This window comes from Pinus tabuliformis, chromosome 1_2 (genome assembly GCF_031772625.1).
Source record: "Pinus tabuliformis cultivar Carrire ecotype Pingquan chromosome 1_2, CPIR1, whole genome shotgun sequence".
NCBI classification, from domain to species: Eukaryota; Viridiplantae; Streptophyta; class Pinopsida; order Pinales; family Pinaceae; genus Pinus; species Pinus tabuliformis.
Genome location: NC_142298.1, coordinates 229049682 through 229121770, shown reverse-complemented (window position 1 = coordinate 229121770; position 72089 = coordinate 229049682). Strand labels below are relative to the sequence as shown.

At 40.8% G+C, this 72089-nt stretch overlaps 2 protein-coding genes and 2 pseudogenes across 2 annotated transcripts; 1 reads left to right on the top strand and 3 right to left on the bottom strand.

Annotated features, from left to right (window-relative positions):
• Positions 1–36419: 36419 nt before the first annotated feature.
• LOC149205240 (uncharacterized) lies at positions 36420–37660 on the top strand. Its single transcript, XM_089397351.1, has 2 exons — positions 36420–36789; positions 37377–37660. The coding sequence occupies exons 1-2, from the start codon at positions 36420–36422 to the stop codon at positions 37658–37660; spliced, it is 654 nt and encodes a 217-aa protein (XP_089253477.1).
• A 10848-nt stretch (positions 37661–48508) lies between these two features.
• On the bottom strand, positions 48509–49394 carry LOC149205239 (protein NRT1/ PTR FAMILY 7.3 pseudogene; annotated as a pseudogene).
• Positions 49395–49915: 521 nt separating this feature from the next.
• LOC149205238 (glycolate oxidase-like) lies at positions 49916–51782 on the bottom strand. The gene is made up of 7 exons (XM_089397350.1): positions 51754–51782; positions 51293–51417; positions 51172–51209; positions 50942–51019; positions 50636–50760; positions 50140–50206; positions 49916–50035 (listed from the first exon to the last, which is right to left on the bottom strand). The coding sequence occupies exons 1-7, from the start codon at positions 51780–51782 to the stop codon at positions 49916–49918; spliced, it is 582 nt and encodes a 193-aa protein (XP_089253476.1).
• Positions 51783–52259: 477 nt separating this feature from the next.
• On the bottom strand, positions 52260–53491 carry LOC149205237 (protein NRT1/ PTR FAMILY 7.3 pseudogene; annotated as a pseudogene).
• Between the last annotated feature and the right edge of the window lie 18598 nt (positions 53492–72089).

Below are 72089 nucleotides of genomic sequence, written 5' to 3'. Positions count from 1 at the left end.
ATGGTATGTTCCGTTGGTGAGAGTCATGTGAAGGAGCAGTGGATGGATTAATAGTAGATCGGGCAGTTTTTTTAAACACTTCAAGCTGCATATCAAGCATTTTATAGGCAACATAGTGGAGTCATGGTGTGAGGTGTTGGAGCCTACACATGCCATCAGTTTTATGAAGGAGCTATCAGTTTTTAACATCCGAGAGTTTGTTGACACAGCGGAAGAGGAGCCCTTGTGGCCATGCATTTGATTCGAGCCCGAGTAGGTGTCGACGTAGTGGAAGAGAAGCCCGGAGCTACACGTGAAGCTATGGTGCTAGGTTGCAGTAGCAGAAGCATGGTGGTGCCTCACACATAATTTGTGTTGTCTTTTGGATTAGAAACCAAATAGTTGGATCGGTGAAGGCTCGTAGGTGCATTGGCGGACGCCGAAGTGCGTTGCACTTTTATACAGTGTTGCTTCAAGTGGACCCTGAGGGTTTCCATTACATTAGCATCCCACCGTGATCTCCGCAGTGTTGATTTTATGAAGGGTGTTTCCTGCATGAGGGTGTTACCCATTACTGCAACAAGCACTCGTTGTTGTGTGCTGCGTGCGAGGTGGAGATTGTGGTGAATTAAAGGGGCTGATAATGCTGGGTGTGACTAAATAAGAGTGTGTGGGAGACTGAGTTCTATGGAGGAGTTGCATGCTAACCTGGGTGGTGGTTTTTCTATTGGAAGGAGTCTGTAATGGAGGTGAGAGCAATGTTAGCAGGCCTAAGGCTGCCTCCTCCCACCCCTAATCTGCTCAAAAATTTTGAGAGCGATTGTAATGGTGCGGTGAGCATGGATTATAACTTTTTTTTTTAAATGTTTTTGGATTATTAAATTCTTGCATACATTTAAAAAGGGAAGAGGTTTTTTAAAAAAGGATTCCTTTTTGTTTAAAAAAAAACAAAGGGGCTCTTGTTTTTTTTAAATTCAATTGGGGAATGTTTTTTTAAATTGAGTCTCAAGCTTGTGTTTTGAGATTTCTCTTCGAATCTAGGATAGATCTGGTTTTCTCTTGCTAGAGGTCATTGTTTCTATTGATAAGATGAAAAATGAGATGGCAGAGGCTTAACTGAATGAGGGAAATAAGCGTGACAGTTCCAATTAGTTCAATTGGAAATTTAAGTTGCAGACCTTATTGGAGGGGAAAAATGCATGGGTGATTATAACCAGTGATGAGATGAAGCCAACCCTAGCCATAGGAGGAACAATAGCAACAATCGAGGACTAGGAAACAAGGGAGAACAAGGCAAAGGTGTTGCTCAAATTGTCAGTGAAAGATTGCATTATTCCTCATATTCAAGAATGTAAAGCTGCAGCAGACATCTAGAAAACTCTCAAAGACTTGTACGAGATCAGGTACACAAATCGCCTATTGTTTCTAAAGAGCAAGATTCTCTCCATTAAAATGGAGGATAATGAATCAATAACAGTATTCATCTCTCATATCAAGGAGCTTAAGAATAAGCTAGGCGACATTGGCGAAATATTATCAAACACTGATTTGGTCACGATTACCATGAATGGTGTGATTGACGACTATCAGATGTTTGTCACTAGGTGGAATGCGAGAGAAAAACCCCCAAAGTTTGAAGAATTGGCAGGGATGCTAATGCAGGAGGAGGAAAGGAAGATGACCCTAAAACCCTAGAGCTCAGATCTTGCTATAATGGAAAAGAAGAAGCCCTTCAGAGGAAAGACAAATGCAACACATAATAGCGGAGGAACTCCACAAAGAAATTCAACTCCATCTCAATGTATGTTTCCAAACAGAAGTGATTTAGGACCAAAAATGTTTTTATTGCAGTAAATTTGGTCATATGGCTAAAAATTTCCAGAAGAAGAAGTTCAATGAAGGTCAACAGAGACACAAGAAGCATGCAGGGCATCTGGCTGATGCAGATCAAAATTTGAATATCAAATTATTTATATCCGATTTTGTGTTGTCAATTAAGGAGGATGAAGCAAAAATCTGTTTCGTGGACTGAGGAGCCTCCTCCCATATGACAGGTAAGAGGCAATGGTTTAAATTTTTTAGAGAATCCAGCATTGGTACGAAAGTCTACCTTGGAGACAATACAGGGTATGAAATCAAGGAATATGGTGATGTCCCTGTATTACCTGATGGAAAAATTGAGCATATTCATGATGTTATGTATATACCTGAGATCAAAAAGAACCTGATTTATGTATCTAGAATAACAGATGAGGATTTTAAGGTAGAGTTCTTCAAATCTTATTGTGTAATTAAAGACATGTTGGATTGGATGAAGCCCATTGCAATAGGTGTATGTGTAGGAGGATTGTATAAAATGGATGTCATAAGTGTGTCACATCAAGCGTTGGCATCATCAGCCATGTCTGCAGAGAATCTATGGCATTAGAGATTTGAGCATTTAAACTTTAGTGACCTACTACTTCTTCAGAAAAAAGGTATGGTGAATGGTCTTCCTGTTTTGAAGAGTATGCATCTTGACTGTGAAGCATGTGCCCTTAGTAAATTACATAGAGATGAATTTCCTTCTATTGTTGATAGAAAGCAAAGGGATATACTTGAACTTGTACACATTGATCTATGTGGGCCAATGTAGAGAAGATCATTAGGAGGGGCCTACTTGGTGGGGATCCCGAGGAGGGACACGTAGCTATGACCATTTAATTCTTTCATTTTCGAATTAAAGTTAGTGGCAGGGTTTTGGTATATGGCTTTAATGTGGTTTATGGTATTTTGCCGCCCTTTGTACTAGCCTCAGGCTTGCAACCATGGGTTATCACTTTCGCCATGGGTATTTGGAATTTATTTCTTCTTTGCTATGGTTTGGCTCTGTGGGTGCTCGGTGCTTGCGCCTAGTTCTTGTGATGGTTGGTAAGTATCACGCCTTGCTTGTCCCATATGGTGGTTTGTTTTGCTTCACCTATTCCCTATGGTTTGTTGGTGTTGTGCCTCTACTCGCTCTCTGTGGTGATTCACTTCTTTGGTTTTTGGAGGGTTTCAGGTCATTTTCCACTCGCAAGTCTATTTGTCTCTGTCATTTGACTCAATCTTCGTTTATGCTTTGTTTTGTGGTGATTTGTGTGTTTGATGTTGGGTCTGGTGATGGTTTGACTCTTCAAACACAGGCTTCTGCCTAGCTGCTACACAGGACAGCTCACCGAACTCACTCTCAGGTAATCGTCTTGTTCCAATTGCAATTTCACCTTTCGTTTTTGAGGTTCTAATGTTCTAACTCCTTGGTGAATAGGCAGAACGTGTTCATGGCACTTCTACTGGGAGAAACCCTCTTTTGCGGGTCTTGACTCTCGTCCTCCATCGTGGAATCGGTCCTCCTCCAGGTAAAACCCTCGCTCCTCTTTCTGGTTAGTTGTTCACTATGTTTTGGTATCGCAGCCCTACCTAACCACTGCCCTATTCTACGGTGGGTTCAGGTCCTTCCAGGGGGACGTTGCTCCACGGATTCATCCTTGGGACTGTTTGTGGGCTTAGGGAAAACCTGGGTAGGGTCTTTCCATGGCTGTAGCTATTTCTTGCTTGCTTTGTTGCTTACTGTTACACAGTAATTTGTCATTGTCTTCACTTTAGTCTTCCTACTGTGTCATGTGTCCAAGTCATACATGCTCATGTTAGAAAAATGCTCTCTGATGTTGCCAAATGACCCACTTTTCCAAAGGTTTCTGCATCATTGCGTATGTTGGCTAAATAAACGCACTGATGAGTGCTCCAAAATAGTCCAGAAGCGCTGCCATCGCGGAAGTACACGTAATTCCCGTGATGTTCGAATTTCATGTGCCAACGCTACTATCGTTTGTAGTTTCCCGCGATGACCTAACTATCTATGTTATTCAGGAATGATGTCAGCGCAGCATACCAGTTATGTGCCCGTGATGATCTAGATTGGGTGAATTTGTTCCAACAGTTGACCTTCCAGATGACTCCAAACCTGGTTGTTGGCCTTGTTTATGTCACCCTCCTTTCTTTGGCGTGGTTGTTTCGTCATTTGTGCTACCTTCCTTGGAGATAAGCTCATCCTCCCACCTTTCATTGAGACTCCTTCTCCTATTTAAACTCCCACCATTGCTATGTGCTGCGAGTTTTTTGGATAGTTTTGGAATTCTTAGTCCTTGGAGTGTTGCTGATAGTATTGTGAGTTTGTTAGATAGCTGGTGTGATAAGTGTGGGATTGTTTGAGAGCTTGAGGAAGGTTGTGAAGTGCTTTTATCTTGTGTGAAACTTGTGAGTAAGAGAGACTTTTATTGGGAGATCCATCTTCAAGAGTGAATGCTTGAGGAACATGCTGGATGGACCCTCCTGAGAAGGCTTGTGACGTCAAGACCTGGGTTGTAAGCTTACTCTATTTTATATTTAATGCAATCAATGATGTTTTCCTATGTCTTGTATGTAATGTACTAGATAGCTCATGGCTTCTTGACTTTGTGGGTAAATAGATCATTTGTTGTATCCGGTTACCTGCTTCGTTGTATTTCCTTTGCTTTGTTTCAGGCTGATCACTCGTTAGGAGAAGGAAGTGGAAGCTGGAGCAATGCAACGGAACTCCATCGACCACCGGTTGAGGTAGGCCTCCAACTTGAACTATTTAAGGAGAATTGTTATTGATTTGTCCTTGTTTGTGACTAGACCCACTCTAGGGCTAGAAGGGTTGCCTCTGTCCATAGAGGGAACACTTTCCTACATCATAAATTGGTGACCATACTAGGGAGCTAGCCTTTGTTCTTTTCTTCTTTACTCTTGTCTTGGTTTTTGATTTGGTCTCTTTTGAAGTTTGGGGATTAATTATCAGCCTTTTGAGTTTCCTGGGTTGATCTGGGAAATACCTCTATTTGATTGAAGGGTTGACTGGTTTTGGTTCGGGAGTTTTTTTTCATTTGTCATTGTTTTTTGCATCATCGCGGATGATGTCATCGCCACTTTGTAGCTTTTTACCTGTGATGATCTTGGGTTGATAGCTTAATTCCCGCAATGACTCTTGAAATCGCATCATCGCGGAAAATAGGTGTTTTTCCGCGATCATCTCAGGTTGTCTGTGTAAAATTTCCGATGACATCTCGGGTTGTCTATGTAAAATTTGCGATCATCTCGGGTTGTTAGTGTACAACTTGCGATGATTCCTAAAAAATTGTTTCTATAACTTTACCTCCTGAATTCATCAATTTTTCTTATCCCCTGTTGTTCCTTGTCTCTCATTAGCTTGTTTTGATTGCTTTTGGTTAGGCGCATTGTCTCTTTGATTTAATTTGAGTGAGTCTTGTGTTTTTTAGACCATGTGAACTAGCCCTTTAGAATTTTCGTCGAGAAACCATTTGCTTGGGTTACCTGTCTGTTCAAGGTTCATCCACAACCATCTTATTGATTTGCTTGAGGCTTTTTCACTACTTTTTTCTTGCTGGTTGATTTTTAGTGTCGATTATTGAACCAATTTTTTATGTTGATTCGATTTCTTCACTACTAAGCATAGATCACAATTGTTTGGATCGATCAGTTCATGCTTGCTTGTTTACAAAAAGGAAAAATTAAAAGTTTGAATTCATTTAGCATACGAAAGTGAAAGTATATTTGCATTACGAATTTTCATATTTGAGAAATTGGAAAGCAAATTTTAAATCTTTCATTAGTCGTATCGATGCATTGTGAAATTAGTGTATTGATGCATTGTGTTTATTAGTGTTTGCATTCGCTTGTATTGGTTTGGGAATGATCTCTCTACCCTCCCATAGGTAGGTATTCATTGAAAAAAAAGAATATTTCATTCATTCTAGATGCATCCTAGGATCTGTTATATGCATACGGTAAGGCCTGAAAACTGAAACATAACCCATGAACTGAATAAATCTAACAACGCATTGGAACATAATGCACACATTTAGAGGTCTAGGCTAGAGACGTGCTCTGGCGTCATTAAACCTAGTCACTTTTGTTTCCACTCAAGGTACCTGATTCCTCCTTTTGTGACTCAATAGTGGTCTAGCACGGAATTTTTCTCCCACGTACTGTCGAGTATATGGGGAGACCCCACTAGGTTATCATCCTTTATCCATAGGAAGTCGTGTCTACCACCTTACAAGTCGTAACACACCGAACATAGCATTCAGGAAGATTGACTGCCATACAGAAAGTCCTTGGTTTTCATATGACTGCCAAGGTGTATATGCAGTTTTACGGATTTTTTTGGTTAACCTTTTGCCTAGTTCTCCAGAGTAGTCACTTTCGTTCCTTTTCGGACTCCCTAAAAGAAAAGGTCCAGCTGAGCACTTGTCACTTCAAGTTCATTAAATATTCGAAGGCAACTAGAGTCATCTTTTTTCCTTTTCTCGACTCTTTAAAAATGAAAAGGTCAAGTCTTGTTCCTGCGTCTTAAAATTCATTCGACCACGATTCACATTTACTTGGTTAGATCTTGTTTGTGTTAGCTTGAGTAGGGTTCTTTCTCGTTCTCGACGGTGACATCCCCCGAGCCTACCGGCCAAGGTTTTCCTTCAGATGGAAATCTTGGCCTGTTTCCTTCCTTTGGAAATGCAGGTGCTCCGTATATGGCAACATTGTCTTTCCCTGGGTTAACCATCGATTTGCTCGTATGGTTGTTTTCAACCTCGGTGGTCCTGAGTGTCATGACTCCTATTCCACCACCCCCTTCGTCCGAACCACGACATGTTGATTCCAAGGTTGAGCCTACGCCTTCTTCCCCTGTTTCCTCCTCCTCCTTTCCTCCTTCGCCTGGTGAAAGCTCCATATCTAGTAACCAGGAGACTAAGAAGAAGAAGAAGAAGATGAAGAAGAAGAAGAAGTCCGATAAATCCAAGGCCACCTGTGCAGTTACCGCTCTGAGTCCATCTTAGGTCAAACCACCTCTTGCTACTTTGCGGAAGGTTAAGTTTCCTTGTAAGTTATGCAAGGGTGACCATCTTCTTTGTGATTATCCTGGCGTTCCAAGGATCCTAGAAGTATGGTCTCACGACTTGGTTCGTCCCTCATCGTCCTTTGAAGCTCAAGGCGATGCTATTCTAGCAACTGGCAATGGTAAGAAGGAAGGGAAGATTCAATTCCCCTGTAGACTGTGTGAAGGCATCCATCCCCTTCACCTTTGTCCACTCATGGATAAAGCTTCCACCATTTTGGAAAGTCTTACAGCTTCTTCACCCCAACTTCCTATTGGTTATCAGCAGCTCTCTCCAGACCCTCCTTCCATCGACAAAGAGATTGACTAGGATTCTTCTCTTGTCCGTCCTCCTTCTTCCGAGCTTGGCTGTGCTAAGCCTGTTCCAGACCAACCATTGATCGGAAAGAGTGTCGACTCCGGATCAACACCTATTGATCGCTCTATCGCGGAAGAGCATCATGCTCATGTTATTCTCGTCTCCTCAGATTCTCCAGAGTCCGGAAACGACACTCCTATCCCAGCTGATCGGGGGAGTCCTTCTCCGGTTCCTAGGGGGCATGGGGGCAATCATACAATTACCCCACCAAGTAGTTTGGTCATCACTTTCGATTGGAGTCACTTGACTGCTTTCCACCTTCCATCCTATGTGCCTTTCTATATTACAGTACACGCCTACGATAAGGCAGTACCTAGCATTGTTCTGGATGAGGGTGCATCTATCAGTCTTATGCCTTCCACTACTTGGCAAGTTTTGGGCTCCCCACAGCTTATGCCAGTCACGCAAAATCTATTGCCGTTTGACGGCGGAACCAGTAAACCTTTAGGGATCCTCCTGAAGCTTCCTGTCACTTTGGGGGGCAAAATCGTCTGTATCAACGTGATGGTTTTCCAAGGTGCTTTAGATTTCAGTCTTCTCCTTGGTCGTGACTATGTTTATGCCATGGGGCCCTTGTCTCTTAACTTTTTCTTGTGGCTTGTTTTCCACACGATGGAAGAATGGTGACTATCGATCAATTATCATTCATGCGTCCCTCAGTGCCTCCTGCACAGCCATCACCCCTTATTGGTTCTTGCTCGCCAACAGTACCTTCCTTGCCACAAGTCAATTATGTGGCTACCTATTCCATCTCCGCCTCTACTGATGACCATGTAGTTGTTCTAGTACAAGATGTACTTGGGGCCTTGGAACCCGACCTGTCCATTGGTACATCCAAACATGGGCTCCTCCCAGAGTTCGTTTCTTCCATTTCGTGAAGACCTCGTGGGAGCCACATTCTTGGATGGCCCATGAACAAGGTCACGAGCATAGTTCCTGATCTTGTGTCAAGCTCGTTAACAAATGAAATAAGGGCTACGAGCATAGTTCCCGATCTTGTGTCAAGCTCGCTTAAAAATGAAACAAGGGTTATGAGGATGGTTCTGTTACTATGTCAACTTCGTTAAAAAATGAAACAAGGAGTGTCGAGCATAGTTCCTGATCTTGTGTCAAGCTCCTTCCAAAATGAAACAAGGGTTATGAGGATAGTTCTTTCACCATGTCAACCTCATTAAAAAATGAAACAATCTCCCTTTCCAAATCGAGTCTTTGTTTAAGATCTCGTAAAATCCAAGTTGAGTCTTTCTAAGATCTCGGAAGTGAACCTTCATTCCCTCCACCTTATTGAATGCAATGAAGCTTGGGGGGCATGTACCTCGATTTGCATCATTATGCTGGGGGCATGCGAACTTATAACAAGCATAGTTTTTCATTTCAAGCTTGTGTAAACATGAAACCGAATCCAAGCAGAATTCTCCATGGTTCGAGCTTGTGTAAAAATGAACCCATACCTGATTTACACCTCGTGATTGCCGTTGTTATCTGCTAAATTCTACTAGATGAGCCTTGGTTGTTTCATTCCATTGCCACCATCTCTTTGGCCGATCATATGATTTCACTTGGTTGTTTTTCCTTTCCCGAGGAACTGCGGCGATGAGTGGTTTTATTAGCCAGCCTCTTGACCATTACATGTTTTGAGCAGTTCCACCATTGCCGGAACCAGTTGCTACCCTTTATACCACTTGTTCCTCCAGGACGAGTCTCCTTTAAGCTCTTTTCAGACTCGTAAAAGATGAAAAGATTGCCGAGTATTTTTCCTTTTTTGACTCGTTAAAGAGAATAAAAATGGAAGTCGTATTTAAGCTCTTTTCCGAATTGAAGAATGAAAATATGGCCAAGTTTCCCTCTTGACTCGTTAAAAGAAACGAGAGGCGGTCGCCTTTAAGCTCTTTTTTCGACCATTTAAATGCAAAAAAGATCGTTGGGCTTTTGTCATTTCGAGCTCGTTATTGGTTGCAGAATGACGTGCTTCTGACTTCTTTTCTACTTTTTCGGGTCAAAGTCACTACTTACGAAAATTACTCCTCGATCGTAATGGTCAGGTGGTTCTTTCGAGTATTGTTTTATACTTTTTTGGGCTCCGGAGACACAACTCTACGAAAAACGACCCCCCTGGAGTTTTCTTTTCCGTGTCTTTTTCAAACTCTCTAACCATGAAAAAGACTCTGAGTTTTGCCTATGTCGGACTCGTTAAACCCTGATGACATTAGACTCGTCACCATGACGAGACTCGAGCTTCTCCTTCCTAGGGCTCGTTAAACTATTACTAGGTTGGACTCAACAACAGGTTTATCGTTGATTGTCTATGGTAGCTAGTCACTCTTGAACATCGACACTTTGCTTCTTGTCAGGTTGGGACATCCATCCATTGTCATTTGGCCTTCCGTGGGTTTGGGTTATCATTCTAGCCTCATTCCATCAGATTCATGCCGTTTCCATCGAGCCTCTGATCTTTTGCTGCCTGAATGCCGCCACACCCCCCCCGGAGTCGTGTTGCCGATATGTTCAAGAGTATAATCCTTCTGTAGTTTACACCCTTGCCTTCTCCTCTGATACTCTATTTTTCATCTACCACTTGTTCCTTATCTCGTGTCATTGATGGGGGAAACATTATGGCCCTCCTGCAACGGGTTGTCTCCTGTCGACATCAGCTCATTATCCAGGAGATTAACCTAGAGATCCCCTTTGGTACCTTAGAGCTTGCATGCCTCAATGGCAAGTTCTTCGCACCTGACGATCGACTTTCATCATTGGTCGTCGATTGGGTGATTCCAAGAGTGTTCGACTTCAGCTCCTTTTTCACACCCCGTGGATTGTGCTAGACTATACCTTGACAGCCATTGGCATTATTGGTGATTTCTCTCGTGCTTGTTAACGGTTTTCATCATTGACCAGTAATCAAGCGATATTTTATCATGCTCGACTTCAACACATCTATTCGCATGTTAGAATTTGTACTATGATCGGATGGGTTCAAGACCCCGAACTCAGATTACACATGTTCGGGTTGCGTGGATTGGTTTATGATTACATGAATCATTGATGAATAGCTGCGACCATACCTGAGTCTTCATGGATGGCTGTGACCATACCTTTATCATCATCATGGTCTTATTAGCTGGATGGCTGCGTCCATACCACAGACCTATTTCGTATGTCTTTTGGATGGCTGCGCCCATGCCTAGAATATATGTAATTCATTATCAGAGATATCAGTTGTACTTGTGTGCAGGTTCTTCTGGATGGTGTTCCAGTTCAGTCAGTTTCGTAAAGAATTTCACCCATCCCTCTCTCTCGGGCTTCATACTTTAGGGGGCATCTATTACACAGTAATTTGTCACTGTCTTCGCTTCAGTCTTCCTACTGTGTCATGTGTCCAAGTCATACATTCTCATGTTAGACAAATGCTCTCTAATGTTGCCAAATGACCCACTTTTCCAAAGGTTTCTGCATCATCACGTTTGTTGGCCAAATAAACACGCTGATGAGCGCTCCAAAACAGTCCAGAAGCGCTGCCATCGCGGAAGTACACGTAATTCCCGCGATGGTCGAATTTCATGTGCCAGCGCTATTGTCGTCTGTAGTTTCCCGCGATGACCTGACTATCTATGTTATTCAAGAGCAATGTCAATGTGGCATACTAGTTATGTGCCCGCGATGATCTAGATTGGGCGAATTTGTTCCAACAGTCGGCCTTCCAGATGACTCCAGACCTGGTTGTTAGCCTTGCTTATGTCGCCCTCCTTTCTCTGGCGTGGTTGTTCCATCATTTGTGCTACCTTCCTTGGAGATAAGCTCATCCTCCCACCTTTCATGGAGACTCCTTCTCCTATTTAAACTCCCACCATTGCTATGTGCTGCAAGCTTTTTGGATAGTTTTGGAATTCTTAGTCTTTGGAGTGTTGTTGATAGTATTGTGAGTTTGCTAGATAGCTGGTGTGACAAGTGTGGGATTGTTTGAGAGCTTGAGGAAGGTTGTGAAGTGCTTTTATCTTGTGTGAAACTTGTGAGTAAGAGAGACTTGTATTGGGAGATCCATCTTCAAGAGTGAATGCTTGAGGAACATGCTGGATGGACCCTCCTAAGAAGGCTTGTGACGTCAAGACTTGGATTGTAAGCTTACTCTATTTTATATTTAATGCAATCAATGATGTTTTCCTATGTATTGTATGTAATGTACTAGATAGCTCATGACTTCTTGACTTTGTGGGTAAATAGATCATTTGTTGTATCCGGTTACGTGCTTTGTTGTATTTCCTTTGCTTTGTTTCAGGCTGATCACTCGTTAGGAGAAGGAAGCGGAAGCTGGAGCAGTAGCAACGGAACTCCATCGACCACCGGTTGAGGTAGGCCTCCAACTTGAACTATTTAAGGAGAATTGTTGTTGATTTGTCCTTGTTTTTGGCTAGACCCACTCTAGGGCTAGAGGGGTTGCCTCTTTCCGCAGAGGGAACACTTTCCTGCATCACACTTAATCTGTTTGTAATTGCTCTGTTGCTTGTTTTGTCTGTAATTGGTTACAACCCTTGGGGTTTATATTCCTCCGTGTATGGATGTGGTTCCATAGGTGTTCATGTCCTCACTATTTGATTGGCATTTAGTTTGTGAATTGTAATGTTTTTGGTTGTATGGGTTTCAAAACCCTCCACAATTCCAGGGTTATAGATTTTGTACAGTGAACTGTTAAATGGGAAATGAAAATGAAATGTACAAGAGTTGAATATAATGGTACCTGGTTTTTTTGTTGAGGAAAAAGGAAAAAAAATATATGTTCGTGTACCTCTGTTTGGTTCTCGGTTTGAGATTCTTCCTGTTACAAGATTCTTGCCAATGCTGTTCGGATTCTTTAATAAATTGTTTCACTATCTTACTTTCATTTTGATGCCTAAAACATCTATGCACAAGGAAAAATAATAAAACTACTCTACTTCCTTGATGACATATTTTAGAATTGTTTGTTTCTATAAAGATTCAAAATAGTTGTAAGTTACAATTTCTGAGCTCTCTCTCCTCTCTGGATGGCAACCCCTCCATAAGCTCTGGTTTTTCATTTTCAATGCATTATTAGCAGTTTCTTTACAGTTGAGGAACTGTTCCTCAGTTGTCTAACAACCTCTTTAAACAAGTCCCTAACTAATCCTATCTTGATCTGCTTGCCTAATTTTAAAAACAACTAATGGCTAAGTCAGCCTTAATTTTAAATGAAACAAAATAAAATAGAAACTCAAATTTTTTTCCTCTCTATCCAGCAAAATAAAATAAAATAAAAACATTTCCTAGTTGTCGCCTTTTCACTCGGATGCTTCTGCATCAGGCTCCTAGGGTAATTAAACTCATGGCTCCTGTCCATGAGCTATTCAACAGAGTACTCGGCACTTTGAATCTGGCCAGCATCTAACCAAGAACTATCTTCAATAGGAGGACCCTTCCACTTGACTAGGTACCACAAGTATTCTTTCCTTCGAGTCCGTCTGGCCACCTGGGTGTCTAGCATCTATTTGATCTTCAAAGGCTTTTCTAGGAGAATTTGTTTAATCCATGAATCTGAAAACCCAAAGGTTGTAACCGATTACAAACAGAACAAGCAACAGAGAAATTACAGACAAAGCAAGCAACAAAGCAAGCAAGAAACAACTACAACCACTGAAAGACCCTACTCGGGTTTTCCCTAAGCCCACGAACAGTCCCAAGGATGAATTCGTGGAGCAACATCCCCCTAGAAGGACCTGCACCCACCATAGAATAGGGCAGTGGTTAGATAGGGTTGCGATACTAAAACACAGTGAACAGCTAACCAGAAAGAGGAGTGAGGGTTTTACCTGGAGGAGGACCGATTCCACGATAGAGGGACAAGAGCCGAGACCTGCAACAGAGGGTTTCTCCTAGCAGAAGTGCCATGAATGCATTCTGCCTACTCACTAAGGAGTGAGAACGTTAGAACCTAAGAAAAGAAAGGTGACATTGCAATTGGAACAAGAGGATTACCTGAGAGCGAGTTCGTCGAGCCGTCCTGTGCAACAGCTAGGCAAGAACTTGTGTTTGCAAAGCTGAACCATCACCAAACTCAACATAAAACATACAGATCACCACAAAACAAAGAAGAAACGAAGCTTGAGCCAAATGATAGAGACAAATAGACTTGTGGGTGGAAAATGACATGAAACCCTCCAAAAATGAGAGAAGTGAATCACCACAGAGAGCGACCAAAGGCACATCACCAACAAACCACAGGGAACAAGTGAAGCATAGCAAACCACAATATGGGACAATCAAGGAACGATACTTACCAACCACCGTAAGAACCAGGGTAAAGCACCGAGCACCCACAGAGCCAAACCATAGCAAAGAATAAATGAATTCCAAATACCTTGGCGAAAGTGATAACCCATGGTTGCAAGCCCAAGGCTAGTACAAAGGGCGGGAAGAATACCATAAACCACATTAAATCCATATACCAAAACCCTACTACTAACTTTAATTCAAAAGCGAAAGAATTAAACGGTTATAGCTACATGTCCCTCCTCAGGATCGCCACCAATTTTTGGTATCATAGGTGTTCGTGCCCTCGTTGTTTGATTGGTGTTTAGTTTGTGAACTGTAATGTTTTTGGTTGTATGGGTTTCAGAACTCTCCATGATTCCAGGGTTATAGATTTTGTAAAGTGAACTATTAAATGGGAAATGAACATGAAATGCTTGAAGCATTGAATGTAATGGTACCTGGTTTTTTTTTGTTGAGGAAAAAGGAAAAAAATATATGTTGGTGTACCTATGTTTGGTTCTCGGTTTTAGATGCTTCCTGTTACAAGATTCTTGCCGTTGCTGTTCAGATTCTTTAATAAATTGTTTCACTATCTTGCTTTCATTCCGATGTCTAAAACATCTATGCACAAGGAAAAATAATAAAACTACTCTACTTCCTTAATGACAGATTTTAGAATTGTTTGTTTCTATAGAGGTTCAAAATAGTTGTAAGTTACAATTTCTGAGCTCTCTCTCGTCTCTGGATGGCAGCCCCTCCATGGGCTCTGGTTTTTCCTTTTCAATGCTGCAATTTATTTATAATTGAGGAACTGCTTCTCAGTTAATTTTCAGTTGTCTAACAGCTTCTTCAAGTAAGTCCCTAACTAATACTATCGTGATCTGCTTGCCTAATTTTAAAAACAACCAATGGATGATTCAACCTTAATTTTAAATGAAACAAAATAAAACAGAAACTCAAAATGCTTTCCTCTTTGTCCAGCAAAATAAAATAAAATAAAAACATTTCCCAGGTGTTTCCTTTTCACTCCAATGCTCTTGCATTAGGCTCCCGGGGTAAATTAAACTCATGGCTCCTGTCCATGAGCTCTTCAACTGAGTACCTGAAATTTTGAATCTAGTCAGCATCCAACCAAGAACTATCTTCAATAGGAGGACCCTTCCACTTCACTAGGTACCACAAGTATTCTTTCCTTCGATTCCATCTGGCCACTTGGGTGTCTAGGATGTGTTTGATCTGCAAAGGCTTTGCTAGGGGCATTTGTTTAATCCACGAATTCGAAACCCCAAGGGTTGTAACCGATTACATACAGAACAAGAAACAGAGAAATGATAGAGAAAGCAAGCAAGAAACAGCTACAGCCACAGAAAGACCCTACCCTGGCTTTCCCTAAGCCTGCAAACATTCCCAAGGATGAAGCCATGGAGAAACATCCCCCTGGAAGGACCTGCACCCACCATAGAATAGGGCAGCGGTTAGATAGGGCCTTAATACCAAAACACAGTGAACAACTAACTAGAAAGAGGAGCGAGGGTTTTACGTGGAGGAGGAACGATTCCATGATAGAGGATGAGAACCGAGGCCCGCAACATAAGGTTTTCTCCCATCATAAGTGACATGAACGCATTCTGCGTGCTCACCAAGGAGCGAGAACGTTAGAACCTCAAAAACGAAAGGTGAAATTGTAATTGGAACGAGAGGATTACCTGAGAGCGAGTTCACCGAGCCATCCTGTGCAGCAACTAGGCAGGAATCTGTGTTTGCACACCTGAACCATCACCAGACCCAACATCAAATATATAAATCACCACAAAACAAAGTAGAAAAGAAGCTTGAGCCAAATGATAGAAACAAATAGACTTGTGGGTGGGAAATGACCTAAAACCCTCCAAAAACTAGAGAAGTGAATCACCATAGAGCGCGAGCAGATGCACATCACCAACAAACCAAAAGGAACAATTGAAGCACAACAAACCAACATACGGGACAAGCAAGGCACGATACTTACCAACCATTGCAAGAACCAAGCGAAAGCATCAAGCACCCACAAAGCCAAACCATAGCAAAGAAGAAATGAATTCCAAATACCCTCGGCGAAAGTGATAACCCATGGTTGCAAGCCCGAGGCAGGTACAAAGGGTGGGCACAATACCATAAACCACATTAAATCCATATACCAAAACCCTGCCACTAACTTTAATTCGAAAGCGAAAGAATTAAACGATCACAGCTATGTGTCCCTCCTCGGGATCGGCACCAATTTTTGGTATCAAAGGTGTATGTGCCCTCGTTGTTTGATTGGCATTTAGTTTGTGAACTGTAATGCTTTTGGTTGTATGGGTTTCAGAACCCTGCACGATTCCAGGGTTATAGATTTTGTACATTGAACTATTAAGTGGGAAATGAAAATGAAATGTACAGGAAATGCTTGAAGTGCTAAATATAATGGTACCTGGTTTTTTTGTTGAGGAAAAAGGAAAAAAATATATGTTGGTGTACCTATGTTTGGTTCTCGGTTTGAGATGCTTCCTGTTACAAGATTCTTGTCGATGCTGTTGGGATTCTTTAATAAATTGTTTCACTGTCTTGCTTTCATTTCGATGCCTAAAACATCTATGCACAAGGAAAAATAATAAAACTACTCTACTTCCTTAATGGCAGATTTTAGAATTGTTTGTTTCTATGGAGATTCAAAATAGTTGTAAGTTACAATTTCTGAGCTCTCTCTCCTCTCTGGATGGTAGCCACTCCATGAGCTCTAGTTTTTCCTTTTCGATGCATTATTAGTAGTTTCTTTATAGTTGAAGAACTATTCCTCAGTTAATTTTCAGTTGTCTAACAACTTCTTTAAACAAGTCCCTAACTAATCATATCTTGATCTACTTGCCTAATTTTAAAAACAACCAATGGCTGAGTCAGCCTTAATTTTAAATGAAACAAAATAAAATAAAAACTCAAAATATTTTCCTCTCTGTCCAGCAAAATAAAATAAAATAAAAGCATTTCCTAGCTATTGCCTTTTCACTCGGATGCTCCTGCATCACTACTATTTTATTATTTATGTTGATGAATGTACAAGGTTCACCTGGGTGTATTTCCTCGGGCGAAAAAGTCATGCTTTTGAATACTTCAAGAAATTTAGAAGTATGATTGAGAAGCAAACAAGAAAGTTCATCAAAATTCTTCGCTCATACCAAGGTCGAGAATTCAAGAAGGGTGACTTCATCAAATAGTGCAAAGAACATGGAATACAACAACAGTTCACAACACCTTACACTCCTGAGCAAAATGGGGTTGCAGAGAGAAAAACTAGAACCCTCATGGAGTGTGCCGGCAGTATGTTGAAAGGCAAGAATCTGACCAATGGTTTTTGGGCAGAAGTTGTAAACATTGCAGTGTATCTTAAGAATGGGAGTCTTACTAAGTGTCTAGATTATATAACTTCTTTTGAAGCATTGTTTGGCTTCAAGTATGCAATAAGTCATCTTAGAGTCTTTGGAGGTAAGGCTTTTTCACATGTCCACAAAGAAGATAAGAAGAAGTTAGATTCAAAAGCCATTAAGTGTAACTTTGTTGGATACTGCAGTGAGTTTAAGGCTTATAAGTTGTTTAATCCTTCTACTCACAGGTGTTTGCAAGCAGAGATGTGGTGTTTCATGAACAGTTATATGATGGGAACCCTGTTCGTAGTGATGAAGAATGAAATGCACCTTTACTATTAGAAGAAGGTGATGAAACAGATGCTGGTGAGAAACAACAACAACAACAACAACAACAACAGAAAGAAGAAGTGGCTGATTAAATCAAGTTTGAAACTAGTCTGCAGAGGGGAGATAAGAACAAGTTTGAAGCCAGTCCACCACTCATGAGATCAGGTAAGAAAACTCAATTGAGAGAAAAATATAGGGAGAATGCTTTTATAACTAGTATGTTAAGTGTTGTTGAACCCTCTAGTTATAGAGAAGCTAGTCGATATAGTGAATGGAGGGTAGCCATGAAAGAGGAATATGAATCAATACTTAAAAAAAAAACATGGGATCTAGTTGAGTTACCTGAAGGCAAACAACCCATAGGTTGTAAATGGTTATACATGCCTAAGTTTAAAGCAGATGGGAGTATAGACAAATATAAAGCTAGGTTGGTTGCAAAGGGGTATTCGAAAAAAAAGGTATTAACTATGAGGAAACCTTCGCCCCTGTAGCTCAATTAAACACAACCATAATGTTAATTTCTTTAGCTACCAAACATCATTGGGCAATAAACTAGCTAGATGTGAAATATGCATTCTTACATGGCGAATTAAAAGAAGAAGTGTATTTAGTGCAACCTGAGGGGTTTGTTAAACAAGGGGAAGAACATTTAGTCTGTAGATTGAAGAAGTCATTGTATGGACTAAAATAGGCACCCAGGTCCTGGTATGACAAAATTGATTCATTTTTCCTACAGCATAGTTATAAAAGAAGCAAGAATGACCCTAATCTGTACACCATGTTTGACAAAGAGGGGCGAATTGTTTTGATTTATTTATATGTATATGATCTTATAATTACAGGAAATGTAGATGAACTCAATAAATAAATCAAAGAGCATATGTCACACGAAAATTTACGAGGTGAAAGACCTTGGAGAGCTACACTACTGTTTCCATCTAGAAGTTTGGAGGCATTCTGGCCAGACTTTTCTGTCACAGGATAAGTATGTGAGGAGCTTACTGAAAAAGTTCAGAATAGATTAGTGAGAAACTGCAACAGTGCCTTTACCGCAGAATACCAAACTTCAGAATGATGATGGTTCTAAAGAGGTAGATGCAACATTGTATAGAGAGCTGGTTGGGAGTCTCATCTACTTGACTAAAACTAGGCCGGATTTGACTTATGCAATTAGTGTATTGAGCCAATTCATGTCAAAGCCTCTTGAGAGTCATTGGGTTGCAGCGAAAGGTGTCTTACGGTATCTACAAAGAACATAGGACTTTAGTATTATTTATACTTATTCGTTTAATGTTAGATTGACAGGTTTTTCAGACTCCGATTGGGCTGTTAATGTACATGACAGATGATCAATAATAGTCCATGCATTTAGCATTAGGTTTGGGGTCATTACATGGAGCAACAAAAAGGTAGAACACATTATCCTTGTCTTCAATAGAAGCTCAGTATCAAGCGATGCGTGCAACAACTTGTGAAGCAATTTGGTTGAGGAGACTTCTCCATGATGTTGGAGAAGAACATAAGGTTGCAACAACTATCAAATGTAGCAAAGCTCTATCAAACTTGCAAATAATCCAGTATTCCATAAAAACACAAAGCACATTGAGAAAGTTCAGTCAAAAGAAATTCATATTAAATATTGTAATACTTGTGACAATGTTGCTCATATTTTGACTAAGCCTCTCAGTAGAATCAAGTTTGAATTGTTTAGGGAAATGTTAGGAATACTTGTGAACCTCTTTCTCCATTAAGGGGGAGTTTTGAAGAAAATGGAGAATATGTAAATCTGGAGAGATTCGGTTAACTAAAGCCTTAGATTAGGAATTAGTTCCTATTTCTTAGGCAATTGTTCTAACTTTCCTATTTGTGTGAAAGCTATATATATTTTTTATTATAAGATGAAAGGGTAGAGCGTTCTACAAGAGGTAGTCTCCAGGTAGAGCTCCTCACTTGTGAGGTGCCCAGTTTATCAATATAGTTGATTCTTCAGTCTCTAGGTAGAGCTCCTCACCTGTGAGGTGCCCAGTTTATCAATATAGTTGATTCTTCAATTTTTTAACGGTTACAATGATGTTCAACATGGTTGATATTACATTAATGTTTATATTAATGTCACAAAAAAGGTTTCAATTGTGATAGAAGAGGGTGGACGAGGTTGACCATTGTTGAAGAGTGGAGTGTTGACTATCATTAATTGAGGTAGCCCATGGTTAATGGAGCTACCATGGTCAACCTTGTTAGCCCATCGTCAATCAAGGTTGACATGACCTTCGTGGATTATGTTTGATTATCCCTTTCATGGTTCATGAGGGATATAAAAGGATTATAGTTGACAGTGATTGATTGTAGACAAAAGATTATAGTTGGTTTATCTAATATTGAATCTGCATTTACCTCATATTCAATATACAACATCATCTTCTCTTCAACGAAAAATTATTTATTTATTTTATCACTGATTTCTTTTCAAATATTACATATCCATTTAATGTTAAATATTATAGAAACTACACTATTAAACAACAATAACATACCATCTCAATCTTAACACTCATGCTGCTCATGAATCTTGACGCTGAGTCTTGTTGTCCACTCAGCGTCCACGTCGAGCGCATCAACCATAGGAATAAACTCACCGTGAAATTTTGGTATATAATCAAAACATGATATGACTTATTGGCCCCAGTACTTGAATGTAAAATGACAAATCCAGATTTGGAGGCAACGAAAACCACCTAGTCTAAAAAAGGAACCTATTTATTTCATTCGAGAATCTAGAAATATAAAAACATAGGGTTGCCCCACATGGAAAAAAATTTGTTCCTTTGGTTTACCAGGAAAATTTCATATTCCAATCAAATCATGGGAACTGTATCTCCCTTATACGGAAGAACATGCCCTTTCCTTTTGCGTTCAGTTCTATTTTTTTCATGCGCCTCAACTAGACTCAACTCGAGTAAGTTGTTATCGCGTGAACCATGATTCCATGACATCAAATCATGTGAAACATCATGACTATATATGGAAGAGCTATAAATCATTAAACTTAATATATGCAAGAGCTATTTTAATAATTACGCCGTAAGGCGTTCCCTCTGGAAAGGACTCCCCTCTTACATTACGTGTACATTTGTGCGCCTTTGATTTCTAATGTTAGACGATTAAAATAGTTTCAACCGTGCGATTAATTCTAATTACGACCATGCGATTAATTCCAATTAACTGTGCGATTAAGACTGGTAGCGGTAGCGGTTGCTCTGGACTATCCATTGTCTGGAACACTTCTGCTACCAGACCGAGGGTACAACCATGCGATTAATTCCAATTAACAGATGATCTGTGATTGATATTTAATGACAGATGATCTGCATGAAATTGAGAAGAAGGTATGGGTGTGAGAGAGTAGCTGATAGACTGGGCCACCGAGTTTTTGATAGCGATGGTGTGTGGGAAACAATAGGGAATGAAGAGGCCGTATATTTATTGAAGGATGTGATGGATCCTGACACGGCTGCTAAACTCCTGGTTGACAGAGCTGCTGAGAAGGGAACTAGCACGGAAATATTGTCCTGTATTGTCATTCGCTTCCAATGATCCGAGTCGCCACAAATCCTGGAAAATTAATGTTGAGTTTTTCTTTTCAATACAAAATTAAATTGTTACTGACAGCTATCTTCTTTTGTTTTTTATGCAGGTGGCTAAACTAGAGGTACAATTTAAGGGAGGGCGCAATACGCGAGTAGAAGAGAACCACCTGCTGAAACAGATAAAAGATCTGGAGAAATCAAGAGGACAAGTTTTGAGCGTTGAAGATTGGAATCTGAAGAGGAAATTGAAAGATATTTGGAATGAGAAGAAAGCGTTGCGTGACATTGATTCAGAAATCCGATATCTGGAGAAAGATCTCCAACATTATAAATCTTCCATGAAGCACCTTTCTCCATCTCTCGATCAACTACGTACTCGCCGATATCAAAACGTAAGTTTCAAACTATATCAATAGAATTTAATATTACAATTTAATTGAGTAGAAGTCATTAATTTCTATTCCAATGGCTTCCTTTCCTGCAGAATGTGCTCTCTTTGCAACTGCGGGCCGTAAGGGATGATGCGATATTTGATTTCTACAGGAACAATCACAACGTTTCTGACCTGGAGAACAGGTCAAGACTTGAGGTATATAATATTTTTATTTTTGGTTTCTTCTAGGGTTTCTAACTTCTTAATATACCAGAGAAATTAACGGACTGCATATTCATTCAATTGCAGGTTGATAAGTTCATGGAAATGTGGAATGAAAATAAAGAGTTTAGGGAAGAATATGAACGAAGAAAGTTGATGGCTCGCAATCAACAAAATTGCTCTGATGCCAATGTTACAGATAGCAACAAATCCCAAGAGTAGTCTTACTAATTTTTCAGTTTTCAATGGTAACTGTGAGAAGACTCATGATATAGTTAGTATTACTGTAGGTTGAATATTTCGTAAGTTATGTAAAATGCAGAAGATAAAGAAAAAATAATAAGCAGAAACTAATTACTGGAAACGACTCCCCTCTGGCATTACGTGTACATTTGTGAAGTCCTTGTTACAATTTAGTGAACTTTTGTTTTACGGATAAAAATTTACAGCTAATTTGTTATAATCGGGATTATGTTTTATTTATTTCCTTTACATTCTATCACTTTTAAATTTTAAACATGGTTCTTTGGTTTTAGGTGGCAGATTATGTTTAAACATGGTTCCTTGGTTTTAGGTGGCAGATTATGTGATAAAAATGTGCTCATTATTTTCATTATACCTATATTTTTTTTCAATTTCTAAGTATTTAATACTGGCAAGCAAATGAATTTGCAACAAAAACAATCAAGAATAGTGGTTTTGTGAAAATTATTTATTATTTTTATTAGATTATTTTACAGGAAGTATGGCCAACAATTAGCTTACAGAAAGTATTCCCAACAATTATCTTATTGTTGCACAGTTCAATCAAATTTGACATCATTAAGGAAACTCTGTTTTTTACTATCAACAACATTGATACATACATCTCTAATTTTTGTAGCCTTCAATAATCACGCATACATGTAGTAATAGGTCACATTTTTGGAGTTCATTGGGTTTATCTTTTATGTTTTTGGTTATGTTTTTTTGTTGGAATTTTGGAATCAACTGAGTGGACTTTTTGTCCCTTATTTCGCTCTCTTTTAATAGAATTCTTTGGACCCTTTCTAAGGCTACATGCACAGGTCCTAGATGTCATATTTGGCCTGCTTCCTTGCAAGGGTTTGGCCTTCAAAGAATACAAACTAAGGTCTGAATTCATCCTTCTTCACAAAGATTTCTATGGAAAGTTCAGGCATCCATTTAACATTCTATTTCGATCATTTTTGAAGTCAATTCGAATTTCTGGGTTGAGGTAGGATGGGCTTATCTTCAAGCGAGTTCTTGCCTCCCTCTAATGAATATTATTGGCAATCTTTTGCAGATACTTGTCACCTACATTTCAGCCTTGAGGAAGTTTCTTATTCACACAAATTCAGGGTTATTTCTGTGTGGTTAACCTGCACTATTTTGAGAGTAATTGAATGATGTTTGGAGCACAATATGTGGATTGATTTTGAATTCAACATTCTGTCTGCACGCGAGTGTCTCAAGCCTGTCAGCTCATTGACATTGCCACAACTTTGTCTCCAATGTTCTTCAGGGTAACACATATCCAACGCAAACAACATGATCTCATGTAAGTTTTTTCACTATGTGTAGTGTTATAGACAATTTTGTGCCTTACAGCAACAGGCATGAATTGTCAATAATCCAAGGGATCCAAAGTTCCTTAAACATGATGTTCCTACCCCTAGAGGAATAAGGTCAGCAAACCAACAGCTCTCAGATCAGTTCTCCACTTGAAAACACTCAAAAACAAGCAATCCTGAAATCAAAGCAGGTGCTCCACTAGGCTTCTGCGCTGAAACTCAGATCCTCCATGGTGTACCTGCGTTGCAAAGCAAGTGGAACAAAGGCCACCTGCGCTGAGCGAGATGGGACAAGTGGCACACTGAGTCATTGCTCCAAAAATGACACTTGGATCAGGGATTTCGCCTTGTGATGAGTCAGAGGCTCTGTTTCTCCAAGGGAAAGCAAACTTTCTGAGAAGGTTCATTCCAAATTACGCAGAACTTGCTAAAGGTTATACACGTCTTTTGAAAAAAGATGTACCCTTCGATTGGGACCAGGTTGCGCAAGCTTCCTTTGACGCTTTGAAAGAATCTCTAATAAAAGCATCATTAATGTACGCCCCAGATTATCTTAGGGATTTTAACCTGTATCTAGCTGCAGCAGATACAACCATTGCGATGGTTTTAGTTCAAGAAGTCGATGGAGTTGAACATCCTGTATATTATTTAAGTAAAAACTTAAATGATACAGAAAGTAAATATTCTTACGTTGAAAAGATGGCGCTTGCTGCTGTTCAAGCAGTACAAAGATTTCGACATTATATCCTCTTTAGGAAAACTACCATTCTGTCGGATTGCAACCCCATGACTTATATACTGTCGCGACAGTTGCTGGGGGGCAAGTATTCCAAATGGATAGCGATTCTTCAAGAGTTTGATCTAGAATTTGTGAAATCCAAGTCGAAGAAAGCTCTGGTGTTCGCAGAATTATTATGCGACCTCCCTTCATCGTCCAACGATGAAACCTCCAAGGAATCAATCGTGGACGAGAATTTGTTTTTGATATCTGCAAGCGATGAATGGTATGGAGATATAATTATCTATCTCCAAACCCAAAAGTTTCGGCCTGACACCTCACACTCCGAACAGAAACGTATACGATACCAAGCAAAAGACTACATGATCGTCGGTGATACTCTTTACTGTCGTGGTATCGATACCGTTCTGAGGAGGTGTCTCACCCATGAAGAAGCCGAAAAAGCCCTGAATGAGTGTCATTCAGGCGCGTGTGGGGGGCATCAATCAGGTTTCGCTACAGCCCAAAAGATATTAAGAGCAGGATATTTTTGGCCAACAATGTTCAAAGATTGCATAATCGCAGTCCGAAGTTGCCATTCCTGCCAAATCTTTGATAGCAAAACAAGAAGACCACCCGCACCTCTGTAACCAATAGTTGCAGTTGGGCCTTTCGCCAAATGGGGCATCGATTTCATGCAATGTAACCCCACCTCGACCGGGGGGCATGGGTATATTATAGTCGCAGTTGACTATTTTACCAAATGGACCGAGGCGATGCCTACATTGGACAATACTGGTGAAACAGCTGCCCTATTCTTTTTCAATCATGTAGTCGCCAGGTTCGGCGTACCCCAGGCTATAGTTACAGATCATGGATCGCATTTCCGCAATCACATGATGGTCGAATTAGCTGCCAAACTAGGGCTATCTCACGACAGCTCTACTCCGTATTATCCACAAGCCAACGGACAAGTTGAAGCAATCAACAAGGTCCTGAATCGTATGTTGCAGAGGATGATCGGATTTCATAAAAGAAGATGGCACCTAATCCTGTATGCAGCCTTGTGGGCCTACCGAACCTCGGTAAGAAACGCAACCGGATTCACACCTTTCCAATTGGTGTACGGTCTAGAAGCAGTCTTACCGATCCAGTGTGAAATTTCGTCGCTTAAACTCGCAATTGATCTCCTCCCCGGAACTTCGGAAGAAGAGGCTCGTTTCTTGGAATTAATCCACTTGGATGAAACCCGTCGTGATGCCGCTTTGGCTAACAAAGCCCATAAGAAACGAGTCAAGGCTCAGTTCGACAAAAATGTCAAACCCCGTGTCTTCTCAGAAGGTGATTTGGTCTTGCTTTATGACCAAGAATCCGATAAATTAGGAGCAGGTAAATTCAATTCCTTATGGATGGGCCCCTATATTCTTAAAAGAGTGTTAGCAAAAGGAGCCTACGAGTTAATAGATTACGACGGAATTCCACTGGCGCAACCCCGGAACGGGCTGTACCTCAAGCGTTACTATGCTTAAATATTAACCTGCATGCTTTTGTTGTATTTTGTTTTCGCCAAAGTTCTTGTTTTGGTTGAGTGATTCTCCTTTTTCATTCGTTGCAGATGTCAAACCTTATGGAGACATGTGTTGGATATGCCGACGGAGCGAGTCGTAGTTCGCGGAACCTATCCTCCGCAGCATGGGCCATTTTTGATCCAAGTGGCGAGTTAGTAAGTTTCAGAGGTGTATGTATTGGGCAATCAACGAATAACATCGCTGAGTATAGCGCGTTGATAGAACTACTCTCTGATGCCATCGCGCGAGGCATACGCCGACTAATTGTCAGGCTAGACTCACAGCTCGTAGTACTACAACTCAATGGTATATATTCTGTTCGTAATCCAGCTATTTATCGCATATTCCTAAGAGTAAAGATCTTGGAAAGACGATTTGATTCAATTCAATATCAACATATTTCGAGAAATCTAAACACATTAACTGACTCATTGGCAAACTATGTGTTAGATAGACATTTGCAACATTTATAAAAAGGACACATCATAAAAAGTGTACATATGAATCATCCAAATCAACCAGAATGAGACTCGAAAATCAAAATATATATATAAGCTGTTCATAAAGTTCATACATAATGTTCTGTAACCAAGACAAAATTGGTCATGTGACCTAAAAACTCAAAAATGCTAGGGGGCACCCTAGCTTAGTGATGCTCCTGATAGTAAGCCACAGTTTGGGCTATCATGCGCAGAAGACGGGTCCATCGTCTAGGTACACCGATAGTGTGCTGCTGCATCGGTAAAGGTAACTCGTCAATCTGTACATCCGGAAGACCATGGGTAAGGTTCTCAACCTGCCCTTGCACAGCTGTAAGGGTCTCAGTATCGCTAAGATCACGAATAATAACTCTCCGAGCAGGTTCCTCTGCCGGAGTAGCAACAGGTGGTCTCAGACGAACTGCTGGACGAACAGGGCCGACATCTGCAAGCACACATGAGTTCAATTAAAGTCTTGATAGAATAAAGCACAAGAACATTATAAATGAAAACAATGAACAGTAATATGGTTGAAGTTCTTACCAGTAGCATCCCACTGAACACCGTCTGGCAGTACCATATCCGGATCATCCCGGAAATCCATACCAACATATGGGTACTTGGAAAAAGACATCTCCTAGCGATCGAACCACCTGAAGAAAGCGGCATTGAAAGAAATCTGGGATTGACCTGCATGTCTGGACATGTGATCGACCCATCGCTACATACGCGGCTCGGTAGGAGAAGGCACTCCGAGATCAATGTACTGAGGTTGCATCAGAGGGATCTTCTCCAAGGCGAAGGCAGTCAGAATCGAACCAAAACCAAAGTTCTTCAGCTTCCCGTCCTTCACCTTGTTCAATTGATTTTTCATCTGAGTAACCACTGCATCACTCCAGTTGAAGATCTTTGGTTGGAGACATTCCAAGGCATGCTGCATATGAGATCTGTTGGCAACATGTAAAGATGCGCTACCGGCCATCCTACCAAGAGTATACAGAATGGACCTGAGAGGCCTGCTAGTAACATCACGAATAACCACCTTGCCGTCTCTGCTCGGCTGGGACCCCTCCCTGCAGTACTGGCGGACATAATCTCTCACGGAATCATTCCCCCGAACTGTACCAGATAAAGAAATGGGGGCACCCTGCCTTGACAAGCCAGTCAAGAAATAAATATCTGTCACGGTCAATGGAATAGGTTTGTTCCTGATCTGGAACACTTGGTTAATAGGATCCCAAGCATCAAGCATATAATGCAATAGAGAAATCTGTTCTCTCATACTAGAGATACGGAAAAACTTCAGTAAACCACAGTCTCGTAATGCGCCCACCGTAACAGGATCATGAAGGGCAATCATATCTTCTTCTTCATGTTCTCGTTCTTGCCATGTTAGGGCCATCTTGATCAAGAATCCCTGCAAAACAAACAAGAGAATGAGTCAGCTCCTGAAATTGATGAAAAACTGGCGAAAATTTCATCAAAATCTGTAAAAAATTGTTGCTTTTATGCCCCAAAGCAGGTGCCCAGTGTACTACCTGCGTTGGGAGACAAGCTGCCTTCAAGCAGCTTGGATCCCAACGCAGTTTTCGAATGGGGAACCTGCGTTGATCAGAGGGTGCCCTGGCAAAACCCCAGAGGCTCAATAGAACAGCAAAACAGGCATAAAACAGGAAAATGAAACCATGAAAATGAAGAGCTAAGGTTTAGCTCCTACCTGGTCCAAACGGTGCCGAAAATCGTCCGCAGAATCTCCCGGAATCAGCTGATGAAAATCGAGGGGAAAGAGGCTCCTCCAAAGCTCCAACAAGCAAAATGCAAATGAAATGGTAAAGTGAGAGGTAAAAACCCTTTTTATTTGCTTTCTTACGTAATTCAAGGTAAATATTAATGTGTTAATCTCATTTTCAAGTAAATATTACTCATTTCTAACTAGTTTGTTGCAGCAATTTGAAAATGCAGTGCTATCAGTGAAAAAGAGAAGCTAGTTATGGTAAAAAATCAAAAGTAAACCATATCTTCGAGCAATTTTAGCAATGTTCATGCTCGTTAAAAAATAAACGCAAGAATTCGAGCAGTTTTTGTACAGAGTTCATGCTCGTTAAAAAATAAACATAAATTGTGAGCAATCTTTCCCTACAGTTCAAGCTCGTCCAGAAAAATGAACCGGTAAATAACCTTGAGAAATGTAACCTTTGACTGCCATGTTAAAAGCCCTTGGTCGTGTTTATATGCCATCACCTCCATCCGTTCATTTGGCCAATCGTTCATCTCCATATGTTTGTTTACCCATTTTGAGGAACAGCTGCGAAGAGTGATTTCACTTAGCCATCCTTGTGACACTGCCGTGATTGGAAAATTCCAACCTGTACCTGGAATCTGCTGCTATCCCTGTTTATCACTCGTTCCTCAAAAGACGAGTCTTCTTTGAGCTCTTTTCACTGACTCGTAAAATATGAAAAGTTTGCCGAGTTTTGGCCTTCCAGCTCGTTAAAAGGACCGGAAGAGCTATCCCTCCTCTAGATTTTAATCTTTTTGGACTGAGGGATTATTGCACAAAAAGATCGAGCGCTTGTTTTGTTCGGCTCGTTAAAGAAATCGAAGATTCATCCCTTTTGTATTGTTTTATACTTTTTCGGACTTAAGGGATTAGATGACGAAAAAGGAATTTTGGAGTTAACTTTCCGTACCTTTTCAGACTCTCTAAAAATGAAAAGGACCGAGTTTTCCTTGTCGTTAAACTCGTTAAAATGATTAAATAGCGACAAACTTGTCTTTAGACGAGAACGAGTTTCCCTATCGCTAGGCTCGTTAAAACATAGCGATGGGCTTGCCCGAAGGGCAGGTTATAGAACAAGCATATGTTATCCTCCTCAAGCTTGACAAAAATAAAGAGGTACTGGTCAGCAATGACTGGGGAAAAATTGGGAGAACCTCACAGCATTAATGGTAGCAAGTCGCTCTTGAACATGACACTTTGTCCTCCGTATCACATCGGGTTGGGTTGTTTCATTCACCGGTCTCATAACCATGGTCCTCGCCACACCATCCACAATTGGGGTAATGCTACCAATCCATCACATCAGTGTCGTTATATGTTCAAGAGATGTGGTTCTACAAAGAGTCAACCGTGTCCCATCCACTGCCATACATTATCCTTCATCCACTTCATGGCCGCCACCCTGAATCATACATCACAGTTTGTTTTCACCTCATCACAATCACTAGCTCCGTTCCGTGTCACTGATGTGGGATTCATTAAGGCCCTCCTTTGACGGATCACTCCTTGTCGACATCAGCTCATTATCCGAGGAGTTGATCTAGGAACAACCCCTTCAGTACTTTGAAGCTTGCATGCCTCAATGGCAAGTTTCTCACTTCCGGTGACAGGTATACATCAATGACCTTCGACCAGAAGATTTTGCATGGTGGTCGACGCCAAGTCCTTTATTCCCACCATGTAAATTGTACTGCCGTACCTTGAGGGTCATCATCCTTATCGGTGATTCCTCTCGCGCTTGTTAACGGTTTACATCATTGACCGGTAATCAAGCGATGTCTTTCCATGTTCGACTTCAAGAAATTCTCACATGGATCGACTTGTACATCGAGTGAAGATCGGAAGAGATTGAAGACCCCGGATCTAGTTTCATCCATCCGGGCTGCGATATATATTCAGGACATAAAGACATTTGATATGTACATCATTACAGCAGATGATCATCCTTCTCAAAGGATGATAATTTCAGCAGAGAATTATCGGTCTACAATCAGACGATCGTCTGTTCTATGTACGAAAATGTATTTATAAAGCTGAGCATGGGAATGCCCGCCTCAGCTAGATCATGAAAATGTATGAAAAATAATGTATTGTATTGTATCTTATTACAGGACACTTCTCAGCAAATTGAATGAACTTCGAATTCTCTCAATAAAGCATTTCACCCGATAAACGACCTCATACTTTAGGGGGCATCTGTTATAGACAATTTTGTGCCTTACAGCAACAGGCATGAATTGTCAATAATCCAAGGGATCCAAAGTTCCCTAAACATGATGTTCCTACCCCTATAGGAACAAGGTCAGCAAACCAACATCTCTCAGATCAGTTCTCCACCTGAAAACACTCAAAAACAAGCAATCCTGAAATCAAAGCAGGTGCTCCACTAGGCTTCTACGCTGAAACTCAGATCCTCCATGGTGTACCTGCGTTGCAAAGCAAGTGGAACAAAGGCCACCTGCGCTGAGCGAGATGGGACAAGTGGCACACTGAGTCATTGCTCCAAAAATGACACTTGGATCAGGGATTTCGCCTTGTGATGAGTCAGAGGCTCTGTTTCTCCAAGTGGAAGCAAGGTTCTCCAAGTGGACTCAAGAACTGAAGATCAACTAAAGATTAACTGAAGAGAGAGAGGACACAAGGCAGCTACACATCAGTTGCAAGCTGACTCATCCTTTCTCAATTCATCTATATATTGAGCTCTTTCCTATGAGCTCAGGAGGCTGGAATTTTGTGCAAAGTAATGCTATGCTGTTGGTTTCACTGTAGAGCTATTGGGTGATTGCTTGAGGGAGGTGAAGAGGAGAAATTCTTTCTGCTGGGAGGTGTTGCTGGATTAGGACCTTCAATGGTTGTAACACTCTCAGAACCTTTACTTCTTCATTAATAAAAGCTATTGAGGTTCTTCTATATGCATTTGTTCCAATGATGTTTTGTGATAATTGTATATTTGGTTTATGCTAATCCGTGAATCAGTTATGATTGCATGCCTCTTGTAGTCTCCTTCTTTGTCATTTTGCAGGATCTCATTGTAGCTGGGCCGGCAAAAGAGCAAAGAGCTGGGAGCAAGCGGCCATAGAGAAGAGTTTGGATTCGACATTAAGCGCAAGGCAACGGTTAGTGCATTTATCCACTCTCTTTTGCTTTCATAAAGAAGTAAACCTTAAGTAGTTTTCTTTACAGTTGTTGCTGAGGTACTATCACCCTTAGAGTGGGATAGGGTCATCCGAGTCGGATACTTTTCCCTACAACATGTAGTCCTCTCAACACCATCACTGCTTTGGCATGTTTCTTTGTTTCTCTTCTTGTGCTCCATGCAAAATCTGCTCCCCTCTAGTCGCATGGGTCAAAACTTAAGAGGGAAAGATTGCTTTTGAAGAGCCTGCCCAATCCAATAAGTCTCGGTTCTTCAATCAATCACTCGTTTTCTCCAAGTATAATGTTGATTTGTCTCTCTGACGTGCCTTCTGATGACAAAAGATCAGTGGTAGGAATCTACCTGAGTATGAAGAGAAAGCAAGAAAACAAGGGGGCCCAAAAGGATCTGGAATGTATGGATAAGATCAATATCTCTTTAATTAGTTTTCGGGTTGTAGTTTCAAGTTATCCTTATTAGTGTTTCGTAAGGTTGACTTATTTTCACTCATTGTGTGTATCAGATCAATTGGTGGGATTGTTACTAAAACAACAGTTGAAGTTGTCATAACTGAGCATGCCATTACACCTCTTATTGCAAATTTAGGGAAGGGTGTTGCTCAAATTTCCCTGTTAGCATTATTGACAAGAGAGAATGTTCAATGGTGGCAGACATTGTAAGTTCTAAATATGTGCACAGGCCACTTGGCTATCCATTTGTTCAAACCATCTTCTTGGTTTCTGATTTGATTTGGTCAATCCTTTATTGTATCTGCATCGTCTCAGAGCTCTTCTCATGAGTATATTCATCAACAAGATCTTATCTACCTTCTACAAATATCAGGTGCAAAAGTTAACTTACTTGAAGTGAGACCATGATCATATGAAGTGATTGAATATCTGGTACTCCAGAGCAAACCCATTCAGCTCAGAGTCTGCTTCATGCATTTATTCTAAATAACCAGTCATCATGTGGTTCATATTCTGGATAAGTACTTGTATGGTAAGCTATGAAATATGCTGTCTGTTTTGTAAAAAGCTTTTGTCATGGTTGTTATGTATTTTGATAAACAAATTTAGATGGCTCTTGATTGGCACAGATGTCTATTTTTGTCTAAAAGAGTTCATTACTGATAGTTGGGGATTGACATGAAGTGCTGGCACATGTTTTGTATTTAAGCAGATCTTGTTGTTGGTCGTTTTGAACACGCGGTCAGTAAAAACAATGCCAATGGGGAAGGATAGAGTTATTGCTTATGTTGGAAATGCAGCTGAGGCAGTGAATGCTGATGAAGAGGCAGCCAATCCCCTTCATGAGATCCAGAGTCTTTGCATGCGATGTGGAAAAAATGTGAGGCTCGTTGAGAAACCCCCAATGCTCTTCTTGGATTGGTTTGATATGAATATGTTTGACTACTTCTAGTCTTCCAATAATTAATTATTATTGTTGAACTGTAGCTTTCTAACACTCCGTAAATCTTTTTTTTTTCGTAATAGGTCTTATTTAAAATGTGTGCCTTTTCTACTATAGTTGTTAGAATTTTCAATGTACAATAACTGGTGCTTGAAGTTACATTCTTAACCAGAAAGTTACATATTTGGAATAGGAGAGACTTGTACTGATCATTCTCCAAAATGATATCAGGGGAAACGCATGGTGGATATTTGACAATGCTTCTATTTTGTGTCTAGACTTTAGAGTTGGCTTTTGTTACTGGATTTCTTCTGCAGCTTGGATTTTGTTTTTTGGTGGACACGGTATCTCTTTGTTCGTAAGACCTGTTTTAGAAAAGGAAAGTTTGAGTTTACACTATTTCATACTTATTGGGAATGACTATAGGTGGTTTTCACTTATGCCAACTATATCAACAATTTTCCCCTACACACTGAATATTCACGCACTAGTGGAAGCAAGATCTTGTATAACTGACAATGTTTTTTAAATATGTTTTCTTGTTACAATTGCTTATCCATGCCTTTTTAATGAAATGGACCCTAAGAGATTATACTGAAATCAGTTGCTTTTTGTGTTTGGATGGAGAAATTTTTCAGTCTCTAAAGGAATTTTCTCATCTCCATTTTACAGACCTCTTCATAAAATGATTTTCTTCCCTAAGATTTTCCAGATGGAAGCATTTCTTAGCCATATAGAATTTGTTAGGACATTTTTGTTTATAAGGCGTGCATTTTGACACAATGTTTATATAATACATTTGCATGTTTGAACAGTTTGGACATCCTCTTTTCGAACAGTATAAAGCTTATAACATTTTTATTATTTTTTTCTTTTCCTTGGGTATATATATATATATATATATATATATATATATATATATATCTTAAGTAAAATGCTACTATTGTCTGCTCTTGAGAAAAGAAAATTCACAGCATAAATGGCAATGTCCAAGAGTCACATAGTAGTCCTTGCTCCATTCGTTACTAAGGGCTAGGATCCATGTTGTACTGAATAGTGCATGCACATTGTTGTTGTTTTTTTTTAACTGTAACGGATATAAGTTTTATTTATTTGAAAAAGATAGGAGGGGTCTTTGCCGAGGCAGCCCCAATTACAAAGTGAACATCCAACAAATTCAGCTTTTAAGTTGCATCATTTTCAAGGAATTTGAAAGGAATAGTCGTCGTTTATAATTAGCTGCCCTTTCATGAGAGAGAATCCTTTGTTCGCCATCTCGTCTGCTTCACCATTCAGGTTTCTGAGGATATGATAGAACTTGTAGGAGGTGAAATCTTGAAGGACTCTTTTCAATCTGCCCAGAATTTTGTTGAGGCTAATCCTCCGAGTCCTCGAAGAATAAATGACCCCTCCAGCGCCAGTAATCCCGGGGTTTCCTTTGGAGGCCCCATCGAGGAAGATTGTGGTTGGATTTTTCGACCTCCACCAGTTTATGAAAGAATCCTCAGAGTCTCTTTTACGCCATTCCAGGTTTGTTGTTTGAGGAGTGAGAAGGAACTTTCGAGGAGAAGGTTCGAGGGGGTGAATCCATCTCCTTTCTTCGGGTAGGAGCAATGAATCTTCTTTAAAAAACTGCTGTTATGTGAGCTATAAGGTATAGTAGCATCTGATTCTTTTCATGGTTATTTTGTATTGAATTGATATGGATGCATCAATAATAAGTACAGTTGATTTGTTTTTATTCATTATTTTCTAAATGGCACATATCTCTTTCTTCTTGAAAGGCAGTGAAAAAGAAACAAATAGATGTAGAGAATAGAGATCTATTGTGCTATTATAATTTCCATCAAAACTTTTCCATTAGGTAGGTTTGGGAGTCTATGGTTATTTGATTGCACTTGAAATAAAGCAAGTGAATGTAAAACACCTCATGATTCAGAAGGTTTAAACTGAGCTTTCAATACCTTGTTTTTGATGCAGTGCATAAAGTCAAGATCATGCCAGATATGCCATCCAGATGCAGTTTTCAGTCTTGTAGGTCATCCTTTCTAAATATGGAGTCCCTACGCTCTCGATCTTCAAATTTACAGTCCACAGTTTTGGCTGGATGGGAAGCAGTGAGAAAAATTCGTGTTAGACCCCATCCTCCTCTGCGTGCCACATATTCTCAACGTGGTCTTGCTTATGTGCAAGCTAGTGCAGAATACATACGAGAGGTGTCTACCCTTATAAAATCAGGGGCAACATCACTTTGCAACAGCACATCAAATGAAATGACACAAGGTGTGACTTATCTTCTATAACTTTGTAGAGGTTTTAGACCATCTTTGTCCATGTCTCGCTATTAAGAAAAAATATTCAGTTACATAGCACAATTTGAACCTCTCTGTTACAGGGATGTAGGTTATTAACAAAATTGTGTTTGTTGATTTCTTTAAATTGTCATGTAGTTCGGAAAATGCAAATTCTTTCACAATTTTGGGTGAAACTATTGTGGATTCATCACATTCAAGCTCTAGTAAACTTAAGATTTGCAAGATTTGGAAATCCAAGTGGGTCCTGCAAAAATTTCTAAGGGGTCTTGCCATGCAGTGAATTCAACTTCCATTCTAGAAAATGTATGCACTTATTTAATACACTAGTTTGATTGAGGGAGATAAATGAACGTCTGCTAACATAATTATTTTTTGCAAAGGCATTCCTTGGAAAGGAGACACGTTCCATCTCTGTTTCTGAAGATTTGTTTGGAATCTCCTGTGCTAACAATCTCAATTCTTTGGCCGCTGAGGGAGTTTGGAAATATTGATCAACACAGTTGCTACACATATTGTCAAATAAATATGTAAAAATATAGCACTCACTTCAGATAATTTTATATATGGAAGCCTGCAAAAATGATTCGAAGCAATTTTATAAGTAAACTAAAGGTTGGTGTTGAGTCTACATCTGTGGCTTGTCTTGGAAATTGTTGAAGACCAATTCAAAAGATATGACAGGCCCCTCTAGCATATTAAGACTATTCATTGTGGTGATCAATCGTAGGCTACTCTTCCACATTTTTGTGGTGCAATCTAATCCATAAAGGCTTATCTCTATAAGTAAGAGTTTCATTGGATGATTTGAATGTGTTTTTTATGCTTTTGAGGAAAATGGAATAGTGGAATTCAGACCCACGTCCTCACCATAATATTTTTTTTTTTTTTTTTATCTCGGAAACAATGATGCCAGTGAATGTTCCCAGTGTAATATTGTTTTTAGAAGTTCTTTGTTGTGCTTTATAATATTTTATCTGTCCTTCTTTTAACATAGTTGTCATATGAATTGCAAAAATATTATTATAGGTCCCTTTAATATAGTTGTCATAGGAATGACAACATTGTTAATATATATTTTTTCATAATAATTGGTTTGGGAAGTTGAGAAGTGCTTTATAGTATTTTTATCTGTCTTTCTTTTAACATAGTTTTCATATGAATTCCATAAATATTATTATAGGTCTCTTTAATATAAATGTCATAGGAATGGCAACATTGTTAATATATTTTCTTCATAGTAATTGGTTTGGCAAGTTGAGGAGACTCAAGACTGAAACTTGAAAAAAAGCCTTAAAATAATATACAAAAACATGTTCACATGAACAACAATTAAATGGATAATGGGGACAACGGATAACTTGTGACATGAAATTAACTATAACTCATTATCATCCACCCTTGCTTTCAACAATGTTGATTCACATGTTTCTATTCTTCTACACACTATTATTATTTACAAAATATCCATATTCGAAATACAGAACTAATACTTTCAACGGTAACTCATTATCATCCACCCCTGCTCTCAACAATGTCCATTTAGTTATTTTTCTACACACTACTATTATTTACAAAATATCCTTACTCAGAATACAAATAACTAAAAATATCAAGTGTAAATCATTATTATCCACCCTTACTTTCAACAATGTCCATTCACATGTCGTTATTCTTCCACACTTTATGGCATACACACTTTATCGTTATTCTTCCACACTTCCACACTTTATGCCTTACGGCATTTTCTTTGCAACATCAGATGCAAATGCTAGTTAAAGAACTATTAAAATGTTGTTCCAACATTGATTCCTCATTAAAGAGGTATTCAAATGCCGTTCCATCATTGAACGAATAAAAAAGTAAGGCTCAATTTATTATTTATTTGAATTAGCATACAACTTTGGACTGTCTATAAAACATAACCTTCAACTACATTACGTAATGTCACTTGGATTGAAGGTTGAAGTAGTCACTTTGTTCCACAAATTAAAACCATGTTACAACAACTTGCATCAAAATGCCCATGGCGCTCAAACGAAACTGGTGATGGAATAGAGCGAGACCTGCTAAGGTATGTCCAGCAAAACGCACAGGAAGGGGATGCAATGTCTGTGGTGAGTGCCATTGACAACTATCATAAGCGTACTAGGTTGCAAAAACATTTAGGGGAGAAGCAAGGCTCTATTCTTGATGCCCAAGTGCAGAAATTTGCTAGACCCATTGTGGGCATAGAGCTCCGAACTTATTGTGGGTATTCTTCCATCACAATCGCAACGAAGATGACAAGTTCTGGCAGGAAACTAATTTCTTTACAAAATGGCACTCCTAACTTCGGGGTTGCAGAATATATGATAAAACGTGCAGGTGAAATTAATATCGACATAAATCTTTTGTTTTCTCATAGTTGAAACCATAAAATCAGATATGTATAATGCATAGTTGAAACGGTAATTAAATATGTGTAATGCGGAATCTGTATATCTCCATTGTTAAATTTATGCAAGTGAATTACCCTGCATATACAGGCATGTGCATTAATGGATAGACCATGAATATTGGTGACAGTTGAGAACCTTAGCATCTGATATGGTTATTATTTTTATTGTTTTTTAAATCTCTTCCTCTCCCACAATGTTTGGTTAGTGTATTTTTGTGATATTGACCACCATGTGGGTCTCTCGGACATTGAGAATTAAGTTAGCAGTGTTGCTCTTTCACCTCACCTTTAGTTTACTTTACTCTCTCTGTACCTCTTTTATATGTTGTGATTTATGTTTTCATTCAAATATTAATCGTGCACTGCATCATTTACTTTACATTCTACGAACCTTTCCATAGTCTTTTATATTTTATTCCTTAGCTTGGTACTGATATTTATCTCTCTTTTCTCTCTCGTCTGTCAATCAAATTCATGAACAGATTTCTAATAGATTACATATTGATTTGATCAGGCCTATCTTCAAAGGTGTCACTGTTGAATGAACCATTGAGTGAAGACGTGGTTCCTAAATTACGCGACTTCTGCGATCAAATGACAGTCCCATACTTCCATTTCATATTCATAAATCACTCTCCCCCAAATTTTATGCTCCTCAAGGATAGACGCTTGCTGGGAAAAGGAACAGTCATTATTGCAAACACCCAAGGATTTTCCATGAAATATTTGAGAGACAATCCTGAGGAATACGAATGTGAAATTGATGTGCAGGGAATGATTGTATTTACTTATAAGTAGAATGGCATAAATTTGTTGTTGGAAGTAATGCTTTCATGTCATGTGTAATTGTTATTGTGAGTTTATAAGTGTTAGTCTAGAAGATGTTGATTCTTATGCGATAAATTGAAGCCATGCTCTAGATGTGAAGAATTCAGTGTGTTATGTTCTATATATATATAACTGTTCCGATGAATAATATCATAGTGTGATTTGTGTTGTGTTGCACCATCTCTCTGCTCTCTTCAGATTATTAACATGGTATTAGATCAGTGTGTTATGTTCTATATATATGTAACTGTTGAGATGAATATTAGCATAGTGTGATTTGTGTTGTGTTGCACCATTTCTCTGCTCTCTTCAGATTTCTAACATGGTATTAAAGCTCTTCTGAACCTGACCAGAACGTGACTGGCTTACTAGAGGGCTTAGGAAAATGGAAAGATCTAAGGGTTGATCCATGGAATTAGTGTGTATATAGTAAATGTAGATTACTGCATTCTATTTCTTGTGTATTTTGTGTCAGAATTTTGTGTGGGTTTCTTGCCATCAAATAGCACCAGATTGGGACATTTCTCTTCTGAGAAGAATTGGGTGGCACCTTCATTCTCAATATTGTGTATCTAGAAGTGCCTTTTGCTGCAGCCCTCATTAGTTAATGGTTGATGTCATGGAAGTGGAGAAGGGCTATCTGCTTGCGTGAGTATCTTGACATCTTGTGCAATCAAAAGCTGGTGGATCTCGAATTCAGGGTTTGAAGTGGGTTTCAAACTCTCGAAATATCTGCAAATAGAAACTGGTCAGTTTTGTCATGTGTTGTTGGCAGATAATAACCGGCACAAAAATTGAGGGTAAGGAGGCCCCTTGCTGGATATGGAGAACTCAACGACTTGTTTTTCAAATTGAACAAGCTGGTGCGTGGATCTGAATTCGAGATCTGGTGCGGAAGAGCTTCAAAGGTTGACTTTGTTTAAAGAATCCAACAATCGCTGTTATTATAGCCGCAGTTTGTGAAGTGTCGTGAGCCACTCGGTGTTCCAGACTTCCAATTAATTTAGAAGTTTATTTTTTGGAACGTCACGGTGGAAAAAGTCTTTGGTTTTTGTTTTTCAAACCTTTGATTCGAATGGTTTGATTCATTCAATTAAATTTGAACGTGAGTTTTCTTTTTCCTTGGTGGACGTGAATGTTTTGACTTTAAACTTTGTGGAATGGCCATAATTAATAAGGAGAAAAGCCAAGATCAGTTGGAGCATTTGGAGCGTGGAATATTATAAGGAGAAAAGCCAAGATCAGTTGGAGCATTTGGAGCGTGGAATATTATGGTGTGATGAGCGTGGATGGAAGACACAGCCATGTGAAACTCGACCTATGGCCACTGCTTGTAACTAAAGCAATGGCAGCTATTTTGCATTATGTTGAGCCGTTATGAATCTTCAGACGAAAATGATTGTTCTACATGTAGAGGGAAAAACAGATTGCATGTGGAGAAAATTATCAAGTGATGGCGATCTTTGAATGGGAGATATGAGCGTCACAACATGCTATAGGCTGCGCTCTAGACAATTGCAAGAGGCGCCCAAAAGCAGCAAACAACCTTCCTTGTGGATTCTCCAGATCGATATGGCACATAGCGAGTTTTACTTGATGGCTTTGATGTTTATTCACTGGTCCCAAAGTTATTGTAATCTTATTTTTTATTTAGAAAATTTTATGAAAGACAAGTTAATGAACAAAGAAATATTCTTCAAGTTGATGGTTCTCAATATACATCATTGACTTGGTTATTTTAAGTCGGTTCTATGCTAATGTACCTTGTCACTTTTCGGTGCTTCAAGAACATTAAGTGAGTCTTAAGTGAGTACTGGATACAATTAATATTGAGACAATTCACCTATACAATTATCAAAAGTGTAGTTCGATGCATTTTGATAGATGGGAGTTGGTCCATAGGGAGGTTCAGTATCGAGATTGTTCTTCGAGAAGCGTCAATTACAAAGTTCATCAAGGATGGTTAGATGCAGTTATGTTTTAAATGGAGGTTAAGCGATAGCTCGAAAATGTGGTGGTGAAGAAAGAGTAGTGTTTGCGAGATTCAGAGTGGATGTGGGTGTTAAGACTACATATATCATGTTGTTGTTGTAATATGTATTTTGATTGTTTTCCATGTAAGCATTAAGAGAGGGTGTTGTAAGTAATGCTTCCATGTCATGTGTAGTTGTCATTGTGAGCCTATAGGTGCCAGCCTAGAAAATGTTGATTCCTATAGTTGGAGTCATGATCTAGATGTTTCCAAAGATTTACCTTGAATTATTTCAAAGACAATCCAGAAGAATACAAATCTAAAATTGATGTGAAGGGAATGACACTATCTACTTGTAAGTAGAATTGGCATGTATCCGTTGCCATAGCCAATCGCAGTTCCTAATATAAAGTAGACATGGTTAGCTAGTTAGTCTTCAGTCGTTAAATTTGTCCAAAGTTCAAAATTGTGCCGCATCTGATATTAATTATAAATAAATTGTTTTAATATCAACTAATGGTGTGTAGAGATATATTTTATGGTATAGTATTAAAGAGGTGTAATTACTAGCATTTGCACCTTATGTTGCAAAGGAAACGCTGTAAGGCATAGAGTGGGGAAGAATAGCGACATGTGAATGGGCATTTTTGAAAGCAAGGGTGGACGATAATGTGTATGCTGAAAATGGATATTTTGTTATGGTCAACCTAATGCATTCATTAATTAGATGACAACGAAAAAGTTTCAGGCCTAGGCTGAACCAACAAAAATCTTTTCTACAAGACTGAAATTGCCTAAATGATTCCTCAATCAATGGAAATAACCGTTTCCCTCCTCAGATACCTAAAATACATTGTAGGAGACTGATTTTTCAAGTAACTTAATATAACTAGCAATTGCCCCAAAAAGTGCAAAGAGAGGCCGATTACAGACAAGTTTTCTTATGTACAAAGTGTTGAGAATGGAGGATCTCGGATTAGACTTTAGTTGGACTCTATTGGTTTGGGAGATGTATCATGTGTTACCATTTGTGCATATTATGGGCATAAAGTTTGTTATGATGATGGAGATTATTTTCAACCAGTGGTGGGTTGGCAACAACTTTTGTGAATGCCTTGGGTAAGATTCCATCTTCTGGATAATGGAAATTCCAGTGTCCATTTAGTCTATACTAGAGTGCAATGATTGTTGGCAAAGCTAAAGAAACTGTCATCAATGTATAGAGCCAACGTAACTCATAGTCATCAGTTTTTATCCATACAGGGCTATGATTATAGGTACCAGCCATTTGAGCAGGTAGCCGGTGTATTTGCTAAATAGGGATCATGTTATCCTCGTGGAGTTATTGGTTGTGCTTATAAAATATAAAGTAGGATTGAGCATCGACTATCTGGCTGAATGGAATTTTTGATAAGTGCTAGCCAATTTTATCTATTGTGTAATCATCCAAAACATAGAGGCTAACCCAAGTGGATGCTTCAGTGGAAATTGTGTGGCCCTTGCATTATCTAGGTCCTATAGAAGCAAATAACAAAAATAGCATCAAGTACAATCCATCTCTAAACCGAAAAAACATCAACAAACAGGGTAGTACAATCCATCTCTAAACCGAAAAAAACCTCATCAAACAGGGTCCAGATGACCGTTAGCATCAAAAAAAAAAATTCATGTTACAACAAATACCTACATATAATCAAAATCATTGTCTATATTAGGATCTCCATCATCAATATCACTCTCTAAGCATTAAAATAAGATAGAAAAAGAAGTAGCATCTCAAGTCAAGATTTTGTTTCAGTGATGGGTACATTTTTAGTAGGGTTCTGAGAGAAGAGTTCATCAACCAATGTCACTAACACTAGTACATAGAGAGCTTAGTGTTCTTGATTAATTACTAGGTCATACCCTCATACATAACAAAATCCAACAGAAATGTCACAATCCCCACAATCTTGAAATCTTGAAAAAGGTTGTCAAATCTACTAAATTTTGAGTGAGATCTAAAATTTTACTTTGTCCATATGAAATTCAATGAGGTGAGAACTACTCTCAAACATCCAAAGTCATTTCATGGTAATGTTATGAATTGCATAAGCAATACTAAAGCCATAGGCTTGAATATTAGCCTACCCCACTCAAAAATTCTTGTTTTTTTCTAAAATATAATTACGTTTGGAACATCTTTAATCAAATTGTGCAGAATTGGCCAGTTTGGTACCTAACTAGCCAGTGCAATACCAAACTGGCCATTTCCAGTTCCAGACCTTGAACCAGACCCGTTTGGGTGTCAAAAAGATCAAACCGGCTGATTTCACCAGTTCCAGTCTGGTTCCAATAACACTGGTTCTATGTTATTCAAGATTTTTGAGCAATACCCTGTAGTTATCATGCATGCATATTTATGGTAACTACTATACTTTTTCTTACCTTTGTCATTTCCCTGATTTAGAGGCTGCTCTGAGTTACTAATAGAGACAGTTCTAAAAGATAAGGCTTTGAGAACCTTGCTTTAGTTGGTGGAGGCTTAGTACATTTTCTTCTGAAGCTTTGGCCTCAAACTCGAGAGCTACTTGTAAAGCATTCTCCAAAGCATTTATACTAAGCAGGTCCATTTTTCTTTGGATATTTTGGTTGAGATTCCTCTAAGAAGTGACTCGAGGAACTTTCATGTTCATCACCATGGACTTGAAGCCATCAAAAATATTGTTTGATGCCTTTGACCAGGTACTTTCCTTACGTGGATCCATTGCTTCATGATTTCCTCTGCTTTCCCCTTCAGGTATAACCTATCTTGCATTTCTTGCTTGAAGCATATCAAAGTTTGTGTAGGAGGTGAATTTGAGTTGACTAAGTCTCGTACAAGAGCCCACCGCCATGTTAATGGTTGGTCGCTCCATACTGACTTCTTTTAGCATCAACTTCTGTGCATCATTCAGTTGTTATAATTGAAAGAAGGCTTCTCGTACAAGAGCCCACCACCATGTTAAGGGTTGGTCGCTCCATACGGACTTCTATTAGCATCAACTTCTGTGCATCATCCAGTTGTTACATTTGAAATAAGGCTTCTAGGCTTTGCAGTGAAGCATCCAGCACTTATATTTTAGGATTGAAAGCTTGATATATAGTTCATATATCAGTGATGTTATTGTCCCATAATACCGTAAGACTGAAAGATTCATATCTGGTTTGAATTTTGATGATAGCGCTGGCCTCACATTCTGCTGGACTCCACATTTTCTGAAAGGCCGGCAACATATTTTGCATTTTAGATGCAATTGTTGGTTTTCAAATATGTCTTATACATTATTTTTATTGGACTTCATGCCTACAGAGATATTTACTCTTGGTTACTTCCCCAGCCATGATAGAGAAAAGGAGCCCAAACACTTGTGAGGCTTCTTCCTCTGCATAGGTGGTGTGTCAGAATGAGTGCTCTTTTTGGCAGACATTTGAGTAATGGTCTTCCACCAATATAAGATTCTGGTATGCAAGTATAATTTGAACATAGAATTGCCTACATGAACACATTGCCGGAGAATAGAGACTTCAAAGCTAGTTCTTCAAGCGCATGTAATATAGATTCATTTAGAAAAAGGATGCGTGAAGACAATTATAATGTTGATGACAGACTTTGATCACCATATTGAGGAACTAACATTATGCCCGAGCCCTACTGGCTTGAGAGTTTTGATAGGGTTTGTGTCTGACTAATATAGTCAATGAAGGTGAGTATTTAATAGGTTCTGATTGGACCACAAAACCATGATGAGTCTCAATGATTCCTCAGCAAGGCATCAACCAAAACAATGCAGGAATTACACAAGCCTTTCTGGATGCTCTCTAAAGAAACATGAAACTTCTCATTGTGTTCAACAACATTTCTATTGAAGGTCAAGTTGGCTCATGTAAAGCAAGGGAATTTTTGCATCTTCAACAACTTCACATTGTCAAAGACAGCCGTATTCTCTTGTCCAATGTAAGAAGAGAAAGAACACTTACAATGCAATATATTCATAAAAACATACTAAGAAATGATAGTTATCAAGACAGAATCTGAATTCAAATGTGGATACCATACATTATAGAAAACATTTGGCCCACAAAACTACAGTTCATAAAATTCAGGAGTATACATATTATTAAAGCAAAAACATGCACTTCAAATTTATTGAAAAAAAATAGGTATGTGGATAGTCCAGACTAATTTTATAAAAAAATTTAATGATTGGATAACATAAACCCCTACAAAAATGCTCAAAGGTCCGTTGAGCCTTCTGATGCAATCCCTTCAAGAAATTTATTTCCTTATCATACACTATAAACTATACGAAACCCAGCAAAAACTAGAGTAGCAGGTCTTCTCTAAAGAACATTAGATTTATTATTGAGATTATTACAAGTTTGATTTTAAAAAGTTGATAGCCATCACACTATTTTCTTGTGCTTGGTGGGTGTATGTATTTGTTTGTGTGTGTTGTGATTCTACTTTTGATAATGCAGGTCATGTAACTTGTTCTAGGTGTTTTGGAAGTAAGAAGGATATGCATAGGCATTAGGTACACCCTTTCAAGTTGAAAAATAAAAATTAAATAAGAACATAGCAAATAGAGAATATATGACTAAATACCTAGTGGAAGCTACTTATTTAGTATGTTGGCTTGGTTGGCATGCTTTATTTGAGTGTAACTTTGTTTATGAAGGTCTAAGCAGGCCTTTAAGGTGCAGGCAACAGTGTCCCAACTACAAACGCAGTCTCCCCGAGACTTCACACATGAACAAAATAGACAAACCTCTCTAGGCATCAGCAGCAGCATAGTAACCTAAAATCTCCCATGGCTAGCTCCTAAACGAGGGAGTAGTGACAGGCATTGGCGGGACACGGAGAAGAAATGGGAAAATAACATATTCATTGGTGGCTTGAAAGTTAAAATGCATTTTCTTAAGAATTCTTTAGGGTTTCTTGGGAAGATGATTTTTTTGGGTTAAAATTAGATTTGGTTTGGTTCAGTTTTGGACAAACAACAGATTGACTATACGAATCCCAACTATACCGAATTACGCTGAATGTCAGAATCCTGTGCTTTCTGCCACCTTGCTGCCAATTCACTCAAAGCATTTTCTTTTACAGACCTTGTCGATTTCACAGAAGAGCACATCCGTGAAGATGGAGGCCCTATTTCTTTCCACTGTTGATTTCTAATCTCGTTTTGGCGAGCCCTCTTATGCATTAAATAATTATCCCTTGCTTTTGCTCATTCTGCCAAAATCAACTCCCGGTCCAGTTCATACATTTTCCCAAGCTGGTCCCTATCTTCATTATCTTTGAATAAATCACTTCCTATGGATAATTCGCTAGCGGAATCATCACAACGACCCCTGTCATCATCATCCTTGTCACCAGAATCAAATTATTTTTCAGGGGAATTCTTGACCCAGAAGCCTTCCTATTTGCTGTCCCAACATCATCTGAATCATCGTCATCAATGTATTTCGAGTCACTTCCATCATCTGAATCAGAATCTTCCAGTCTCCCTTTCGAAGGATTTCGGTTTTGCTTTCCATCATTGGTAGATGTTCGACCAGCTGCTTCTAGCAGCAAATGCTCCAGTTCAGCCACAACTTTTTTCCCCTCTAAACACCCATGCCGATTGAATAGTCCTTTGTTCCCTAGCTAGAGCAGAGACTACAAATACCACTCCTCAATAGATCTTCAAAACCTAAAACCTACTGTCCATCAAACAGATTAAAATTGTGAGAGGCAAACGACACCATGGAGCTTAATAAATGTACCTCACCGAAATTACATTTTGTAATACATGGTCCTTACAATGAAACGAACATTACTATCTCAATTAGTTCAAAAGAACCCTTAGACCTGTAAAGAAAGCACATTGAACATAGAGATGGCAAATTTCAAAAATATTTCTGAGCCAAATTCTTCATATAATTGAAATGTTTGAGAAGTACACATATCACAAACCAAGTATGCGCAGAAGTGTGAGAATATAACAAACCCTAACTATACAATTAATACTGACCAAAAGTCATAGAATAATAAATAGCACATGAAATTCAAACCAAGTAAAATCAAAGTCCTACCAGAAATCTGAATATTGCCCTTAAGAAAATTTTATACTCACAATGAAAAAAAGGGCGTCACAGAACAGGCAACGAAACTCTAAATGACCAACTCAAATTTATATTAATGTAAGTACAAACATTGACGAAACTGTGCAGATGTAAGCTACTGAAAGAATGAAAAGACACCAAATTTCTAATAGAGATGAGAAACAGATACAGAACAATTAATGATTGGAAAATTTGAACTTTCTACAAGGAAAGAGTTAACGAACATTGTCACAAAAACCGAGTTCGAGTAAATAAATGGAATTTTATCTTATTGTTTGAAACGATAACTACCTGAATCCAAAACATCACCGAATACACAGACATTGTTTTCAAAAAAAAGAAAAAAACAGATCTCTCAACAAAAGCTGGAACTCTCTAGATTCCAGCGAAAATAACTGGAAAGTGGTGAAGAACGTCTAAACGAGCGGCACGAAAATACACATAAAATCAGATATTAACATATACCTAGCCGACCTCAGACGAAACAAGGCCGAAGACTGGACACCTGAACTTGTAAACAGACTGACTCTGTCTCATGAAGCCCTAGCTCGAATACCTCCAGAGGAAACATCCCCGAACAATAACTCTGAAGAAAGAGAGGCCATTGGGTTGGAAGACAAAAGCACAGTGTGAGGATCAACAATCAAACTTCGTTCAATCGTCTAACACCACAAATCCACGGTCAACATTAGGACACGGCATTGGCTGGGGCAATTCATTTCAAAGGGAAACACCTTACGACGTAATTAGCTAAAGGTACAGTAGCTAAACAGGGGAGATTGTGGAATCCATAAGAAATTCATAATATGCAAGCAATTGAAGGGATATCTTTGTAAAAAAATAAAAAACAACCATGCAGAAACAAATTGAACCATTTCACATCCTGCTCAAAAACTCAAACTAAACAATTTTTAGACCCGTGCCTTCTGTTAGTGGATATCACAATGAGACTTTTCAGAACATTAGATACCTCAGTGTCAGACAAGGGATGAACAAAGAGGAATCCCGGATAAAATGGAGACTTCTGACTTATTTTAAGTTTGATACATTATAAGTGTTAAATGATTTTTCTAACCCTAGCGTCGCTTCTGATCCTAAAAGAATTCCACAATGTTCTGATTTTTATTGAGAGCTAAGAAAGTGTTAAAACATGGGTACAAACTCATAACGTTAAAGAGGAGTATACTGTGAATATAAGATTTATCCCACGTGTCTACCTAGTCCCGTCAACAAATCTAAAATAGAATTAATTGTCACTACCTATTTCTAATGTCAGACTCCCTCCGCCCAAGTCGAGGTGTGTCCACAGTCAGTGCAATTGCCTTAAAACCAGCCCTCTCCGCTCTTCTAACAAGTTGTGCAACAACATTCCTATTCTTGTAAACCTGCCAGCAATGACATCTAAATTTTAACACCACTCATACATCCACATTTAGTGAACCCAACGCAATATAACTGATCTTACCATTGGTTTAGGAGCCTATAATACAATTGGATGGATATGAACTCAATTACATCTCAGAAAACATGGGAAGACAATCATATCCATGTCAAGATCTCCATTTAATGTCACAAAAGTTCCTTGTTGTTGATAATCATTGTTCGAGACACTTCCATCTGAGCTCTCATCAACTTTTTTAAGGCAGAGCCATCCAAATCTACCCGAACTGGAAGAACAGTCTCCATTGTCGTCCAACTGAATATTCCTAGTATTAGGCCCATCATTTTTTTAATTTAAATTTTAAATTTTAATAACTTTTTATATAATTTTTGAAGATCACATATCCTAATAAGCATTTTTCAAAGTGATAAATAATTTTTAATTTTGATTGATTAGTTTTTAAAAAAATTCTTTGAGTCAAAAGTTTGCTTTCAAACACATGGTCAAGATAATTCCCTTCAATATTGTCGAATCATCTTGTCATGTGTCATAGAATCCTTAAAATATTTAACATTTTAGATGATAAAAAATTAAAGAGACAGGCACATGCTTTTTCTTTTGAACTTGAAGAGAGCAAACCCTCATTGATTTAAATACTTTTGAATATAAACTTGATTACAGAGACTTTTTCTTTTGAACTTCAAACCCTGATTGATTTAAATACTCTTGAATATAAACTTGATTAGAAATAAAGAGATAGACTAATGGCTTTGTCTTTTGAACTTCAAGAAAGCAAAGCTTTATTGATTTAAATACTCTTGAATATAAACTTGAACTTGTAGTAAGTGGTTGAATCCATGTTAGCCCAAATTTCATTATGTTGGAATCTGTGAGAACTTGTAGGAAGCAGTTGAATCCATGATATCCCCAAATTGCATTGCCATGGAATCTGTGTGTCAGAAATATGATTTAAATGTTTGTAAGCATAAGAGAACAATTAATTAAATGCACTAAACTTCTGAACAAATTAATTTATTGTTAGAACTCTTTCACTATTAGAATCCACTTTACAGTGCATGAAGTTGGTGTAGCAGTACCACCTTCAATTCCTATACCTTAGATTCTATCAGCAGGGCCTCTCTTTTTCTTTTACCCCTCTTCGCCTTCAATGACGATTGGGTGCTCTCTCTGTTCAAGACCTTTCAGGCCAGCTCTTCGAAGCTTTTTAGCTTACAATAAAAAGGTTCAAAGTGATTGTTCTAGTTTATAGATCCACCTTACAATAGTAAGCCCTTGCATCCATACATAGAACCTTGCGAACGAAGGAGGAAAACACTTATTTAATATGAGCTAGTTCTTCGTCCTCAGTAGATTCTTTGTAAACTGAAATGTTGGTATAGGATCTGGAGCACAAAATATAGACAATGAAGTCAATTGATGTGAGGGCTGCTAATAACAGGTAGAAGCGATCCATGTGCCCCTTGTTCAGATTGCCTGGTATCCAATCCTAGTCTATCTTCCTTCTTTGTCACATACATTACGACTGTCACCAGCAAACTGCTCACATAATTGCCAAACGATATTGAGGTCATGCACAGGGCACTTCCAAAGCTTCGGAGTGCATCAGGGGCCTGACTATTGAAAAATTCTGGCTACCCACATACATGAACACCTCTGAAGCACCGATCAGAGCGTACTGAGGAATCTGCCAGAAAATCCTGAGGGAGCTTGGACTGTCGGGTATGATTTTGTTGTCTACTTCTTTCAGCCGATAAATCTCAACTATAGCAGTAGCAACCATGGCGCGCATACCCGCGATCAACCCCACTCCCATCCTCTGTAGCTCGGTGAAACCCTTTGGATTGCGTGTGACCTTATAACCAGAAGGAACTAACACCCACATGTATAAAGCTATCCACGCTGAAAATATCAAACATGGACATTGCAGCAGCTGGAACATTAAAGCTACCCAAGGAGGTGTTCATTGTAGCACCCTGCTCCACAAACAAAGATGCCATTTGGGTGAACACCACTGAGTAAATGATTGCACACAACCAGATAGGAAGCAACCTCAGGATGCATTTTACTTCTTCCACTTGAGTCACTGTGCAAAGTCTCCATGGACTTCCTTCCTTTCCTTCCACTTCCACTGTGTCATTATCTGTTTCTATTGCTGCCTTGTCAAGGAACCTTAAAACCAATTCAAGTTCAATATAATCCATCAATATGGAAATAAGAGAAAAAATCTGATTTCAGTCATAAAGATGGTGAAAAAATAGATACGGGAGCTGAAGGTACATCCTTTTCAAATGACTATGTATTAGCTGAAGGTACAGTAGCTAAACAGGGGAGATTGTGGAATCCATAAGAAACTCATAATATGCAAGCAATTGAAGGGCTATCTTTGTAAAAAAAATAAAAAACAACCATGCAGAAACAAATTGAACCATTTCACATCCTGCTCTCAAACTCAAACTAAACAATTTTTAGACCCATGCCTTCTGTTTTGGTGTTAAATGGGTAATCAAATGCATTGGTGTGACAATATGCATATTTTCAGCTTACAAGTTGGAAAAAGGATACAGAGTATTTCTTGAAAAAGGATACGAAGTATTTCTTGAAGATGTAAATCATAATATGACTCATCACAAATAATTTTTCTGAGATTTAGAAGGTCACAAGAAAAGGCAGGAACTCAACCCCAAGATTTTTCCAGGTGCTTCTCTATCCATTTTCATTCTATTCAAACACAATACTGAAGAATTATTTGAAATATCTCTCTACCAGGACTATTACAAACCTTCCAACTCAATGATCTGTCAATTTGACCTGCAACATATGATTCCAGTTCAGAATCCGTTGTCTGCAAGAAAAAACCAACTTAAGGAAGAAGTCTAGACCTTGAATATAGGAAGAACTAAAAACAACATCCTTCTATTTAAAGAACTAATAAAATGGAATACATACCTTCCCCATTTTCCGAAGATCCAAACCTTCGAAATTATTTAAGGTAAGATATGCAGGCAATGCGAATCTACATTTTTGACAAAGAAAAATCAATAGAAGTAAAAAACAATCATGGATCCAGAATTGAATCTCAACACAGAGGTGTGCCTTACTGTCTAGCATGTATGAGTGGATATCACAATGAGACTTTTCAGAACATTAGATACCTCAGTGTCAGACAAGGGATGAACAAAGAGGAATCCTAGATAAAATGGAGACTTCTGACTTATTTTAAGTTTGATACATTATAGGTGCTAAATTCTTTTTCTAACCCTAGTGTTGCTTCTGATCCTAAAAGAATTCCACAATGTTCTGATTTTTATTGAGAGCTGAGAAAGTGTTAAAACATGGGTACAAACTCATAACGTTAAAGAGGAGTATACTCTGAATATAAGATTTATCCCACATGTCTACCTAGTCCTGTCAGCAAATCTAAAATAGAATTAATTTTCACTACCTATTTCTAATGTCAGACTCCCTCTGCCCAAGTCGAGGTGTGTCCACAGTCAGTGCAATTGCCTTAAAACCAGTCCTCTCCACTCTTCTAACAAGTTGTGCAATAACATTCCTAATCTTGTAAACCTGCTAGCAATGACATCTAAATTTTAACACCACTCATACATCCACATTTAGTAAACCCAACACAATATAACTGATCTTACCATTGGTTTAGGAGCCTATAATACAATTGGATGGATATGAACTCAATTACATCTCAGAAAACATGGGAAGAAAATCATATGGGTTGAAATGATAAACTTACATAAAGTTGAAAAAAGCGAATGCCTGGTCCAGTTGAAGCAACCTCTTCAACACTTGATGTAGCCCATGAAGAAAGCGTCTACAACAAATATGTCCAAGCCTCAATTTTTATCAACACAACAAACTATTTCAAAATCCAAAATCATTATAATTTCTTAAATCCTTAATAGCTAGAAGGAAATTAAAAAATTCAGAAGATCGATCCCACAAAGAGAAGACCGATGCCCAAACCATTATAGTTCCAGCAGCTCTTGCAGTAGCATACTCTCCTGTAAAAGATGATGGATTCACTTTCAAAAAATATATGCTTCAAAATAGGATGTTAATTGCAATACAATAATCTAATGCATACCTTCGGGATGAGCCATCTTTTGCATGGCAGTTGGAGCAATCATAATAGGCATTGATATCTTGAATCCCAACACAGTGGTACTCAGATCCACCTTTGTTACATCAACCAATATACAGGGACGGAACCTGATACATACAACATCAACCAAAATCTTTGTAATAATGTCAATTCCCCTGATGCTTGTAATGAAAGAGGTGCCATAATGTTCAAAAGTTTGGCCCAAGACAGGGTGACTAAAATTGAAAATTATAGCTATTCAATGTTTATCTAATCTGATTGCAGTCATAAAGATGGTGAAAAGATAGATACGGGAGCTGAAGGTACATCTTTTTCAAACCCTGATTGATTTAAATACCCTTGAATATAAACTTGATTAGAAATAAAGAGACAGACTAATGGCTTTATCTTTTGAACTTCAAGAAAGCAAAGCTTTATTGATTTAAATACTCTTGAATATAAACTTGAACTTGTAGTAAGTGGTTGAATCCATGTTAGCCCAAATTTCATTATGTTGGAATCTGTGAGAACTTGTAGGAAGCAGTTGAATCCATGATATCCCCAAATTGCATTTCCATGGAATCTGTGTGTCAGAAATATGATTTAAATGTTTGTAAGCGTAAGAGAACAATTAATTAAATGCACTAAACTTCTGAACAAATTAATTTATTGTTAAAACTCTTTCACTATTAGAATCCACTTTACAGTGCATGAAGTTGGTGTAGCAGTGTCACCTTCAACTCTTGTACCTTTGATTCTATCAGCAGGGCCTCTCTTTTTCTTTTACCCCTCTTCGCCTTCAATGACGATTGGGTGCTCTCTTTGTTCAAGACCTTTCAGGCCAGCTCTTCGAAGCTTTTTATCTTACAATAAAAAGGTTCAAAGTGATTGTTCTAGTTTATAGATCCACCTTACAATAGTAAGCCCTTGCATCCATACACAGAACCCTGCGAACGAAGGAGGAAAACACTTATTTAATATGAGCTGGTTCTTCGTCCTCAGTAGATTCTTTGTAAACTGCAATGTTGGTATAGGATCTAGAGCACAAAATATAGACAATGAAGTCAGTTGATGTGAGGGCTGCTAATAACAGGTAGAAGCGATCCATGTGCCCCTTGATTAGATTTCCTCGTATCCAACCCGGTCTATCTTCCTTCTTTGTTACATACATTACGACTGTCACCAGCAAACTGCTCACATAATTGCCAAACGATATTGAGGTCATGCACAAGGCACTTCCAAAGCTTCGGAGTGCATCAGGGGCCTGACTATTGAAAAATTCTAGCTGACCCACATACATGAACACCTCTGAAGCACCGATCAGAGCGTACTGAGGAATATGCCAGAAAATGCTGAGGGAGCTTGGACTGTCGGGTATGATTTTGTTGTCTACTTCTTTCAACCGATAAATCTCAACTACAGTAGCAGCAACCATGGCGAGCATACCCACGATCAACCCCACTCCCATCCTCTGTAGCTCGGTGAAACCCTTTGGATTGTGTGTGACCTTATAACCAAAAGGAACTAACACCCGCCTGTATAAAGCTATCCACACTGCAACACTGAAACTATCAAACATGGACATTGCAACAGTTGGAACATTGAAGCTACCCAAGGAGGTGTTCATTGTAGCACCCTGCTCCACAAACAATGATGCCATTTGGGTGAACACCACTGAGTAAATGATTGTGCACAACCAGATAGGAAGCAACCTCAGGATGCATTTTACTTCTTCCACTTGAGTCACTGTGCAAAGTCTCCATGGACTTCTTTCCTTTCCTTCCACTTCCACTGTGTCATTATCTGTTTCTATTGTTGCCTTGTCAAGGAACCTTAAAACCAATTCAAGTTCAATATAATCCATCAATATGGAAATAAGAGAAAAACCAGCGTAGGGTACAGTAATTATCATAGAGACATAGAGATGGTGAACTGAATAATTAGAGGAACGGAAAGGGTGCTTATATGGCTAGCATATTCATATTGGGGTTACGCATACACATACCTTAATCCTTCACTGTGCAGTATATTTCGGCATCCGCTGATTGCACTCTCTGTACTGGGTAGCTCGTAAAGGTCCTTATGAGCATTTGATGGGCATTTCAACCTCCATTTCAGAATCGCTGCCACAAATACTTGGGCGAAACGAGTACAAATATTGATATAACAGCACAAGGCTATGCATGCAGGGAAGAAAGACATGAAGAGTCTCTGCGAAGAGTCTCATCGCTAGCAGAAGAGTCTCATCGCCAGCAGGCAGTCTCTGCGAAGAGTCTCATCGCCAGCAGGCCAGGCCTAGCCTTTCATGGCCCATTACCATGGAAAAAAACCATTTTTCTATGAAAAAAACAGATTAAACGAATGGCAGAAAACACTCCAATCATCTAACACATATAATCAATGGCTCAGGATCATGTAACACATATAATCAATGGCTCATGATCGCACACGTCACATTTTAGGGATGTCTTTCTCAGGGGGAACGCCTTACTTTTTATCAATTTAACTGAATATTTTTTAAAATAAAAATTAAATATTAATATTCATTGTGTTATGAAAGTATTAATGAGCGAAGTATGTAGATGTCTATTGTTAAATTTAAGCACAATTTAAGCAAGTAGATTATCCTGCATATACCGGTATGGTAGACCATGAATATTGGTGACAGTTGAGAACCTTAGCATCTGATATGGTCATTATTTTTTTTTGTTTTTTAAATCTCTTCCTCTCTCACAATGTTTGGTTAGTGTATTTTTATGATATTGACTACTATGTGGGTCTCTCGGACATTGTGAATTAAGTTAGCATTGTTGCTCTTTCACCTCACCTATAGTTTACTGTACTCTCTCTGTACCTCTTTTATATGTTGTGATTAATGTTTTCATTCAAATATTAATCGTGCACTGCATGATTTACTTTACATTCTATGAACCTTTCCATAATCTTTTATATTTTATTCCTCAGCTTGGTACTGATATTTATCTCTCTTTTCTCTCTCGTCTGTCATTCAAATTCATGAACAGATTTCTAATAGATTACATATTGATTTGATCAGACGTATCTTCAAAGGTGTCGTCACTGTTGAATGGACCATTGAATGAAGACGTGGTTCGTGAATTACGCGAATTTTGCGATCAAATGACAGTCCCCTATTTTCATTTCATATTCATAAATCACTCCTATCTCCCAAATTTTATGCTCCTCAAGGATAGACGCTTGCTGGGAAAGGAAAAGTCATTATTGCAAACCCCGAAGGGTTTGACATGAAATATTTGAGAGACAATCCTGAGGAATACGAATCTGAAATTGATGTCAAGGGCGTGACAGTATCTACTTTTAAGTAGAATTGGCATGGATCTGTTGCCATCGCCAATCGCAGTTCCTACTTATAAAGTAGACATGGTTAGCTAGTTAGTCTTCAGCGGTTAAATTTGTCCAGAGTTCAAAATTGTGCCGCATTACTTGTGTGTAGAGATGTATCTTATAATCTAGTATTAAGGAGATGTCATTAACTTCGTTTTTGCGTTCATCTCAATGAATTCAGAATCTAACTAGTATCCCATTAATAAAAAAAATAAAAAAAATACAAAGTAAAATTAAATATAAATATTTCATCAGTTTTAATGAAAATCATTATTAAATATTACATTATAACATTATACTAGCTTTGTGTTTACTTGATTCAATATTTAATATTGAAAAAAAAATATTAATAACAAAAACATATTTTGCATCAATAAAATATTTGAACATCTATATCGAATAACATAATTTTTTATCATTTTTTTATGAAGAGATGTAAGAACACTTGGAAGCTAATGATGGTCTCTCATCATGTGTTAGTGGTAATACAAATCTATAAAAAGATCAATATGTTAATTTGGAGGGATAACTAGAGATCCTCACACAATAAATTTTGAGATGGTTTAAAAGGATAAAATGTAGAAAATGGGTTGGCTTTCGGAATATATGTCTAACTATGGAAATTTTGAGTTTTCCTAAGAGTCATTATTCCCTCTGGTCAAGTGATTGCAGATGGTGTGTGTGTGTGCCAAGCTTCTCATGGACCAATATAAGGCTACCATACCAGGTTTTCTACTGACCTAGTGGTATTCCAAAAAACCTTTAAGTGAAGATGACACTACTGTTACTTCGTGCAACACAAACATTGATGATGGCAAGGGGTAGTTGTTTTTATTCCCCGAGTGGTTCAAGTTTATGGAATCAATGTGTTGGAGAGGTAAATCCCCTCTACGGATAGAGGCGATCCCTACTAGCCCAGAATGGGTCTAGCAACAATCAATCAATGCTACTATGCAAGTTCCTAATTGCAAATAAAAGATAGGTAATGAACACCTACTTGGATTCCAATGCTATTGTTTGATGAAGATATGTCGTTCTCGCTCCTTCGCTTTGGCCAGTCACGATCTTCCACGATCTCCTTAGATAGATACCTGCACACACGAAGAGAGACGCAAAAACAAGCGTGAAATCTAATAAATGCAATTATACATCAGTCAGAAAGGATGTAATTCACATTAACCATTACGAAGACAAATGAGAATGGAACCATAATAGTAGTCATCTATTTATTAATCAATAACAGAGAAAGGTACAACCAAAGTTCTGACGTTGAGTCCTTCTCAAGAGGGTCCAGCCAGCAAGTCTCTTAAGCATTCACCCTTGGAGGTAAATCTCCCAAAAAAAAAGCTCTCTCTCACACAAGAAATACTCACAACCTTCCTCAAGCTTCCTCTAGCAAATCCACACTTGTCACACCAACTACCTACTAGTAGCAGCACTCTAAGCACTATGAACTCCACACTTATCCAAAACTAGCTGCTCATGGCCATGGTAGAGGCTTAAATAGGAGAAGGAGTCTCCATGAATGGTGGGAGGATGAGCTTATCTCCAAGGAAGGTGGTTCAAATGATGAACAGACATGCCATAGAAGGGAGGACGGCATTCACAAGGCCAACAACCAGGTCTGGAGTCATCTGGAAGGCTGGCTATTAGAACAAACTCGCCCAAACTGGATCAGCGCGGGTGTATAACTGCACTGGAGCGCTGACATCGCATCTTAATAACGGAGTAGGCTATGTCAGTGCGGCTTAATACAAACATAGGATGCGCTGGCTCATGAAATTCGACCAGCGCGGAAAACCCGTGTGCTTCCGCGCTGGCAGCGCATCAGTTGCACTATCAGCTGCCCGTCAGCGTGGTTATTTTAATAACAGTCGCGATCATGGAAAAAACTTTGGCAAAGTGGGTCATTTGGCCAGTTTAGAGAGCATGAGCATGATTAATTTGAATTCATGACACAGTAGGGAGACTGATAGGGAGACAATGACAAATTACTATGTAACAGATGCCCCCTAAAGCATGAAGCCCGAGAGAGTGGGAGGGGTGAAATGCTTTACAAAACTCGCTGAACTGGAACACCACCAGGAAGAACCTGCACGTATGTACAACTGATATCTCGATTACATGTAGTCTAGGCATGGGCGCAGCCATCCAAAAGACATACGAAGAAGGTCTGTGGTATGGACGCAGCCACCCAACTGAAGAGGCCATGATGATAAGAAGGTATGGTCGCAGCCATCCCAAAGACTCAGGTATGGGCGCAGCCATCCATCAATGAGTCATGCAATAACAATCCACAAAATCGTAGCCTGGTTCGCAACAGACAAAAACCAGGGTCTTGCGCTCCATCCCAACCCGAACAAAGTACAAGTCCAAGCATGTGAATACATGAGCTGAAGTTGAACGTGCATGAACATCGTCTGATTACCAGCCAATAATGAAAACTGTTAACAGACGCGATAGAGGAGATCCCTGGAGAGGTAAATCCCCTCTACGGATAGAGGCAATCCCTGCTAGCCCAGAATGGGTCTAGCAACAATCAATCAATGCTACTATGCAAGTTCCTAATTGCAAATAAAAGATAGGCAATGAACACCTACTTGGATTCCAACGCTATTATTTGATGAAGAGATGTCGTTCTCGCTCCTTCGCTTTGGCCGGTCACGATCTTCCACGATCTCCGTAGATAGATACCTGCACACACGAAGAGAAATGCAAACACAAGTGTGAAATCTAATAAATGCAATTATACATCAGTCAGAAAGGATGTAATTCACATTAACCATTACGAAGACAAATGAGAATGGAACCATAATAGTAGTCATCTATTTATTAATCAATAATAGAGAAAGGTACAACCGAAGTTCTGACGTTGAGTCCTTCTCAAGAGGGTCCAGCCAGCAAGTCTCTTAAGCATTCACCCTTGGAGGTAGATCTCCCAAAACAAAATCTCTCTCTCACACAAGCAATACTCACAACCTTCCTCAAGCTTCCTCTAGCAAATCCACACTTGTCACACCAACTACCTACTAGCAGTAGCACTCTAAGCACTATGAACTCCACACTTATCCAAAACTAGCTGCTCATGGCCATGGTAGAGGCTTAAATAGGAGAAGGAGTCTCCATGAATGGTGGGAGGATGAGCTTATCTCCAAGGAAGGTGGTTCAAATGACAAATAGACATTCCATAGAAGGGAGGGCGACATTCACAAGGCCAACAACCAGGTCTGGAGTCATCTGGAAGGCTGGATGTTAGAACAAACTTGCCCAAACTGGGTCAGCGCGGGTGTATAACTGCACTGGAGCGCTGACATTGCATCTTAATAACGGAGGAGGCTGTGGCAGCGCGACTTAATACAAACATAGGATGCGCTGACTCATGAAATTCGACCAGCACGGAAAACCCGTGTGCTTCCGCGCTGGCAGCGCATCAGTTGCACTATCAGCCGCCCGTCAGCGCGGTTATTTTAATAACAGTCGCGATCATGGAAAAAACTTTGGCAAAGTGGGTCATTTGGCCAGTTTAGAGAGCATGAGCATGATTAATTTGAATTCATGACACAGTAGGGAGACTGACAGGTAGACAGTGACAAATTACTATGTAACAGATGCCCCCTAAAGCATGAAGCCCGAGAGAGTGGGAGGGGTGAAATGCTTTACAAAACTCGCTGAACTGGAACACCACCAGGAAGAACCTGCACGTATGTACAACTGATATCTCGATTACATGTAGTCTAAGCATGGGCGCAGCCATCCAAAAGACATACGAAGAAGGTCTGTGGTATGGACGCAGCCACCCAGCTGAAGAGACCATGATGATAAGAAGGTATGGTCGCAGCCATCCCAAAGACTCAGGTATGGGCGCAGCCATCCATCAATGAGTCATGCAATAACAATCCACAAAATCGTAGCCTGGTTCGCAACAGATAAAAACTAGGGTCTTGCGCTCCATCCCAACCCGAACAAAGTACAAGTCCAAGCATGTGAATACATGAGCTGAAGTCGAACATGCATGAACATCGTCTGATTACCAGCCAATAATGAAAACTGTTAACAGACGCGATAGAGGAGATCCATGGAGAGGTAAATCCCCTCTACGGATAGAGGCGATCCCTACTAGCCCAGAATGGGTCTAGCAACAATCAATCAATGCTACTATGCAAGTTCCTAATTGCAAATAAAAGATAGGCAAAGAACACCTACTTGGATTCCAACGCTATTGTTTGATGAAGAGATGTCGTTCTCGCTCCTTCTCTTTGGCCGGTCACGATCTTCCACGATCTCCGTAGATAGATACCTGCACACACGAAGAGAAATGCAAACACAAGTGTGAAATCTAATAAATGCAATTATACATCAATCAGAAAGGATGTAATTCACATTAATCATTACGAAGACAAATGAGAATGGAACAATAATAGTAGTCATCTATTTATTAATCAATAATAGAGAAAGGTACAACCGAAGTTCTGACGTTGAGTCCTTCTCAAGAGGGTCCAGCCAGCAAGTCTCTTAAGCATTCACCCTTGGAGGTAGATCTCCCAAAACAAAAGCTCTCTCTCACACAAGCAATACTCACAACCTTCCTCAAGCTTCCTCTAGCAAATCCACACTTGTCACACCAACTACCTACTAGCAGCAACACTCTAAGCACTATGAACTCCACACTTATCCAAAACTAGCTGCTCATGGCCATGGTAGAGGCTTAAATAGGAGAAGGAGTCTCCATGAATGGTGGGAGGATGAGCTTATCTCCAAGGAAGGTGGTTCAAATGACAAATAGACATTCCATAGAAGGGAGGGCGACATTCACAAGGCCAACAACCAGGTCTGGAGTCATCTGAAAGGCTGGCTGTTAGAACAAACTCGCCCAAACTGGATCAGCGCGGGTGTATAACTGCACTGGAGCGCTGACATCGCATCTTAATAATGGAGGAGGCTGTGACAGTGCGGCTTAATACAAACATAGGATGCACTGGCTCATGAAATTCGACCAGCACGGAAAACCCGTGTGCTTCCGCACTGGCAGTGCATCAGTTGCACTATCAGCTGCCCATCAGCGCGGTTATTTTAATAACAGTCGCGATCATGGAAAAAACTTTGGCAAAGTGGGTCATTTGGCCAGTTTAGAGAGCATGAGCATGATTAATTTGAATTCATGACACAGTAGGGAGACTGACAGGTAGACAGTGACAAATTACTATGTAACAGATGCCCCCTAAAGCATGAAGCCCGAGAGAGTGGGAGGGGTGAAATGCTTTACAAAACTCGCTGAACTGGAACACCACCAGGAAGAACCTGCACGTATGTACAACTGATATCTCGATTACATGTAGTCTAGGCATGGGCGCAGCCATCCAAAAGACATACGAAGAAGGTCTATGGTATGGACGCAGCCACCCAGCTGAAGAGACCATGATGATAAGAAGTTATGGTCGCAGCCATCCCAAAGACTCAGCTATGGGCGCAGCCATCCATTAATGAGTCATGCAATAACAATCCACAAAATCGCAGCCTGGTTCGCAACAGACAAAAACCAGGGTCTTGCGCTCCATCCCAACCCAAACAAAGTACAAGTCCAAGCATGTGAATACATGAGCTGAAGTCGAACATGAATGAACATCGTCTGATAACCAGCCAATAATGAAAACTGTTAATAGACGCGAGAGGTACCACCAATAATGACAATGGTCCTCAAGGTACTTATAGGTACAATCCACAGCGTGTGAATCAATGAGCTGGTGTCGAACACCCGCAGAATCATCCGATCGGAGGCCAATGATGAAAACCTCACGTCGAACACGAAGAACCTGCCATTGAGGCATGCAGGCTCTAAGGCACCTGAAGGGAGTCTCTAGGTCACTTTCCTGGATAATGAGCTGAAGTCGACAGGAAGTAACCTTGATCGAAGGTGGGCCATGATGTTTCCCACATCATCGACACGAGACAGAGAAGGATAAAATATTTTGTGTGAGACATCAGAGGGAGGTGGTAAGTTTGCAGAGGCAAACTTCTCTTGAACATATCAGCGGCACGACAGCGGATTTGGCAGTATCTGACATCAAATGAGCAGAGGTCATGGTGACAAGGCAATGAGCAGATGACAGGTCAAACAGGATAACCCAAACCCACGGAGGCTAGTGTAAAACAAGATGAGAAATCCCCACCCAGACACGAATGCAGACGAGTGCCATGTTCAAGAGCGACATATTGCCGATACGACCATTATTACAGTTCCATTTTCCCCACCATTTCTGGCAGGTACCCTGATTATTTTTGGATGACAAGCTTGACGGGGATAGCATATGCTTGGAAGGCGTCATTTTGACAGTGTCCGATGTCATTAAGTTTTAACAAATCTGACAAAGGAAGAACTCGGCGTCTTTTCCTTTTTAGACAGTCTAAAAAGACAGCGGAAAAGAAAACTCCAGGGGGGTCCTTTTTCGTAAAGTTGTGTCTCTCGAGCCCGAAAAAGTATAAAACAATGCTCGAAAGAACCGCCCGACCAGTGTGATCGAGGAGTACTTTTCGTGAATAGTGACTTTGACCCGAAAAAGTAAAAAAGCAGTCAGAAGTACGTCGTTTTGGAGCCAATAACGAGTGTGAAACGACAAACACCCGGCAATCTTTTTAAGTTAAACGGTCGAAAAAAGAGCTTTAAAAGCGACCGCCTCTCGTTCCTTTTAACGAGCTGAAAGGAAGCTCGACCATCTTTTCTTGCTTTACGTCGAAAAAGAGCTTAAAAACGACGTTTTTGGGATCAAGTGTGTATAGGATCGTTGTGACCCCGCCGGTTACGAGAATCTGCACAAGAACACCGCATGCATAAACCTGTTCGACATGTTAAAAAACATAGTAAAACATGCATAAAAGCATAATATAGCAACATTAGCACTAAATTCATGGTAAAAACATGACAAAAACCCACATTTATAAAAAACCATAATCAATTATAAGTTTTTTACCATAAATAGGGGGGTAAAAGACATTTTTTACCATTGTTACCATTTTGAGTTGTGGAGAATGTTGTGGAGCTGTGAGGTTGATGGAGCGAATTCCATCCCGTGCGGACACCATCCATCCGACAGCTTGTTCCAGGTAGGTTCTCCCCCCCTGCGCTTCATTTTGAGTCTTTTTTGGAGCATTTCCACGGTGGGATTTGGCCATTTGGGCAAATTTTTGGAGCTTCAATGCGCTCTCGGTCAGCGCGGATTTCCTCATCGGGTTCACGCTGATCGATTGAATTTTACACACACCACCTCCGGATCAGCACAGAAAACACGTGTGCTTCCGCGCTGACCCAAGGAAAAAAACAAAGGGGCGCCATGATCAGCGCGACTGTTTTAAAAACAGCCGCGCTGACGCCGTGAAATTATATTTTTGTCATTTTGAACGTATAAACTTCAACGGTCAGGGCTCTAATATTTTTTTGTGGTCATGCAGGACACAATGGCATTTGTTTGGCAAGAGAGAGCTCACGATAACGAAGATATAGCAGCTTATGCCAATGCGGAGTGCCGAAATGCAATGCGGGCATGCGGGTTCCTCAAATTTTTCCTCACTTCGCGCCTGAGAGCACAACCTGATCTCCTCGAGCTCTTAATCAGAGCCTGGAACCCAGTTGACAGAAAATTCACAATCCGAGGCCGTGATATCGAGTTCGATCACACGAATATTTATTTTTTGACTGGGTTATCACGCCGGGGTGAGATGCCCATTCTAGAGGGGCAACGACTCAGTGGTGAGACCCTTGACATGCTCATGGCTCGAGTGTGCCCAGGGGCACGTAAAACACGGAGTGGGAAGGTGGGTATTCCGACGGTGGATGACATCGTCCTTCGCACCATACTCTTCATGGTGACCCAGGCAGCGGGTTGCTTGGCCAATCACGAGGCCTCGAAGACCCATCTGCTATTAGCTCTCGAGTGTTTACAGCCCACCATATTCAACTGGGCAACAGCAGTAACGATCAGCATGAAGAGACAACTGAGCAACTGTCGACGCGGAGAGTCGAAGCAGTTCGGTTATGGGTTTCTCTTACTTCCGCTCATGCTGGAGCGGGTGCTGGCCTTACAGCTACAGGATATGGTCGTGGATCCACCCAGAGGTCCCCGGGAGACGAGGGCCAGTCGATGGGGCCATGTCATGCCGCGTGGAGGTGGCGGCCGCCCAGTGGCATGGGGTGTTTATTTTCGAGAGTGGCTGGATCGACAGGTCATTTTCGTAGAGGACTGGCCATATGCCGGTATAGACTTCTGCGGTGATCCCGACATGCCACTGCCTGCGGGAGAGCATTGGGACAATGGAGGTAAGACACTTGATCTCTCTTTAATTTTTATCTTTTGTAATGTTTTTAAATTTTTCATGTACATGTCTTGATGAATGCTATGATATGCAGATGTGGGACCCACGAGACCCCTTGGTCTAGCTCCGGAGGCACGGAGAGAGGGACAAGGCGCTGGAGTTCTGGCCCTGGCTCCTCCAGGAGGCGATACAGTGGAGACTGTGGCGCACAACCTCGAGGGCTTACTGGCGGGGGTGCCAGATTACCAGGGGATAGAGGAGGTACCCATAGCATCTCAGATCCACACAGTGGGGGTGGAACCCAGGATGCACCACCTTTTGAGGCAGGTGGCATGGGCAGTTGTGTGCTACAAAGATCATAACCCACCACAGTAGACATCTAGGTTTTATTTCCACTGATGTTTTTGAGAGACATACGTCTCAGATGTACTGAGGACACCGGCTTTTACTTAGACATATACACTTATTTTTGAGCACCTTAGTGCGCCACACGATATATATATATATACCGATTTTGGATGGATCTTTTACATATGATGATGTTTTTATATGCTATGCAAATGTCTAACACAAATGTGATCTAATGTATCAGTTGCACAACATACGATCCACGTATTTTGATTTTTATGCAAGCTTAAAAGCACACATGCAAACTATGCTTGGAAAAAGATTCATATGCTTATTCTATGGTCTTATTATGCCTTCTATGTCTTCTTGTATGATGTTTATCTATTACGCAAATGTCTGTCTAACACATGGTTTGCCAATGCATCAGTTAACGTATTTAATCGTCTCGGAATGTGTTGATATGTGATGTAATCAAAATTCCTTTCTAACAATCTTACACATAAATACAACCTTACGATGCGTTGGTCTCTGACGGAATATCGCCCGTTGAGTTGATGGACGACAAGTTGAGAGTCCAGGTTCACCACCAATGCACGAATGCCGAGATCAACTGCTTCGGCTAGTAATTCAATTACAGCACTGTATTCGGCAACATTGTTAGTGGTACGACCCAAGCACACGCCTTGAAGATCTAGCAACTCGCCGCGAGGATCATAGATCACCCACGCCGCAGAAGACAAGTTGCAAGTGCTACGGCAGGCACCATCAGCGAAACCAACATAAGGTGCACTCGACATCTGCACAAGAAGCGGAAAACACAATAAGAGGGAAACACGCCTTCACACCAAAGCAAAACGTGAAATCATGCACACATAACACACTTGCTAAAAACACACGTATGTACAAACTAGGTGCACGAAATCATGCATAGTTTTTTTTCAAATAGAGCCCATTGCGGGGCTTGTTGAGAGGATTTCCTTCGTAGTCGATCAGCTCATATGCGCCCTTCTGCAAAACTCTCTTCACGATATAGGGGCCTAGCCACATGGATTTGAGTTTACCTGCCCCTAGCTTATCCTTAGCTTGATCATAGAGCAGTACTAGATCTCCCTCAACAAAGGAACGGGGTTGAATGGTATTGTCGAAGTGAGCCTTAACTCTCTTCTTCTGTGCTTCGATAGCTAGAGAAGCTAAGCGACGGGTCTCGTCTAGCCGTTCTAGATAAAGAAGCCGTTCCTCCAGTGGAGTGGTGTTGGGAAGCAACTCGACAGCTAACTTTAACGAAGGAATCTCACACTCAACAGGAAGGGTGGCCTCCAGTCCATAAACAAGCTGAAAAGGGGTGAAATCGGTGGCGTCCTTCACAGAGGTCCGATAGGCCCACAAGGCGGGGAACAGCATCAGATGCCAATTAGACTTGTGTGTACCAACGGTACATTGGAGCATTGTGATCAAAACTTTGTTCACAGCTTCAACTTGGCCATTGGATTGAGGGTAGTACGGTGTCGAAATATCTTGACGCAAGCCTAGCTGGGTCGTTAGTTCCGTCATCATGTGATTACAAAAATGTTTTCCCTGATCTGTGATGATAGCCTGGGGGACTCCAAACCGAGTAATGACATGATTAAACAAAAACTGCGCTGCTGTGTAACCATCTCCGTTCAATGTAGGCATCACTTCGGCCCATTTGGTGAAATAATCCACGGCAACGATGATATACCCATGCCCCCTGGCCGAACGAGGGTTACAGGACGTATAATCGATGCCCCATTTGGAAAATGGACCTACGGTAACAACAGGGTGCAGTGGTGCAGGAGGTGCACGCATTTTCCGGTGGTAGATATGGCATTCATGACATGCATGGATGGCAAGGACGCAATCCTTGAAGATAGAAGGCCAGAAATAACCAGCACGGAGGATTTTCTGGGCGGTGGCATATCCGGACATGTGGCCGCCACAAGCACCGGAGTGGCAGTCATTCAACACCCGCTCAGCCTCCTCGAGAGTCAAACATCGGCGGAGAACAGAATCAGTGCCGAAGCGGTACAGGGTATCGCCAATAATGCGATAGGGTTGAGATTGGTGACGAATCCTCCGTCGAGCATCTTTCGATACATTGGGACGGAAGGAGGACGTCTGCAAATATACTATGATGTCCCCATACCAAGGGTCGAGGGTACTGATTAGCAACAACGTTTCATCCAGGATATGTTCTTTCGAACGAGATGGTGCAGAAGGAGATGGCAAAGAACAGAGCAATTCTGCAAAGACCAGAGACTTCTTAGACTTGGCAGCAGTAAATTCCAAGTCAAACTCTTGTAGGATTACGATCCATTTCGAGTACTTGCCCCCCAGCAGCTGACGCGACAAGATGTACGTCATTGGGTTGCAGTCAGAAATCACGGTCGTAGTGCGCAACAGGATATAGTGCCGGAAACGTTGGACGACGCAGACGGCTGCCAATGCCAACTTCTCGACATAAGCGTAGCGAGTTTCCGTATCGAAGAGGTTGCGACTAAGGTAATAGATAACGTGCTCATTGCCAGCATCATCATCCTGCACCAGAACCATGCCGATGGTGGTTTCAGCAGCAGCCAGATAGAGAGTATAATCAAGGTGGTAGTTCGGAGGTCTTAAGAGTGGGGCCGAGACAAGAAGGTCCTTGAGTTGCTCGAAAGACTCCTGAGCGATAGCATCCCAACGAAAGGGTGTGTCTCGCTTTAATAACCATGTGAAACCCTTAGCCACCTCGGCATAATTCGGAATGAATCGTCTAAGAAAATTTGCTTTGCCCTGCAAGCTTTGCAACTTCTGCAAAGAAGCAGGGGGAGGAAGATTCAGGATGGCCTCAACTTTGAGGGGATCTAGACGGATGCCTTCTCGGGAGACGATGAACCCCAGTAGTCGGCCTGATTCTACGCAGAAGACACACTTATGAGGATTGAGCCTAATGCGGTTGTGTCGACAGCGGAGAAAAAATTCGCGAAGATGAGAGGAATGGTCCTGACGCTTGGCTGAATGAGCTGGAAGGTCATCCAGATACGGCTGTACAATGTGACGAATGTCATGAAAGGCATAAGACATTGCACGTTGAAACGTAGCACTGGCATTCTTTAGACCGAAAGGGAGCTTCTTATAGGCGAAAGTGCCCCAAGGACAGATAAAAGTCGTCTTATGTTGATCTGTTGGTGCAATGTTGATCTGGTTATAGCCAGAGAAGCCGTCCATAAACGAGTAAATTTCGCTTCCTGCACACTCATCAATAAGCTGATCGATGAAGGGTGTAGGGAAGTTATCTTTTGGACAGGCACGATTGATATCACGGTAGTCAACACAGACCTGGATAGTACCCTGCTTTTTATTCACAGGGACTATATTAGAAACCCAATCCGTAAGTGGAATGGGGTAAATAAAACTGGCCTTGAGAAGCTTTTCGACCTCTGCTTTGATAGCCGCGGCCTTTCGGGGGTGCACAGGGCGTAAGCGCTGACGAACAGGCTTAGCACCTGGATACGTAGGTATTTCGTGCACCACTATACTAGGGTCGATGCCAGGAATTTCCTCATAGGACCATTCGAAGACATCACAAAATTCGCGAAATAGAGCAGTGTAGAGTTGAACTTCCTCTGGAGTGCAAGTGACTCCGATATGAATGTGCTCGACAATCCCTGGTTTGACAGAGATGTCGATAGGTTGGGTTTGCGTGATGTTTCCCATATTGCCCTCAGAAGACACTTGATAAAGCTGAATAGGTGTTTGGAGGGGCGGGGATGGGACACACGAAGCAAACCGCTCGAGACATGCGATCATTTTCGGATGGGGAGGGAGAAACAAAGAGCGGTGGTGGTGATCTGACCAAGGGAGCTCTTCGAAAGACATTGTCTCTATGATGGCCTCATCGGAAGGAAATATTTCCTTCAATGGATCCGAAGTAGCCTCATCTCCTAGCCAAGGGAAATGAACATATGAATCGGGAACACTGCTCGGAAGAGCAGGTTCAGCAGGGGGAGCCAATGCAGCGACAATCTCGACATAGTTGAGCTCGGCAGGACTCAACGACATCATATCACCCCAAGAGTCTTCCTGATTAGCAGGAGGAAGAACCCACGGATCAGAACGTACAGAGATCATGTTAATAGGGGCGAGATTTGGAGGTGGGAGGGGAAAGACTCCCATTAAAGTGGGATCTTTGAAAAGTCCGGCACCCACGCTCTCGAGTGACTTAGAGGTATGCTCCACGAATGGCACATTACCTTCAGAAGAAGAGGCGAAGAAGGAGAGCTGGTCCACCGTGAAAATATTCCCCTGGTGAGGGAAACGAATGACACGGAACAGGGAGGAAGCCACGACTTGCATGGCGTATGTCCAGCTCCGTCCAAGGAGGAGGTTGTAGGTAAGATTGGCGTCAACAACTTCGACCTCCTCTTCTACGGTCTTCCCTTCCAAAGAGATGGGCAAGCGTTGGAGGATACCATAAGGACGGGACTCTCTTCCATCGAAGGCTTCTAACGTCGTAGGAGACTGACTCAAAGTAGGAGAACCAATAGCCTTCCAGCAAGCAACAGACATGATGCAGGTTGAGGCACCTTCATCAATAACCGTACGATGAATCGTTTTGCTATTGATGATGACCTGTATAAGGAAAGCGACTTGGTGAGGCAGTCTCTGTGTAAAACCCTCGAGATCAAAAGAAATCAGATCTGAATCTGCCTGGTCGATGCCACCAATAGCTGATAGCAAGGACTTCCTCTGGGAGGGGCAGCTCTGGAGGACTTCTAGGGTGGACATAGCAGACGGAGCCTGAGCTAAGTCCTCAACAATGCTATAGTGCTGGGCAGCACAAGCATTAGGGTTGTAAGATGACTTCCTGAGTGCACCTTTTGGAGGGGGTCGGGGGATTGTCTCAGCGCTGGGCCTTTCGATGTGGAGAGGACCAGAACTAGACGGAGGAGTGCTGGAGGGGACCTCCGGCTCTTTCTCGGCATGAGATGGATAGTCTTTTGCTCGATTTGAAACATGGATGGGAATCATTCCAGCCATGAACACTTGAGAACCGAACGAGGAAGAGGGTTGAGATGGGTCTGCCACCATTTGAGTCTGCTGGGAAGGGAAAGGTTCTTTAAGCACGGCAGGAGTCCCAGGAGCACCTTTCAATAACCGACTAACTTCGGATCACCTTGGGCAATCCTTAGTGTAGTGATCCTCATCACAGATAAGACAAGGATACTTAGGTTTTCGCTTAGCTCCTTCCTCGAGCGGAGGCTTAGGGGAATCCTGCTTGGGCTGTCCGGATTTATCTTTAGCTTTCCCTTTCTTTTTCCCTTTTGAGGATTTTTCCACCGTGGTGGACTGAACGACATTTACCTCGGAGGTACTTCCAGGATTAGATTGGCCCTGAGAAGCATTTCCATTAGAAGCATTCTGTTTTTGCTTCCCAGGGTTCGCAGCCGATTTCTTTGATGACAAGTTTACAGAGCCAATGACTCCGTCAACAGATGGTTTTGGCGGAGCCTTGGGCTGTCCAGGCCTCGAGGCATCTGGCAAATAATCATATAGAGTACCCGACTGAGAGTATACCAAGTCTAGGTACTGAGCACGCGCAATAGCTTGCTCTTCAGTTACACAAGCTCCCATGGCGATGTCTCGCGCAATCGCAGGGACAAAGGAAGTTGTGAACCAATCGGTCAGGAGTTGATCAGGAATCCAAAATTTGATCAAGCGACGACACCTTCTCCATTCATGTATATGATCAGATATATGCGTAGCCGTGTCTTCTTTGAGAGACGTGAGGAGATGTGTCCCCGTCTCGTACCGAATGGGTAACTGAAAATGAGTTAAGAACGCCATAGCCAGCGAGTTGAAATCTTGAAACGTGCCGCGATTCAGCTCAATATACCACTTAGCGGCTGAGCCGGTGAGAGTTCTCTGAAAGAGGCGGAGCCGGATAGAGTCATCAAGCCATGAGTTCGATGAACACCAGAGGTGATAGGTCATGACATGGGCTTGAGGATCTTCACCAGCTTTGCCATCAAATTTTGGACAATCACTGGGTATTTTAGTTGGAACTGGTGGCCAATACGGATTATGCAGAATGGGATCATTCGTCAACTTGGACACATCTGGAAGTTCCAACGTCGCTAAGAACAACAACTGAGGGTTAAAGGACATTTGTGGCTGTGGAAGCGAGGCAGTACCAGGGTTCCAACCAGGTGGTGGTTGCCCCCATGGACTCTGTCCAGATGGACCCGGCCCAAAAGGGCCTGGCCCATAGGGACCTTGCCCGTAGGGATTCTGTCCATACGGATTCTTTCCATATGCAGACAGTTGTCCCTGGGTCTGCCCCCCAGCACCCCATGTATTAGCAACTTGACCTGTAGGTGCAGCATACTGATAATTTTGGTAAGGAGTGACCTGCATCTGTTGATAATTTTGATAAGGGGTAAACTGAGTTTGCCCCTGTTGTTGCTGGTAGCCATACATTTGCTGAGCTCCATACTGAGCCTGATAAGAAGGCTGCGCTTGGTAAGAAGGTTTGGGCCGTGGCCCACCTTGCATTTGATAACCCATTTGAGTTTGGGGCCCAGAATAATGTCCTTGAACCGGTTGGGCTTGGATCATCTGGCCGGAAGGTTGGCCCGGTTGAGTTTGGGATAGACCTGTTTGCCCAGAAGGACGTACTTGCTGGGTGCCAGGTTGTCCTTGAGCAACCAAGGGTTGTCCTTGTGGAACAGATGGCCGAGCAGGCTGGACGACTGGTTGACCTTGCGGTTGGCCAGCCTATCCAGATGGATGATTAGGGCGGACAGTGGGTTGGCCTTGCTGCATAGAAGGCTGGCCCATTTGCCCGGAAGGGTGCACTGGCTGAGTAGTGGGTTGGCCCTGCTGTACGTAGGGTTGCCCCCCTTGCCCAGGACGATGCATGGATTCAGCAGTGGGTTGGCCCTGCTGCACGTAGGGTTTCCCCCCTTGCCCAGAAGGATGACCAGACTGAGCAGTAGGTTGGCCCTGTTGTACGTAGGGTTGCCCCCCTTGCCCGAGAGGATACCCCTGTTGGACTGCTGGTTGACCTTGAGGATTATAAGCTTGCCCAGCTTGTCCAGAGGGGTAACCCTGCTGGAGACCAGGTTGGCCTTGTTGGATGTAAGGCTGTCCTGATTGTCCAGACGGGTAACCTTGCTGGGTACCAGGTTGCCCTGGATAACTAGAAGGTTGACTGTGATAGGAAAATGATGGACCACCAGCGGCCGAAGGTTGTCCCAGATAGGGTTGTCCTGGGTAAGACTGGCCATAAAGTGGTTGCCCTTGGGGGGCTTGCACATAAGGTGGCTAGCCTAGATTAGGTGGTCCTTGAGGCTGTCCAGGGATTGCCTGGCCCCCATGAAAAGAATGAGTACTGGCGTCCCAAGTAATGGATAATGGTACCGAGACTTCAACGAAAGGATGAAGAGGCATGGTTTGAGTGAAATGGAGGTACTGACCAGTAGAGTCATAATAAAAGAGTGGACCTTGCGCATTTGGGTCCACAGTGGGTTGCCCATGGGCATCATACGGCCCCCCTCCTGGAACAGGACCGGAAGAGGGTTGAGCACTTTGTGCAGGGTCGACGACTCCAAACGAAAGTTCCGGCTGGCCATTACTCACTTGACCATGAGAGGGATCAGCACCAGTGTTTGTAGATGAAGACGCTGTCACGGCACTGACGACCGGAGTCGAGTATGCTACACAAACAGTTGGATTCGTGGGAACTGAGGTAACAGGTGTAGTATGGGGTTGTGAAACAAAGGGTCCTATGGTGGGAGTGATCTGAGGATCCCACATAGTCGTAGCAGGAATCCTGGCAGCTATTCTATCCCTCATCGACTGATATCGTGGGGGGAGTGGAGAAGTAGCTGGAATGGGAGTGTCAATATTCGACACCACGGGTGTCTCACTTGCGCTGGGAGATGTCTCATCCATGTGGGAAGTAGACATTGGAGACGAAACACCAGGAGGGGTAACAGGAATATCGTCCTCGTCAGGCTCCCAGATAGGGTTCCAATCTTCTTCGTAATCCTCGTCGCCCGGGGCACGTACGTTGATAGGTTGGATACTCGGGATAACAGGAAGAGTATCGCTTACAACTGGTACCTCAGGAGCAACAGAAGATGGAGAACCTTGATCACTTGGACCGGGAGTTGACGGGTCAGCCAGGATGAAAAACCCCACACAAAACCTAAAGGAAACTAACGATAAAGACCCTACTCAAGCTAATGCACACAAGATCTAACTAGGTAATGTTATCGTGGCCGAATAAATTTTTAAGACACAGGAACTAAACTTGACCTTTTCATGTTTCAAGAGTCGAGAAAAGGACGAAAAGATGACTCTAGTCTCCTTCGAATGTTTAATGAGCACGAAGTGACAAGATGCTCACTGGCACCTTTTCTTTTAAGGAGTCCAAAAAGGATCAAAAGTGACTGCTCTGGAGATTCTAGGCAAAGGGTTTACCAAGCAATCCGTAAAACTTCTTATACACCTTGGCAATCGTATGAGAACCAAGGACTTTTCGTACTACAGTCAATCTTCCTGAATGCTGTGTTCGGTGCGTTACGGTTCACAAGGTGGCAGACTCGGCTTCCTATGGATCAAGGATAAAAGCCTAGTGGGGTCTCCCTATATACGCGACGGTACATGGGAGCATAGTCCGTGTTAGACCACTATCGAGTCACAGAAGGAGGAATCACCCAACCGTAATGTGAAACAATAGTGACTATGTTTAAAGACGCCAGAACACGTCTCTAGCCTA

Coding starts and splice junctions, on each gene's coding strand:
- LOC149205240 (XM_089397351.1), top strand. CDS start 36,420: ATGTTACAACAACTTGCATCAAAATGCCCATGGCGCTCAAACGAAACT. Junction 36,790..37,376: donor ATATATGATAAAACGTGCAG/GTGAAATTAATA, acceptor TGATTTGATCAG/GCCTATCTTCAAAGGTGTCA.
- LOC149205238 (XM_089397350.1), bottom strand. CDS start 51,782: ATGGATTCAACCACTTACTACAAGTTCAA. Junction 51,020..51,171: donor GAGCTGCTGGAACTATAATG/GTTTGGGCATCG, acceptor TATTTGTTGTAG/ACGCTTTCTTCATGGGCTAC. Junction 50,036..50,139: donor ATCTTCGGAAAATGGGGAAG/GTATGTATTCCA, acceptor TTTTTCTTGCAG/ACAACGGATTCTGAACTGGA.